Raw genomic sequence first — 71,652 nt, forward strand, 5'->3', positions numbered from 1 at the left:
GATTCATCTGGCCCTCGTCTTACAGGGTGTTCCCAAGGGAAGAGCTTCAAAATACCACTTAGTAACCCTTTGAAAGCTTCTAGTCATGTGGTGGGTTCTCGGTGCGAGCTCAGAGCAGTGTCTATTCACCACCAGATGGGGAGCATTTCAGTATTTTAATTGGTAAGGCTGTGTTCATGTACGTCCATGGATCATCAGTTCCGTAGCATTCCCTGCTGGAGCCCCCCACACCCCCGTCATACCTGATCTTTCAAAGCTCCAAACAGGGTTCACACCCCAGCAGGTGGTTGTAATGTAACCACAGCACAAGACTGGGGAAAAAATCACAGACACCCAGGGTTGACACACTTTAAGGGCTTGGGCCCAGTTGCCCCATTTGGACGAGTTTGGAACACCAACACTGAGTGTGTAAACTTGAGGATTGTCCAAGACCATGGACCTCAGAAGGACACGGGCTCAGAAGTCACCTTGGACAGCAAGGGACAATGTGGGGTCACTGACTGGCCAGGATTATGGTCCCTTATCCTGGCAAAGTCGAGCTCACTCGGGATCCATCAGGCCAAGTCAGGGAGGAGGTTTGGGGCTTTCTAGGGAAATTCTGTCCTAAAGGGAATTGCATAAGGAAGGCAGGGGTGCTGAAAATCCTGGTTCACAGGGAGCAGTAATGTTTATGTAACAAGGCCCAGCTGTAGCCTTAAAAGCTCCATCACAAATCTTTCCTCCTGAATGCAAATCAAGCAGGAAAAGGAATTCAGGGTCCTGGACAAGGATTCCAGCAGGATTCAAATCTAGGTCAGGGGTGAACATGGAGCCCCTAGAGGGCCCTCAGGAGGGAAAGTCCTGCCTGCCTTTAGTCCATCTGCAAATGAACTTCTGCGGGTCTTGTCCTCTCAACGTGCACGTTTTGATCTTTTTCCATTGTTTTCTCCACTTAGAGCTGATATATTCCCAGAGATTGAACTAGAAAACAACAAGTTCCTAAAATTTGGTCAAAAGAAACCTCAAGAAGAGAAGCAGAAAACATTCCCTCTTCCTCCAGAATTAGGAAGGCAGCCCCTGCCTGTGGCATGACATGGTCCTGCGTAGTGCTGTTTTAAAGTTACCAACATTTCAGTGGTTTTTTTCTCTGCCTGTGAAAGTACCTTCAACCTTTAAATCTCAGGAGAAGGGGTGGTGGGCTGTGTCTGCACCTGGAGGAGCTGAATGATACTGAAATGAACTGGTCCTCGGTGTTAGGGGGACTTGGGATTGTCCCCACTAGCCAGAGAAGGGGCTGGCCCTTCTCCCTTTTCCCACATACAATAAGCTGATGACCCGGAAGAGTTCTTGATTCAAGGAGAAATGTGAGATTCTGTGTCTCCCTCACATGCCTACAGAAAGTGACAGAACCACACCACAAGTTCCAGGCTGTAAAGGGAACAGGACTTTAATATAATATTCAAACATGGCATTTATTATTTACAACAAATAACTACTGTCCCTCCCCAATGGGTTCATAGGTGCTGGGGGATGTCAGGGAGCTGAGATGGGGTCGTCCTCTCTCTCTTGGGCTTCTGGGGATCCCAGGAATCAGCTTAAAGTGCTCCCCTTCCTGTCAGGTGGGAGGAGCTGGCCCGGTGCATCGCAAGCTTCCCAGCTGTGTCCCGGCTGCTGAGGATGAGGCTGTGATCGGCCACTGGTATGGGGCTCGGTATTGGGGCCTGGGGGCTGAGTAGAAGTGTCGGGTTATCTTGGGGGACCTCCCTCAGAATCATGGCCACCCACCCTGTCCCCACTGCACTGGGTGCTGCAGACCCTGTGCTCAGTGCTGTTAGCCACCAGTACCCCATTTGTCCCTGCCACGGGAGCAATCGTTTACTATCACCTATTTCACAGAGGAGGAAACGGAGTCTCAGGAAGCTGAAGAGAGTCACCCCAGTCACAGGACTGCTCAGTAGTGGAGCTGGGATCCCAGTGCCAGCTATCCGACTCCCCAAGGACACACTTAGCTCAAAGCTTTACTGAACTCCTAGGAGTCAGTCACCCCAGCCCAGACACTCACTCACCCCTGAACTTGATGATGGTCGGCTCTTCTTGGCCTTGAATATTCTGCTGGCCAACTAGATCTGGGGATCCAGCAGGCAGGACAGGCTGTAGCTACAGTACAGAGAGGCACCTCTGAGCCTACCAGGAGCCACACCTCAGGTGTCCCCCCACTGCCTGCCCAGCAGCTGGAGTCTGGGTGTCCCAGAGTTCGCCAAGCAATAAGGCCTGGGGCTGAGCAGGGGGCCATGGAGACAAGCTCTCTGGACTGGCCAACATGGAGAGTTCACCCCTGCCCTCACTCAACTCCTGCACAGCCTCAACTATCATTCTCATTGAGCAGCTCCATGTCCTGGAATCAGGCCCCAAATCACTCCTCCAGCTCTGGTTGTAATTCTTTGCAACCACTGGGAGCAGCAGCATTTCCCTCATGACTCGGTATTCCTGGGACCAGAGGGAAGGAGAGGATGCACACAGGGCCTGGGTGGGGGATGCTGCAGGGGCCTTGTGGGGGGTGAGGGGTGGGGCAGGGGACCAGTCCTGGCAACGCTCCTTCCCACCAGTTCTATCCAGGCTCTACGTGTTCTCAGAATGGGAATAATCAGCCCCTCCTCCAGGAAGTTATCCTTGATGCCATCCTCCCCTCAACCAACCCGCCAATTGGATGGGTCTCCCACTTCTCTGTTATCGAAGTCTTCCAATCAATGTAAGATACAGGGGGTGGAACCAGGGACTGTTCTGTCCAGAGGGTCTCTGATTTCCACCTCCTTCCCCTCCCCTGCAGGGAGTGCCACAGCTGCTCACCTCAGTCCCTTTCTTAAGGTTGATCTCATTCCCCTGGAAGGTGGAGAGCCAGAGTCCATCAGACAGAATGCCATAGACTGACTAACCCCTTATGTCCACCCCTTCTCATGTTGCACTACTGCCAGGTCCCCAGAGGGGGCAGAGCATGCAGAGAAAACAGGACTTGGACCTAGGCCGGGCTCTGGGCTCCAGAGAAGGAGGACATGGGGGGAGGCTGAGGGACCTGGCAGCACAACCCTCTCTGATGACAGATTTGGAGGCTGAGGCCTCAGGCAGAGGGGACTGCTCAGCAACTTACGTGCTGCCTGACTTGGGGGGGGCGACCCCTCTCTCCCTCTATGGGCAGCATGGGAGTTAGAGGCTGAGTCCAGCTCAGATAAAACCTCACGCGGCTGTGCCATCAGGCAGCTCTGAGCTTCCCCAGCCTGGAGAACCGGAATGGGTGTCTCAGGTGGAGCCTCTGTTCACTCATCTCTAAGATGGGCCTGATGCCCCAGCTCCCAGGGGCCACTGCGAGGCTCCCAGGAGAGATGTGTCAAGTGCTGAGAGCTCGGAGCACATTTCGGGGGCTCCCGCATCCCAAGGTTCAGGATCGTGGTCCTTCCTGCCTGGCCTCAGGTTCACCCACCTCGAGATAATCACCCATCGCCAGACACAGCATAAGCAGGTCACCAAGGAAAGTGCCAAGATAGGGGACGACACCCTGTGACATTGGGGTGCGGGTGGGATGAGCCCTTGCTCTCAAGTCGACCCCCTGCATACCCTCCCCTGAAAAGTCCACAGCCACAGCCTCCTGGCCCACCCCAGGGTTCCCACGGGGAACAGCCTAGGACCCTTAGCAGCCTCCCCTCAATTCCTCCTTGCTTCACACCCCAAGAACACCACACTCCTCCTCCTCACCTCCCAGGGCAGGCTTCTAGCAAATCACAGGGTATGCGGTCCCTGTCCCTCCCCACAACAAACCCATCCTGCACCAGCTCTTCCAGGCCATCCCGGTCACTTCTACTGGGGGATTCGGACACTGTAGCACCAAGAGAAAGGGCCCTCCTCTCTTGATTTGAGGCCTCCAGCTGGGAGCGCAGAGCCCCTCCCCCACAGGCACACTCACCTGCTGCTGCTGCTTCTCCTTCTCCTGCACTCTATGGGGGCTGATTTCCGGGGGGCAAACGTGGAAGGCCCCTCCTGTCAGGGTCGAGGACAGTGTCAGTGAGGCCATAGTCCCCTCACCGCATTTCTCTCCAGCACCACTCGCCTCCGACACTGGACATCTGACTCGAGTCAACTGGTACCAATGCCACTCCACCCTCCAAGGTCTTGTGATTCCAGAACAAGCCCAGTTTCAACTCTCTGAGTGTAAGCTTGGGCTTGCGTCCTGGACTCCCTGAGCCTGTTTCCTCATCTGGAAAGTGTGAGAACTCCAGCTACTTCACAGGTTCTCCTGAGGACTCACTGTCGCATGACTGTTATCACTGTTCTCGCCCTCACCCCTCCAGGGAGCAGGCAGAAAGCTCCCACATTCCTTTCCTCCCTCTTACTTCATCACCTCCATGTGAGGCCTGCACCACACGATCACCATCCTTCCATTTCCCTGATGGGGAGACAGAGGCCCAAACAGGGGCAGTGAGTTGCTCAGGGGCCACAGAGGAGAGGCCACTTGGCCCTCCCAGCCAGAGACACTGTTCCAACATCCTCACCTAACCCCCAGCCCCACCACTGACAACAGTCCTGACCCCCGAGCTCTCGAAGCTTGGTCGTGGGCTGAGGCGTGGATGGAGAGGATGTGGTGTCTTGGGAGTCTGGTTGAATGGCTCCTGCCTGCCCCAGTCTCGTGGAGTGTCTGGCCCCCAGGCCGGGACAGAGGCAATGCCAAACCCTTCTCCTCCCCAAGGAACCACTCAGGATATTCCCCTGCACTGAACTCTTTCTTTATCCACTCAGAAACTGGACCCCCAAGGTGCCACCTCTGATCAACAGGGAAGGGGTGAGAGGACATTTTGCTTCCCTGTTTACATGAAGCTCCTAACTTCCTTTCAGCAGGATCCACTAAGAATCTATCAGTTGCCTAGGCGCTACTCATAAGCCACCTGGGGTATATGTCATTGCCAACCAGGCATTCAGGTGAGACTCCGTTGTTGACTCGAGTGACTGCTCTAGGCGTCCAGGGGTGGTCCCAGAACGCACACACATCTGTCTCTGGTCCAGCTGTTCAGATCCAAGGATGAGCATCTTGTTTGTCCACCTGGGCCAGGGACATTCCCTGCTGTGCCCGTCCCTGGGGTAGGCAGTGTGCTCTCCCCTTGGAGACATGGTGAAGATAGAAGGAGCAGCAGGGGCCTGGCTTCCTGAGGACAGGTTTAGGCTGAGGGATAAACCCACCCAACCACCCAACAGCCTGGGAGTAGCTACATTCAGCAGGACGGAAGTGCATGGAAGCCAGAAAACTGCTGATGGCGCCAGATCGGCAACTCGCCCTGGAACAGCACAGCCAACACCACTGTGTCCCATGACCAGGGCCTCCTGCCCACAAACGGCACCCCATCTGCCCATGGGCCAAACAGATCCCTAAGCTTGTTAACCTGGACAAGATAGATGGGAACGTTTCAGAGAAAGTTCAAGTGAGAAACTATCAAAACCACAGCTTGCCCAGTCCCCCTCCCCCCGTGGCCCCTCCTCTCTTTCCAGACCCCCAGCCTCCACTCTACCTTGGTCATCAGTTCTCTGCTCAAGGACTCGTCTTGGCTATAGCGCTCCTTAAGTTTTTCAGAGCTCTCCCTGAGGAGAGGGGAAAGAGGGAAGGACAAATTTAGGGATAATGTGAGGGGTCTGAGTGCAAATCCTTTTCTTTGACAACCTAAGAGATTCAAACTGCCTGGAGGAGTGCTCTCACTGGGCTCCTCTGAGGGCTAAGGTCTTGTGAGACTGGGAGGGGGCTCTCCTGTTGGTCACTGGGGTCTCCATTCCCCCGCTATACAGAGCAGCTCTCTTTTGACCACTTTCAGTTTCAACTGGGCATAGAGTTCTGTTGCTATAAACACTTGAAAATCTCCAATGTGGCTCAACTCAGTACCTGGCATTTAGAGAAACCGAATCCTGAAGCAGAATTGGTGCACTAAGGACACCAGGAGACTTAGAGACACACCGCTGAGGCCCAGGCCCTGTTCCAAGCATTTGCTGCCACCCAGGAGTTCCCAGCTGACTGAGGGGCCAATGGCAGACATACGGGAGATCCCCCATCCACCCTGGTCCTCCTATGGAGAGAGGCCTACCCACCAGGAAACTTCCCCCATGTGTTCTTCAGGTGGCATATGGATGTTTTCTGCAGAACAGAGATGACAGTGCAGGGCGAGGAGAAGTTCTTCAGGATCTTGCACTCCTGGGGAAGGGAAGAGAATGAGCTGTGAGGTGGGGCGCTGGAGCCCTGCTTGCTCTAGATTCAGTCCCCTTCTATTTAAATCTCCTCTCCTGGATGAGACAGATGCTCAGGGAGCCCCAGAAGGGCACATTTAGGACCCAAAGAGTAACACTCACAAGGAGGAGGATTTTAGCTCAACCCAAGGAGGGAGCCACGTAGGAAGTGAGCATCCCCGCACTGGGACCTGGAGTCAAGTTCAGCATTCCCCTGGCAAGAAGGGCCTAGGGACTTGCAGGGGCTTAGACCACACACTGCAATCCTGGGACCTGATAAATGTGGAGGCAGTTCCTAAGGCTCCAGAGAGGGGCTCCACTGGGCCTCCCACAGCACACCTGGGCCACCTGGATCCAGCGCTCCACCACCCTCACCCTGTCCTGGGCCATCATGCTCGGGTCCCCGAGGCAGGTGGTGACGACGAGGCTGGCCACCCTTCTGAAGTGGTCGATGGTGGCCCGGACGGTGTGTGCCAGGTGCTCATTGCTGGGCTTGTTCCTCTTGCCCCAGGTGGAGCCCAGGCACTGAGAGGGCACCACCTTCCGGAAGAGCTCCTGGGGAACAGGGGGAGTGTCACCCAACATTGCCACACCCCAGCTCTGTGTCCACATCCCCAAAAGTCCCACACAGGGGTCACAGTTTAGAGCTGGAGCTCAGGAAGCTCATGATGTGGCCTGAGCCTTGTGAGAGTCCCTGGCTTTTCTTCTCTGTCCACTGAGGGTACCCAGAGGATGACCCAGGACCCAGTACTGGCAGGGAAGGGAGAGGGACATTTGCATCCAGCCCGTCCTGGCTAACTCCAAGCTCCAGATGGTGGCTCACCTCGGCTCATCCCAAGGGGGCATCTTCCAACACACTGATCCCCCTCTGGTCACACTCACCATTCTGATGCACATTCTGCCCTGGCAGCTACAACCACGGGCCTTGTCTGTCTCCCTTGTAGTGGAGTACACATCAGGTGTCTAATAAGTCCTGAGGCTGTTGAGCTTCCTGAGCAGACGGTTGGGCCACCAGGGACCTGGTTGCATACAGTGAGTTCCCCTCCACTACTGATGTGCCAGGCCCTGCTCACCCTTCCTTCTCTTCAAGGAGCCGGCACAGCCACTCTGTGCAGCAGGTCCTGTTAGTGTCCACCTCTACGCTCTGCAGGTGGAAAGCAAAGGCTTAGGGGTTCAGAAAGTTGCCCAGGTCGTAGGGGTGGAGCCAGGATTCGGGCCCAGATCATAGAAGACTGGATGAGGTCTGGGGCAACGATGGCAGAGGGAAGGCCTACCCCACCCCGCCCTGAGAGCCCAGCTGCTCACCGCATCCATCACAGTCAACTGCTCCACCACCAGCTTAGGAGGGAAGGCCGTAGGTTGGGCTTCTTCTCATGCTTCTTAGCCACAGGTGGAGATGGACTTCCCACTAGAAATGATGGTCCAGGTGACTCCAACTCAGCAGCTCCCACTCCTGCTGGAGCCCATGTTGGCCCTTGCTCCAGCTCCAACACTGCTGGTAGAGGGGACACTGGCTCCAGTGCTAGAGGGTGTGGTGTCAACGGAGCTGGAGCCAGCTCTACCTCCACCACTGCCCACAGCTCTGCTTCTGCTGCTGGCTGAAACTCTGGAGCTGACTCTGGAGCGGGATAAAGAGAAAGGTTCACTCACATAGCTGACTTTCCATGTGTCCTTCTAAATACAGGAAAGATCCCACTTCTCTTCCAGGAATAGCCAGCCTGCAGTCCCCCTTAGCCTCTGGCTCTGCCTCAGTGGCCTCCTAAACTCACAGCAGACAAGGGAAAGAGGGTCACGGGAGCTCAGCTCTGAACCAGACAAGGTTACCTGCATGTACGTCCCCTTTAGCTTGAAAAAGAGACAGCCCCTGACTGGTCCCACCCTAGTTCTGGTCCAACCCCATCATCTCAAGGTCCTGAGTGTGGAGGCCCTCTGCTCCTGCTCTCATCTCAGAGCAGCACTGGATGGTGTGGGTGGCCTCATGTACCTGCTCCTTGTCTAGTGAGTTGGTGGAGTTGAAACCATTGAGCAGCTACTCGACGACCTCCTGAGTGGAGTTCTGCAAAGACTGCCTGGGAGCTGGGCCAGAGGGAATCAGGGGTTGCCTGCACACTGCCACAGAGGCCAACCCCCAAGAGAAAGTCTGCTCCTCAGTTCAGGCACAGAGGGCATCCTGGCAAAGATCTTTGGTCAGGGAGGGAAGGAAATGAAACCTCTAGGGCTCAATAATATACGAGTAGAGGAGCTCACCTTCTCATGCTGTCAGCCATGATCTGGGGTATGAATGTGACAGACCCACCAGGTTTCCGACACCTAACAACAAGCTCCTGCCCAGGAATGGCCTGTCCCACATACCCTGCCTTCCCCACTCCACACAGACACACAAACACACACACACACACTATGAGGGGCCTGGAGTGTGGGGTTGATCAGGTGGGATCACCGTTGTGTCCTGGCCTGCACTAGCCTTTCCTGGGCTCCCCCATGTTACCCTTCACTGCCTCCTGTCAGACACCCAGAGGCGTCAGGGATGAGGGCTGAGCCAACATCGGCAACAATCAAAAAGATTCTCTTTCTGGGTTTTTTTGAGGCCAGATCCTCCAAAAGTTTGGATACAACAACAAAACATTTTTGCTTCTTGGCTGTCTCCATTCAAGTGAGCTGGATGGGGGGCTGTGGGTGCCTGGTTACCAGAGTTCTAAGATCCGTTGAGGCCTAGGACCAAGGAGATGGGTTCATTTTTCAAGATTCCTTTACCTGGGACCCTTACCTCAATCAGATTTCTCCAGAGCTGCCCATTGAGCCCGGGCTGCTCACCCTCCTCTCTCATGTCACTTCCTGAACTGTACACAAGGAGCCTACACAGCCCTAGCCACAGTTCCCTGGAAACCTAACTCAGGTCCTAGCTTTGAGGAGACAGAGATGAATGCAGACCTCCTCTTTCTTACCAGTTCTGCATCCTGGGAAAGTCCCTGTGCCTCTCAGGTCCTCCCTAGTCTCCAAACCTGCACCATGGGGATCAGGCTAGAATCTACTTGCTAGGGACCTCGCCCGGTGTATATGAGATAATATCTATTACCCCTGTGGGCTGGTGTCACATGTACCTAAGGCACAAACTTAGAGATGGAAGAATAACAAGAAGGGGTGACATGTAGCACAGAACACCACTCAAAACAGGCCTGGATTCTAGCAATGTGATATTGGAACAGTCACTTCCAACTTGGCCTCATTTTCAGGTCAGCATCATGAGGGGTTTGAAACTAACGGAAATTTAGATACTGCCTTCTGTGGCATAAAACCATTCAACTGTTTCCTGTTTTATGGAGAATGAGACCCAAGGGCCTCATCTTGGCCTATGAGGTGGGAAGCCTCCACAATGGTACCCAGTAAACCCCACCCATGGCATAGCCATCCCCGTGGAACCACTAAGTGGTTAGTAACTGGCTTATGAACATAATAAGAGCCAATGTGATGGGATGTCTTGTCTAAATTTTAACTACACAAGTCTCTCACTTCCTCTTACTCCCTCTCTCATGTTCCATCTCTCTCTCTCACTCTGTCGAATCCCTGTAACTGAGGAATCAAATACCAGTGTTTTGGGACTGCCCAATGTGGAGGCCTATAGAGGAGAGAAGCACGGGAGTGCCCAGGCCAACAGACAGAAAGGAACTCAGGCTCTTAGTCCAAATTGAACCCTGAAGGCTGAGAGTGACCTTGGGGGTTTGTCCTCCCCCAGTTGAGCCTCAGTTGGGGCCACAGCCCCAACCTGTTCAACTCACTGAGGCAGAGGCACCCAGCTAAAACATGCCTGATTGCTGATACACACAAATTGTGAGATAGTCAACATTTGTAGTTTTGAAAAGCAAGGTTAGGGGCAATGAAGTCAGAGAGGGAAAGGTAACTGACATAGCCTACCAGGCCCTGGCCCTACCTTCCACCCCAGCTCCTGTTCTCTCCTCCCAGCCTCCCTCCAGCTGCACTGGCCATATTTCTGACCTCCTCTGGCCAAACTCACTTCTGCCTGTGAGACTCAGGACCGGTGGTGCCATCTCCCTGACACACTGCTCCCAGACCCCTGAAGGGCTGGCTCCCTCTTGTCATTCTGGTCCCAGCAAATGTCACCCTATTGAGGCCTTTCAGACCCTCCTACCAAGTGACGCCCAACCCTCCCTCACAGCCCCCTGCTGTGTTTCTCTACAGCACTTGCTGAGAGGAACTTACCCACGGCTCTCAGAATCAGTGACAAAGATGGAGAACTCAAAGGTTTTGCGGGTACCAATGCCTGTGTTTCTCATCCCCTAAGCCATCAGATGTCTCCTTTGGATCCCACTGCTGCCACCAAACTGGTACAAAACAAAATAAAACTGAGTAAATTTTAAACATCTTATCGGCTTTATTCAACAGTTCATGAATCAGGCAGCATCCAGTCTAGCAGAGAGAAAGGAGCTGTACAAAATGAAAGACTTTTATAGGCAGAAGGGAGCAGGAACAAGGAAATTACACTACACCAAAAAGAGGATTGGTTACTGCAAGGTTACCTTCCTTTAGGGGATGGCAGGGCTCTATTAGGAAGGTGACCTACCTGCTGCTCATCAGGCGATTCCCAATTGACTGGTTTATGATTCTATTCCTGGGAGGGCAAAAAGTCTAATTAAATCTCGGCTTGTTGACGTGAGACTTAGGCTAAGTGGCTCTATTAGGGCCTGGTGTCTTGTTTTATTATTTTATTTATTTATTTTTTGGGGGAGGGAGATCAGCCCTGAGCTAACATCCATGCTGATCCTCCTCTTCCTTTTTCCTGAGGCAGACCAGCTCTGAGCTAACATCTATTGCCAATCCTCCTCCTTTTTTCCTTCCCCAAAGCCCAGGTAGATAGTTGTATGTCATAGTTACACATCCTTCTAGTTTCTGTATGTGGGATGTAGTCTCAGCATGGCCGGGGAAGAGGTGCGTCGGTCACGCCCGGGATCCGAACCCAGGCCGCCAGTAGTGGAGCGTGCGCTCTTAACAGCTAAGCCACTGGGCCTGCCCTGGTGTCTTGTTTTAAACACATTACTTCTGCTGGTCCCTGATTTCCCCAGTTACACCCCAGCTGTCCCTTCATTGGCCATTGTTGGTCACACACCCACTGCACCTGCCTCCAGTCCTTCCCCTTCAACACCGTAATCTCACACACAGCTCCTCCCTACACTATCATGACGTCTCCCACCACACGTCCCCTATACTTTCCACACCGCCATCAAGATGATTCACAAACACCACAACCATTTATGTCCAATGGGCTTAGAGGTCTAACCGTGCACTGGGAATCAGGAGTCACAGGGTCTGTCACTTGGCCTCCAATCACCTACTGTACCCCAGCTGAAGGGCTTACCCTGCAGAGAGACTCAGTTGTAGCCAACTCCATCGAACAACATCTTTGCCCCAGGCTTCCTTCAAAATGCTCCACCCACTTTCTGCCCCAACTGCTCCTTGAGGGGTCATTTTGGGGTAGGCTTTGAGGCCACCTTGGTGATTTTGTGCCCAGGCCCAAACAGCTCTTGGCCCACAAACACTTTAACCATACCCCCTGAAATCATATACCACAGGTAGCCAGTGAATGGGTGCAAATTATTTTACCTCAAGACACCTAAGGAATATTTGACACCAGGAGCATCCACTTTTGGGTTTTACTGTGGGCTGATATCACAAGGCTCTCACCCAGTGAGCGTCTCTCTTCCCCAACCCTGTGAACAGCTTTCTCCAGGCTGTATTGTGCAATGCACTATTGTTTCTCTCTCAGCCTGCTTCTCTCAGGTCGCAGGTCCCCTGAGTTTCCTGCTCTGACAGGCTACCAACAACCCATAGAAACAATGTCAGTCCTATAGCACTGGGTTTTCAGTTCTACTGGGATTGACTGACTGGACTGGGCACAGGTGCGGTGGCCCTACCCACACAAAATCAGGAAACTGAGGCAACTAAGAAGTATCAATAACCTTAACAGAACATGGACAACAACTCCATAAGAACATATCCTAACCCCTGAACAACACACTCATGAGTCTCTCGCCTAAATGGTTTTAGAAAATGGTCTGGCCCTAGACTGTCTATACCGGCCAAGGAAGGAGGGGTTGGTGCCTTTCCTAGAACCACACTTGCTGAGTGTACATCAACAGAGAAGTTCAAACCTACCTCCACCAAATGGCCCAAGAGGTTAAAATATTGCATAATATTACCCAAATCTTTGAATAGATACCAAAGGCCCCCGAGATCACTGACCTATTTTCATGGCTGGTCTCTCCAAGTTGGGAACAATGGAAATGGACTGGATTTTAGACTGTTGCTTGTATAGTCATAGGATTTGTTACTATAGTCCTCGTCGGATGTTTACTCTCTTGGCTACAACTTGCCCTACCCCTAATAACTCCATTAATTACACTTATTAAATATACCAGGCAACTTAAAATTAACCAATACCCTGATTAACTTAAAAAATTCAAAATTTTTATGTGGAAAATCTGCTTAACATAGAATACACCGTTTTAAGCATTTCAAAGTATACATTTGTGTGGCTTTTAGCACAATGATTATGTCGTGTGGCTATCACCGCTATCTAATTCCAGAACATTTTCAACACCCCCAAACAAACCCATACTCATTCACAATCTATTTTCTGCTAACCCAAACCCATGGAAACAACTCATCTGTTATCTCCCCCTATGGATTTTCCTATTCTGGACATTTCATTCAAATGGCATCCTGTTATCTATTGCCTTTGTGGATGGCTTCAGTGAGCACACATGTTTCAAGATTCACCCATGGCCGAGCATGTAGCAGTACTTAATTCTTTTTTATGGCTTATAATATCCTATATTATGAATAGGCCACATTTGGTTTATGCAGTGATAACTGGCTAGAAATTTGGGTTTGTTTTCACTTTTGGACCATTGTGAACACTGTTGCTTTGAATGTCTATGGGCAAGTTTGCTCTTTTGGACATATCTACCATGGGCCTCTCCAGGTCAATGGTAATTCTAAGTTTAAGATTTTAGAAAATGCCAAGCTGTTTTCTGCAGTGGCTGCATCATTTTACTTTCCCACCAGTAATGTATGTGGGTTTCCCTTTCTCCACATCTTTACCAACACTTGTTATTTTCCATTATGTTGAATATAGCCTTCATTTTGAGCGTGAAATAGTATCACATTGTGCTTTGAATTTGTATTTTCCTAATAATTAATGATACTGAGCAACTATCTTGTGCTTATTGGCCATCTATGTATTTCCTGGAGACATGTCTATTCCAGTTGCTTACCCCGTTTCATTGACTTGTCTTTTATAATTGAGTTCTAAGAGATCTTTATATATACCCAATATAAGAGCCCTCTCACGTATATAAGTTGCAAATAGTAGGAGACTTCAAAGACCACTTTTAACGGATAGAATATCCATACAGAAAATCAGGAAATAGCAGACATGAAAACATTAAATACTAAATGGACCTATCAGACACACACAGAATATTTTACTGGACAGCAACAAAATGTACACTCTTCTCAAGGGCACACAGACTATTTTCCAGAACAGATCACATGTTAGGTCACAAAACAAGTCTTAACAAGATTAAAGAAGACTGAAATAATACCAAGTAACTTTTCTAAACACAATGGCATGAAACTAGAAGTCAATAACAGAAGGAAAACTGGAACATTCATAATATGTGGAAGTTCAACAAAAACTCTTAAACTTAAAAGTAGATCAGGGTGCAGACAGGTGCTGTAGCGGTTAAGTGCATGTGTTCCGCTGCTGGCGGCCTGGGTTCGGATCCTGGGCACGCACCAACCCATGCTTGTCAGGCCATGCTGTAGTGGCATCCCACATAAAGTGGAGGAATATGGGCAAGGATGATCGCTCAGGGCCGGTCTTCCTGAGCAAAAAGAGGAGGATTGGCGTGGATGTTAGCTCAGGGCTGATCTTCTTCACACACAAAAAAGGTAGATCAAAGAAGAAATCAAAAAGGAAATTAGAAAACAGCTCAAAACATACAAAAAGAAACAATAGGGACCGGCCTGGTGGCACAAGCGGTTAAGTGCGTGCGCTCCACTGCAGCAGCCCGTAGTTCGCCGGCTCAGTTCCCGGGTGCACACCAACGCACCGCCTGGCAAGCTATGCTGTGGCGGCATCCCATATAAAGTGGAGGAAGATGGGCACAGATGTTAGCCCAGGGCCAGTCTTCCTCAGCAAAAAATAAAATAAAAGAGGATTGGCAGATGTTAGCACAGGGCCATTCTTCATCACACACACACAAAAAGCAACAATATGGGCCGGCCCTGTGGCTTAGCGGTTAAGTGCGTGCTCTCTGATGCTGGTGGCCCGGGTTCGGATCCCGGGCACACACCGACGCACCGCTTCTCCAGCCACGCTGAGGCCGCCTCCCACATACGGCAACTAGAAAGCTGTGCAACTATGACATACAACTATCTACTGGGGCTTTGGGGCGAAAATAAATAAATAAATCTTTAAAAAAAAAAAAGAAACAATAAACACACCAAAACTTATGGGCTGCAGCAAAAGTAGTACTAAGAGGAAAATTTATAGTGATAAACTTGTACATTACAAGAGAAGAAAGATGTCAAAGAAACAACCTGACTTACAACACACAGCATTAAAAAAAGAAAAAATGAAACCCAAAGTTAGCAGAAGGATAGAAGTCACCAAGAGGAGAGTGGAAAAAAAATGAAAGACAGTATGGACGATTAATAAAAGTAAAAGTTGAGTTTTGGAAAAAATTAAATTGAGAAACCCTTAGATAAAATATCTAGGAAAACAAAGAAAGATGACTCAAACTAAATCAGAAATGAAAGAGGAGGCATTGCAACGGATGCTTCAGAAAGAAAGAGATCAGAAGAGACTATTCTGAACTAGTGTACATTCATAAATTGCATAACTTAGACAAAATAGATAAATTCCTAGAAACAACCTACGAAAGCTGAATCATGAAGAAATAGAAATCTTGAATAGACCAGTAACAAATAAGCAGATTGAATCAGTAATCAAACACCTCCCAATGAGAAGGGACTTCTCCACTCTGCCTGACCTTAGCCAGCCTGCCCCAGTGCCAGGCTGACTCCTGTGGACCTAGCTGGCTCCCTGCAGGCTTCTGCAAATCCAGGCCCCTGGCTCACCCTGGAGCATGCCAGCTCTGGTGGCCTCAAGCAGCATCCTTGACACCAGGCTCCTACCAGGCTCCTGGGAACCCAGGGCCCCATCTCAGCCTAGGGGCTGCCATCTTCAACAGCCCAAGGTGGCTCTTGTGACCACAAGTGGTGTCCTTGGCACCAGGCTCCTGGTGGGCTCTGGTGAATCCAGACCCTGGATCACCCAAGGTCCTGCCTACTCCAGGCAGACACAGGCAGCACTCACAGCCACAGGCAGCTTCTGTAACAGGGCAAACCCAAGACCCCAGTGGGCTCCCACAAACCCAAGACCCCAGGTCACTCCAGCACTTGCTGGCTCCAGCAACCCAGGTAGATTCCATGACACCAGGCTCCCAGGGGGCTGCTGGGAACTCAGGCCCATGGATCACCACACCACCTGCCAGTTCCAGCAGCTGTAGACAGCTCTTATGGAACGAGGCTCCTTGCAGGCTCCCACAAAACCAGGCCCCCAGTTTACCCAGGTGCTTGCTGACTCAGGCAGCCCCAGGCAGCTCCCATGGCACCAGGCACCGGCAGGTTCCCATGAACCCAGGCTTCCATCTTGATCCAGTGCCTGCTGGCTTCTGCAGCCTCAGGCAGCTCCTGTGGCCCCAGGATCCCAGCAGGCTCCCAGGAATCCAGACTTCTGGCCTACCACAGCACAAGCTGTCTCTCGTGGCACCAGGCTCCTTGCAGTCTCCCATGAACCAAGGCTCTCAGCTTATCCCAGCACTGGCGAACTCTCATGGCCCTGGATGACTCCTGTGGCTGCAGGCTCTCAAAGAGGACCTGCCAAAACAGGCTCCAGTGGGGCTACTCATGATCTCAGGGTCCCAGCAGTGCCCAGGGCCAGACACAATACCATAGACCCAAGCTTTCCACTCACCCCAGTACCAGGCTGTCCAAGGACTCCAGCAGCAAGCTTGCCCCTGGACACCACCAGATGGCCTACCCAGGACCCCTAGATGGGATGACTATGAAGGCTTTGGTTTGCTAAATCCATTCTGTAAAGACTGGAAGAGGTGCCTACTTCCTCAAATTTGCAGACACCAATGGAAGGCCACAAGGATCATGAATAATCAAAGACTCATGACACCACCAAAGAAAAAAAATAAAACTCCAATGACCGACCAAGTAATGGAGATATAGGAACTATGACACAAAGGTTTCAGAACAACCCTCTTTGAGAAATTCATAAAACTCTAAGGAAACATAGATAGACTACTAAATGAAATAAGGAAACAGTGCATGAACAAGTGAGAAGTTCATTATAGAAACAGAAATCATTAAGGAAAAACAAACAGAAATCCTAGAATTGAAGAACACAACGACTGAACTGAAGAATTTAATAGAAAGTTTCTAAATCAGATTCAACCATGTACAAGAAATAATTAGTGAACTAGAAGATGTGTCGTTTGAAATCATCCAGTCAAAGAAACAAAAAGAAAAACGGTACTGCATAGGAATGGGGAAAGGCAGTGTGAATTATGGGATACCATGAAAAGAAATAGATAAGCATTATTAAAGTACCAGAGGAGAAGACAGGGATAAAGGAAAAGAGTGTTTACTTAAAAAAAAATAGCAGCTTGTATCGCTATGAGTTTCCCTCTCAGGACCGCTTTTGCTGCATCCCATATGGTTTGATATGGCATGTTATCATTTTCGTTTGTTTCCAGATAGTTTTTGATTTCTCCTTTAATTTCATCAATGATCCATTGGTTGTTCAGTAGCATGTTGTTTAATCTCCACATTTTTGTCACTTTCCCAGTTTTTTTTTCATGGTTCATTTCCAGTTTCATAGCCTTATGGTCTGAAAAGATGCTTGTTATGATTTCAATCTTCCTAAATTTATTGAGGCTTGCTTTGTTTCTCAACATATGGTCTATCTTAGAGAATGTTCCATGAGCGCTTGAGAAGAATGTGTAGTCAGCTGTTTTTGGATGGAGTGCTCTGTATATGTCTACTAGGTCCATCTCGTCCAGTTTTTCATTTAAGTCTAATATTTCTTTATTAACTTTTTGTCTGGATGATCTATCCATTGCTGTAAGTGGGGTGTTAAGATCTCCTACTATTATTGTGTTGTTGTTGATTTCTCCTTTTAGGTTTGTTAATAGTTGCTTTATGTACATTGGTGCTCCTATGTTGGGTGCATATATATTTATAAGTGATATGTCTTCTTGATGGAGTGTCCCTTTTATCATTATATATTTCCCTTCTTTGTCTTTCTTAACCTGTTTTATCTTGAAGTCTACTTTGTCTGATATGAGTATGGCAACACCTGCTTTCTTTTGTTTGCCATTAGCTTGGAGTATTGTCTTCCATCCTTTGACTCTGACCCTGTGCTTGTCTTTAATGCTAAGATGTGTTTCCTGAAGGCAGCATATTGTTGGGCCTTTCTTTTTAATCCATCCTGCCACTCTGTATCTTTTGATTGGAGAGTTCAATCCATTTACATTTAGGGTAATTATTGATATATGAGGGCTTAATGTTGCTGTTTTGTCACTTATTTTCTGGTTCTTTTGCATTTCCTTTGTTTCTTGTCCCATTTGTTTTGGACTGCCAATTCAGTTTGGTTGTTCTGTCTTATGATTCTTCTAGTTTTCTCTTTGTTTATCATATGTGGTTTTGCTTTGATTATTTGTTTAGTGTTTACCTTGAGGTTTGGGCAAAAAATCTTGTGTATGAGATAGTCCATTATCTGATAGCCTCCTATTTCCTTATACTAAGTCAATTCAGTCACTTTCCTCTTCCCCTTAAGTGATACAATAAGTTAGGAAACAGATCTGTTGACAAACACAAAAAAGCTAGATCTAGACTCAGCCTGAGGGACAACAACATAAGAAACTAGTGGAGAGGAAACATTCTTCTCAAACCACAATGAAACAGTCACCACAATGGACTGTGTGCTAAGCCACAGTGAAATCTCTAAAGAGTCCAAAAAGCAGAAATCTATAAGTAACCATATTACGGGACCTTAAAGCAATAAAAATAAAAAATAATCACAAAATATTGGCTCCCCTCCCCCAACCTATCCACTTGAAAATCTGTCCACACCCTTCTAAATCTCTCAGGTTACAGAGGGGATCCAGACAGACAGGACAAACTCTTTAGAAATGAGCAGCACTGAGAGCAGCATGAGGCAAATCCATGGCGTGGAGACTAAGGGACAGAAGAGACACAGCCTCCACTGCAGGTATCAGGGAATATCAACTCTACAAGAAGAAGCTGAGCACTTCCCTCCAGGAGCCAGAATAACACCACAATAAAACCAACAACAGCAGAATGAAGTGAGGATTCACGAGGCGGGAAAAACAATGCAGACCTAAGCAATGGAGTTAAGGGCTGGCTCTCTGGAAAGACCTGTAACAGTGAGAAACCTTGCACAGTCTGACCAAGAGGAACAGACAAAGGCACCAAACTGTACCATCAGGTACAAGAAACTACCAAAACTGCTTTAACGTGATAGGAGAACATAGTGGATAACTCTGACCAAGACATCAGCGGTCCTCAACTGGAGCTGTCCTTCCACCAGAATGCATCTGAAAACACGCAGGATGGGTTTTGTTTCTTGTTTTGTGTTGTCCTAATGGTTGTTGCCCTGGGGGTCCCGGAGATCCTGAACAGCCAGTCACATAGAGCCGTTTCCCTCCTGAAGTGTTACTGACATCTGGGAAGACGAGCACTGATCGAGATTAAATGAACTATGTGGTAGGGAAATGTTTTCCATGGATGTATAACAGGCAAAAGATGGTACCCTCAATACATAAGGAATATCGAGAAACCAATGTTTACAACTACTAAACTGTAAGAGAGTGGGAAAATCAGAAACATAGCCAATAAACACACCAAAAATATATCCAACCTATTCGTACAGGTGGAGAAATATGCATGTAAAGCACAGGGAAGAGTTGAGGAGATTACACACCAAATTTTACTACCAACAAGGAATAAAAGTTGGGAGGTAGGTGAGAAATAGGAGTTTTTACCACTTCTTACCTTATATATATCTGTAGTGCTTTAATATTTACAAAAGAGAATGTACTCTACTCAAAAAGATGTTTAAAATTTTAAAGAAATTATTAAAATGTTCAAAATGACTTCAGTTCATGGATATTCATTAAAACACGAATGGAAAGAACCTCCCCATGACTTTAACAGTCTCCTATAACTTTTCTAATAGTTACTATGTCGATTTTATTTCACATTTAGATCCTAACTCATTGGAATTTACATTTGTGTGAGGGATGCAACAGAAGCTGATTTTCTCCTGTTCAAGTGGAAAAACAAGGATCCAGGCACCGTTCATTGTGTAGGTCTGGCTTTCCCAGCAGACCTCCTTTCCCAGCGGCTAAACCTTGACAACTACCGCTGCCTCTCGAGCACCCTAGAACTGGGGGGGGTGAGCTCTGCAGCCTGGGCTCCCTGTCTGCAAGGGGCAGCTACCAGCAGAGCCTTCTCCCAAGACAGCAGCAGGCATGCTGCACAAAGAAGTGGTCAGTGGCAGTCTGCTGCATAGCAGGAAACCCCTCATGATGAGCAGGCAGTGGGGGAGCCCCGAGCACGGGCACTGACCTCGGCGGGGGGCACCAGGTTGCTAAGGCAGGGAGCCCCTCCCTTCAGCTCGTCCAGCTCCTCCTGCAGCGTGTGCACCTGGCTGTCAGCAGCTGCCCCTCTTCAGCTCGCCATTCTTCTCCACCTGCTCCCACAGGTGGCACCCATGCTCCTGTTCCCCCGGGAGCAGAAGCAGTAGGACTGCAGCGACTTGAGGAGTTCTTGGGCCCCCAGTGCTGACAGGATGACCTTTCTGAGAGACGTGGGGCCGGTGTTGCTGTGCTTGCTCTGCACAGCTTCTGTGTCTGGCTTTAAGGTGACATCTGTTGGAGGGTGGAGGGGCTCTCGGAGGCTTTCTGAGGCATCATTGTGAATGATGAACTTGGGGGTTCTGGGCCAAGCCCTAGTCAGGCACAAGGCTGGTCCCTCTGCAGCTGGGCTCCACATCTCTCTTCAACCTCTTTCGGTCAACAGCCTCGTGGGGGACAGATGACCTTTCTCGAGTGTGCTCTGAGAAGAAAGTGTAAGAAAGTTGCCAGCCAATAAATCTGCACATCCCAGATCCTGAGGGATAAAGTCACCCACGGAAATGCCACTCTTACCTAAGAGACCCTGGCTGGGAAGAGGGGGGTCTCATTGTCAGCATCCATAGCAGACATGTTTGCATCTCCCTGGCTGCCTGATGCTGTGGAGGCCACACTGTATCCTGGAGTTCCTTCCAGAGACTCTGCACCTGCTCCTGACTGGCGGCTTCCTGGGCAGCCCTGGGTGCAAGTTCACCCTGCACAGTGGCTCGCTTCAACTTGCGGGAGCCCTGCTAGGCCCTCAGGTTTTCCCTCAAGGACAACGATGAACCTGCAGCTCCTTTCCCATCTGCTTCACTCGCATGTTCCTTAGGTCCCCGGTGGCCTTCCTGGTGTCCTTTCTCCTGGGGCAGCCACGGACTTCAGCCCCCCCTTCTCAATCAGGTGGAAGATGGAGGGCAAGGCCATGGCTTGAGCATGTAATACTGACCATTCAGCCTTTCCAAGAGCTTTTTTTGGTGAAACGTTCACTACAGACGAAAGAATGCTTAGTGGGGTCCAGTCATCCCTGTGAACAGCTTTTAACCACTGAACCAGACATTGAGCCCTTTATGTGGAGCCTGCAAGGATAAATGAAAAAGTAACTAGAAACAAAGGATTAAATGTCTACCCCTAAAATAATCAAGTATAGAAACAAAACAAGTGTTTTTGGGAACACCGACACCTGTAGCCAATTTACCCATTTAAACCTTTAGTAAAGATTTAAGAAGCACCTTCTGCTTGCAAGTTATTACTGGAATAGAAAGATGAAAGACCCACTGTCTACCTTAAGAAACTGACCATCTAAGGCAGAGGAGGAAGAAAGGTGAATACCTCCTCCCAGGCTGTGGTAAGTGCCCTGTAGGGACACAGACACTCGGGCAGATAGCACAGGATGGCATCAAGACAACAGGAAAGACTTCAGGAAGCCTCAGAAATAGTTCCTAGAAGCTCATGGCTACCCAACCCTCCTGCTGTCCATGGGACGCAGTGCTAAAACGGCGAGGGTTGGTCCCCCTATTTCAAAGCCAGGCCAGGTGTCGGACAGCAGAGCCTCCCAGGCACTCAGCGGGGCGTCTGGCCCCAGCTCTGCTCAAGTAGCTGAGGTATGCAGGACTGCCGCCAGGAGAAGGTCAGCCCCAAGGGTTGTGGTTGCGTGTTCCTCCTGTCCTCCCCTTACCAGGAGGAAAGCTGTTCTCTGTACAAAGCAACAAGCCCCTGCAAGGTACTGACCAAGACACTTCATCATCTCTTCTCCTCATTAAGGTAAATTCTCTATTTAGACCAAACTCTGCACATGGGGGTTGGGGGGTCTCTCTCAAGGGCTTTCTGCTCCACCTGAGGTCATCTAGCCCCCCTGAGTCCGCTGTGGACCAGACCAGGTGGATACTAGGTCCTCAGGGAGTTCCAAGCAACATGACCTTCTAACCTTTCTCAATGCTTTGTGACTAGTTACCAAAGGACCACCACCTCCTTTGCCCCCAGACCACGTTAAACAATGACACATGACAAGAGCAACCTTCACTGCAGTGCTTTGCCTCATTCTCAAAAACAGTAACAAAACTTATGGGACACAGGCTCTGAAGGAACTGTCAAGAAAGCAGGGTGGCTGACCTCTGAAACAAGCTCACATTACTAGTTCTTTGGATAGATTGTAACAACTTCCGACTTAGAACAAACCACTGTAAACCTTCAATAATTCTACAGACAAGTGGCATTCAGCTCTTTCAAAATACAACAAGAAACTGCAATGCAAAACAAAAGGATCTGCCAGGAGATTTTCAAAGTAAAATGTGTTCAGTGCACTGTTTTGGGACCTCCAGTGCGGAGTCCGCAGGAAAGGACTCACTGAACTGGCTGAATTCCAGAAGCCTTCATGAAGGGAGCCAAGCCAGGGGACAGGCAAACTCCTCACCATGCTGTCGGAGCCCAAGGAAGAAGTGAAGAGAGAGCCCCTTCCCCGAGTCCCCAGGGTAAACCCCCGGGTGAGGAGTGGGCGACGCCCTCCACCACCCAGGATGCTGTCAAATGCAGAGTCCACTGTCAGATGCCTCTCCAGGACTCACCTCCAGTGCAGAGCCACCTTTCCCTGCACTGCCAGGACCCATCTAGCAACAGAGCATCTGGGAGGTGCGTCCATCCCAGAGGTACAAGCGGCTTTTGCTCAGCCACATTCCTGATCACAGAGATCAAGGCAGGCTCACTGCCATCAAAAGAGCAGAAAAGTCACAGCAAATGCCAGAAGATAGTGACCTAAGAGCGTTTCCAGAATACCCTGTTTCCCGACATTGTAGGCCTCAGCCCAAATCAATGGAGAGCACGGTGGTCATGGGGTGGGACTGAGAGGGTGGTGGAGGCCATAAGGTGGGTGCTGGTGGCCATGGGGAGGCCATAGTGGCCCGAGGCACCCAGAGCAGAGATGGTGGCACAGACCAAGGCCACAGAGTGCCCGGTGCTGACTCACCTGCTGGACCGGCCCGGAGGACCTGAGCACAGAGTGCCGCCTGCCTCAGGCTGAACCTCGAAGCAGGCTGACCAGGCGGCAGGATGGCATTGTTTTTAATTCCTTTTTCTTTTCCTGGCAGCTGCAACATAAGTTTACTGAAATCTCAGTTTGGGAACGGTACAGTAGACTAGTAGGCAATATTTCAATGGTTTGTGGCATCTGGCCACTTAAACGTGAGGTGGCTGACTTCCAAAGGAGCATGTTCAGCAGATGTATTTCTGGTGACGTTTGTTTAAAAAAGATAAAGAATCAGACAGTGATGCACTGTTTGCTGGGGGCACATGGTGGGGGAAGGAATAGAATTATTTACTTCTCCATCTGTTCTCAGGTTATTACCACTTACATACCTACGACCATTCCCAGGAAAGACTTGGTTAAGGTAGAAAACACAGTTTAATATCAGTCATATTACCTTAGATATGAAAGTCATCATAGTAAAGTCAGGAAAAGACATGAGATGAGTGGTAATGAGACATGGAAGGCTGCTTCAAAGTAGAAAAGGTGTTTGTGTTTGAAGGCCTCTGTTGATGCTGATAAGAACATGTACGGTATTTGTAGGATGGGGTGGGGAGTTTTCTTTCTAACATGATGCTGTGCGTCCTTTTAGGGCTGATTAATGGATCAGCCTCTCCTGGCCCCTGGTGTTCTTACAGATTCGGCCTCCCTTGCCCAAGGGTTAGGCAGTTCCTGGTAGTTTTTATAGTTATCCATTCATTAAGCTACATTTCTTATTGAGCGCAAGGTTTGGTTCATGCATTGTCCTAGACCCTTGTGCCAGAGAAGTGAGCAAAACACAAAAAGCATGCCCTGGGTGACGTTCTAGATGTGACACCAATGGTGTGGCTCATGTGGGAGAGTGATGTGTGCCAGGCTGGAGGGGGGTGGAGTTGTAGCCAGGAGGGCCAGGAAAGGTCTCACCGCAGAGGTAGATTTTGAACAAGCTCCAAAAGCAGTGCAGGAGGAAGAGCAAGTGGCCTGCTCTGGGAGCAGCAAGGAGGCCAGTGTGGCCAGGGCACAGCCGGTGACGGCAGCAGGAGCTGAAAGCAGAGTTGTGACTTTGGCCCAATCGTCGGCCCTTGTTGGTCATAACGAGGACTCGGGCATTGATTTATTCTGAATGACATGGTGACCCTTTGGAAGGTTTTGAGAGCAAGAGTAACATGGCCGGACATAGGTTTAGCAGACTCGATCTGGCTGCTCTGTTGAGAACATAACACAGAGGGGCCGGGGCAGAGGCAAGGAGACCAGTTAGGGTGCTGTTGCAATAAGCCAGGCAAGAGGCCTTGGAGATGTAGGTCAGGGTGGGGAGAGGAGGTTGAATTCTGGGTGTGTTTGGAGATCGAGACAGTAGGACTGTGTACAGATGGGAAGTGGTGAGGGGTGGGGCTGGGGAGGGAGGACTTGAAGTCGGTGCTGAGTTTATGGCCTGAGTCAAGAAACTTAGCTGGGGAGACTTGGGGAGGTCCTGCTTGGTGGGGAGCTGTGGGAGTTTGGTTTTGGCTGAGTTGACTGTGAGATTTATAGTTTGTCTGTGGCTCTTTTCCACTAGAGGAGAGCAGAGAATGGCCACCTGGAATCTGTCTTATGAACTCCCTGTGCCCTTCCCAGGCTCCCTCCTGGCACAGACATCCTATGGGAAGGCCTTGGAGTGGAGGTTCCTCTGTGCCAACTTTCTTGGGTGTTCTGGCATGTTTGCACTGCCCCTCCCTGGGTTTGTCACCTTGAAAAGATTTACTCACTTAGTGGAGCCTCAGGTTTTCAAAAGTTAAAGTTTATGTAATCAGTGGGCTTGAAAAGCAGTATAAAATATTTCCAAAGACGCAAGAAATAGGTAAATTTCAGAAAAAAAAAGATTCTAGTATTACATTGTATGTGTTAAAAATTCTTGTTTCCCTTTCTGCCTCCCCTGAGCGTGTGTGGTCATATTGTTAGTTCTGTTCTTTTCCTTGTGATGCAGTATTTTCAAATGGAATTCCAGGGCTTACAATTGCACAGCAAGTTGTAATATGATTAATTGTTTATAAAACAATGTCTTTCCATGGAAATAGTTAATTAACATTATTTTCTGAAAGTAATAAATACATGTGGCTTTTCTTGTTGAACTAGAAAAATGCTTTACAACTTTCTTCTCTCCTTTCCATTAAAGTGTAGGTTTGTGTGAATTTGCTGGATTCTTCAAACACTGGGTTTGCCATTTACAAGGTCACTGTGGTCCAAAGAAACGTGACTGGGAGCAGAGGCCTGGGGTCAAGGTTTCTAAGATAAGCCCCCCCTTGAGCCTGCACAGAGAAGTACTTGAGGCCCACACGTTCTTCCTGGGTGTCCTCCCTGCTCATACTCACTGCAGAAGGAGGCTTTCTGCTGAGAGAAGCTACAGAGCCCTGGAAAGCTGGGAAGGCACCTGCACAGGGGGAGGGAGTTGTTGCCCTTCCTGAGGTTGTCCCTTTGCTTCCCTTGAGCCTGTGTCTACACGTAGGGTGGAGTTTTGCACCCACAGTGTAGGGGCCCCGCAGAGTGTAATTTGTTCACATTGAGAAAGTCTGTGAATGTCAGGAGTTCTGTGTCTGGATTAGAGTTTATGAATTTAGGGTTCATTTGAGTTACAACATTAAACTGCATCCTGTCAAGAGTCTCCTCACTTGTGAGAGTGGAAGCTGAGAGAGGGAGCCCTTCTTTTCCTTCCCAGGCAGGGGAGGGTGTATGAGCTCCCAGAGTCCATTCCTGTGGCTGCTCAAGTATCACCACCCTTCTGCACCAGGGACTGACCCACTCCAGGGCTTCTGTCTCTACCAGGAGAGTTTAGAATGTGTTTAACTTTCTGCATGTGGCTTTCCTTCTGTCCTGTGGGAAGCAGGCAGCTTATCTGTGCTGATCTCAATATTTGTGTTTCTTTGCTTTGGATTCCTGTATCGATTGAGCAGTGCAGCCCTATATTTCTGGTTTCCCTTAGCTCTTTGTAATTTTATTTCCTGTATGAGAAATAACATTTTGAGTTTCTTGGGATTAAAAATGTGAATTGATGGAGAGATATAATGTCAGTAAGGCAAGAAAATTGTAGAACTAAATAGAGTTTTTGTTTTTAGGCAAGAGAATCTCAAGATGTGAAATGAATGTGTTGAAGTTTTCAGGTGCATTTTCATTTTTACATCAGTGTTTGCATGTGCTTGTCCCTAGAGAACATTGAGACTTAAAAAGCTAAAACAATGGAATTTCTATTTTAATTGATGTGAAGAAAATTAATCAAACTAATCCCACTATGTTTAAGGAGCTAATCCCAAACCCCTCTTGCATTATAATGTGCCACTGACTCCTGAAAATCCTGCCTGTGTGAGATACAGTGGAGGACAAACTAGGATGCAGCTTGTCCTTTTGCTTAGCGAGAGATATGAAAATGTCATTTTGTATGGTTACTCTTTTGTAACCATTAGTGTGCTAAAGGAATTAAATCTTAGAATGGTTTCCTATGTACAGAAGTTTAAATTAAAGAAAAGCTATGAAATGGGAAAACATGGTATGTGTAAATTTCTCTATTTATATTAGATAAATCTGTAAGATAGAAAAGTCTAACCTCAGAAGAGTCACTGCCAACACTTCTGGGTCCCCTCCAGCCACCCCCAGTGCACAGTTCTGATCATTCTTGAGCTTCCTGTTGGTGTTTCTTTCTATAAAAACAAGCCATTGTGAATGCATATTTTTGTACGCATGTTTGTCCTTGTAATGAGCGGTCAGACTCCGCAGTTTTTGATGTATGTTGACAGCTTACGCCTCTCCTCTCCCTCTTCCTCTCGTGTCCACACCTGGACAAGCTGAGGAACAAGTCCGGAGGCTCTGTTCTCTGACATTGGCTTCGGATCCAACCACACAATCCCTGTCTGTGTGCAGAAGTCTTGCCCTGGTCTCAGCCCTGTCAAAGATTTTTCGCTTTGACCAAACTTTAGTCAGGCCCCTGAACCTTCTTGTATGCCTGTCTGTGCACTTCCTTGTAAAATCCAGTTTTAGCAACAACCTTGCAAAGTCAGTTTAACCAGAACCCACACACGAATGTCTGATCACACTTGAGATCTGCTCAGGCTCCTCCTCCTCCTCCACCATCCCTCAGGTGGTGTCTGATCACTCTGGCCTGTCTCTGGTAAGAATCCTATTAGGTCAGGTTAGCCAGAAACCCCAACACTTGAGTTTCTCTTAGTAATTTTCCATCCCCTGACCCCCACCATGCTGCCTGGCTGTGAAAACCCACTTGCCCATGCTGCATTTAGAGTGGAGCCCAACCTCATTTCTCCCCCGTTGTGAATCACATCACAGGGGTCTCTGCGTATCACAGTGGTTCTGAATAAAATATGCGTTACCATCTTTGACAAATTTCATTGAAGATTTTTTGTTTAAAACCCCAAACCACAATAAAAACCCAGGCTAGGCTCCTTTCTTTGCTCCCTCAAGCCATTCCAGAGCTGCATGTGATTCTGGCCCTGCTCTCCTCAGAGACCTCTATTATGCGAGTCATAAGACTTTTCCTAACTTCTGTGTGTGTGTGGAGGGGGGCACACACCAGCATCAGTCTCTCCATGGGAATCACAGCACTTGCCAGTGAGCAGTCATATTTTGAAAGGAATCTCTTTCTCTGAGTAGTAGGTCTCAACAGTGGGCTCAAAATATTCAGTGAACCGTGTTGTAAACAGATGTGCTGTCATCTGGGCTTTGTTCTTCCATTTGAGAGTTGACTTTAACTTAAAGTTACCAGATGCATTACCCTTAACAAGAGAGTGAGCCTGTACAAAGGCCTGGGGGTGGATTGGAGGGGGAGGAGAGAGAACAGGATCAGTTAGAGGGACCAGAGGTCAGAGTGTGAGACAGGAGTTGGAGAAGGGGCCAGAGCAGTCAGTAACAGCACAGCAGCCAGGTCAAGGCCCTGTGCACCATGTCTGGGAGTCAGGATCTTCTAATAGCAGTCAGTGAGGAGCCCCACTTTTGCTTGGATCTCTGGGGGACAAGAAGACAGTGTCTTACCACGTCTGACTGTCCACAGCTACCAGACCCTGGCCAGGGAGCATGAAGCGCTGATGCAGGAGTACCTGCACCTGCTGCAGATCGTGGAGGCGAGAAGACAGTGGCCAAGCAGCTACGGCAGCAGATCGAGGATGGGGAGATCAATATCGAGCGGCTGAAGGCAGAGGTGACTGCTGGCTAGGGGTGCAGAGGAGGCTGGCCAGGGGACACAGGGCACAGGCCCAACACCTCACACTCCAGGCTCCTGCAGGACCAGGGGGCACATGACGGGCAGGGGGAGCAGCTTCCAGTCACAGCTATGCCAGCCTCGAAACTTAAATTTAGTGATGCTGGCAGAGTGGGAAGGGCTTTAGTTAGATCTGAGTTCAGATCCTACCTCTGCCACTTGACAGTTGCAACCTGGAGTACATCCCCCCATCCTCTGTGCCTCCATTCCTTCATCTATACAACAGCCTTTTTATACTTGCCTGGCCAGGTTGTGAGGATTGAGTGAGGTTATTTATGGGCGAGTTTTTAGTTACTTTTCTGATGACCACATTGACTAAGCATTCCCACATTATCAGCTGGAGTCCAGGGACACAGAGTCCCGGGTAGGTCGTCATAGTGTGGGATCCTAGCTCAGTTCCAAGCATTCGTTCCTTCTGCCTGTTGTAAGAGCTCCTACAGGGGCTTACTGCACATGAGTCTGGAGGCCACGCTGCTCCTAGGTTAAGCCTTGTAGAAATTCACTACTCAAACTGTGGTCCATGAAGCAAGAGCATGTTGGAAATGCAGAATCTCAGGCCCTGCCCAGACCTCCAGAATCAGAATCTGCACTTTCACAACATCCCAGTCGATTGCCATTTACATTAAAGCTTGGGAGGCGCTGGCTCTCTGTCCCTTAGACGCCCCTCACCAGCTGTCTACCCCAGCACCGAATGATCTGATTGCCTCTCCCCCCTCATCTCACCATGCTCACCAGATGCTCAGAGCCATTTGGCCACATCACACGAGGACCGTGGACTCTGAGCTGAGGATGGGAAAATGGAAACATAGATTCTAACGAGGGTCGGCTGCATGATTTGTAGGGCCTGATGAAAGGGAAAAATGCAAGGCCCTGGGTGGAGTCGGGGAAGTCGACCTCCCCTTCTCACAGCCCACCAACCCACCCATGGCAGACAGGCGACCCCCCAATTTCAACCTCCAACCTCCTCTAACCTCTGTGCCATGATACACTTGGTACCTAGATGAGGGGTGGGCAAGATGCCCGTGCTGAGTCACCCACCTAGTGCCAGACACTGTCTTCTCACTCTGCCCTGAGACACCATCGGGTGTGCACTGCACTCACCCTTTCTGCACCTACCCCGAGGCCCCTGCAGAGGGTGGAGGGTGACTCACAGTGGGAGGTGTGTCTTCCTGGCTGACTGAACCCATTTCCTCCCAGACAGAGGGTAGACGAGGTCATGGGTTCTGGGGTGCCGGCGTTTGGGGAGCGAGCAGCTGAGAAACCATCCCAGGGAGGCAGCAGGAGGCAGTAACACATGAGGGCTGAGGCTCCACGCCCCTGGAGTGTGCTCCATTGTTCCATCAGATGTTACTCGTGAAAACAAATTCAAAGAGAAATGATTAAGAACTTCAGAGTGGCAACTGCAGAACTTGAAGCCCCAAGCATGGGGTCTTCCGAGCATAGGACCCCATCACACGCCCTTGAAGCCAGCTCTGCCTGGAATGTTCAAAGATCCAAAGTTTCCAATTCCACCTTATGGTACCGCTGCCAAGCTCTGAACTAATGGTCACATCAGCTTGGAACTTGAGCTTGAACAAAAGTTTAAGATTCCACACACCTCCTCTACCCTGCACCAGGCACTGTCAGACAAGCTTCCTTAGTCAGTCCCCATAGCCATCTTCATAGGATCAAAAGATGAAGCAGGTTCAGAGAACTTAAGTCACCTGCCCAAGCTCACACAGCTGGGTGGTTGCAGAGCCAGGACTAGAACCCAGGTCTGAGTGTCTACTTGCCAGTCTTGCCACTCGTAGCCTCTTCTCACATGGCTCCTGGGATGAGGGCTTGTCCCATGTCTAAACCATCTGGTTCATTCTGAGATCTATCCTAGCCCTACACATATCCCTGAAGCCAAGTTGAGTCCTTGTTAGGGACCAGGGAATAGGTCTAGGGACCAGCACCAGATTAGTGGCTTCATGATCAAGGGTGTCATTCATTCACTCAATCACTCGTTCACTAACTGCCTAAGATCAGCTGACCACAGCCTCATCCTCTGCCCCAGGCTCCTGTTTCCCCATCACTTTGGGCTCCAGCCAGTGTCCCTGGTCATGAGCTGTGCACCTCTTGGCCTTGGCACATGCTGGGGCTTCTGTTTGGAGTGCTCCTGCCACCCCCACGCTTTCTTGCCTGGTGGAATCCTACCAAGCTCGAATGCCTCCTCCTGGGGACTCTCATCACAGAATGTGCTCCACGCCCCCTGCTCCCTCGGCTTTCCCACCCTCAGCATGCCACGTCAGAGCCAGGTCCTTGGGTGTCTGTCCCCCATCCAGCCTGGTGGGACCTCCTTGAAGGCAGGAGTGTCCTTTATCACTGTGTCCCTTCTGCCTCGCACATAGTAGGTACTCTGTAGGGGCTTGATGAATGAATGGACATCAGGCTCTGTGGTAGGCAGTAAGAGATGGAAGTTTCTACACTTAAGGTCTGATTGTGGTAAAGTGTGACTGGCACCATAATAGAGCTTTCGGTGTGAACCCAGGTAGAAAATGAGTCACTTTATGGCCAAAGAGGGTGCGGGTTCATGTCGCATATGACCTTGAAAGGTTTCGGGGGTTGATAGGCCAGAGAAGGGGTGGGTGCAAAGGGCAGGGCCCTCTCTGGTGCTGGAGAGCACCAAACTGGTCAGTTTTGAGTGAAAGTGTATGTGTGTGTGTGTATGTGTGTGTGTGTGTGTGTGTGTGTGTGTGTGTGTGTCAGTGTGGCAGCAGAGGCCTTTTTGGTGGGAATTTGGAACAACGTTTCCAACTGAGTACATTACTCTCCAGGGCAAACGATTTCTTTAAACAAGACTTTAAAAGATCAGCTTGGTAAATCTTTCTGGCTATAGTCTCTCTCTTTCTCTCTCTCTCTCTCTAACACACACACACACACACACACACACACACACACATACACATCCTGCAGGGCAGAGGGCAGCTGTGTGCTCTGGAGGGGCTCCAGGAAGGTGAAACAGAGCACATTTCCCAGGAAGTAGGCCATCAGGTAGGCAGGAGGTGCCAAGGAGACAAGTAAGTGATGAGTGACGCCCATGACAAAGACAGAGTGTCTTAGAACGTCAGAGCTGGGAGGGATCTGAGAATTCTGATGTCCACAGAAGAGGAAGTGACTTATCCAAGGTCACTCCAAGGTCACTTCCAGCGCTGGAATCCAGGCTTAACCTTGGGTCTCCTGGCTGTAGATCCTTGACCTGTACCTGCCCCACAACTGATTCCTTCCTTGCTGGGGAGATGGGCCATCTAAAAGGTGCATGTTCAGGAACCACTGTGTCACCTGGATGGCCTCAAGCTCTCATGGTCCACCTGATAGCCAGAAAACTTCCTCAAACCCCATCCCACATATTCCTGAGGATTTTCAGGGTCTTCCATTTTCCTAGCCATGTCTGGTTTCCAATTCTGCTCTCCTGACTTCTAATATCACTTCTCACAGTGGCTGTCTTCACTCAGTCTTGACTGCTCCTTGCCCCCGTGTGGTCACTCCACGTGCCCATCAGGTGGAGCTAGATTCTGCTGCAATTACAAACAGCCTCCGAATCTCAGTGGCATAAACAACAAAGATTGCTTTCTCTCTCACATTGTGTGTCCATTGTGTGTTCTGCTCCACAACATTCTCACTCAGAGACAGGGACTCAGTCTGATGGGGCTCCACCATCAGGAAATTCACCAGTCCCATGGCAGGGGAAGGATCATGACAAATCATGCCTGACAGCTCTGCTCATGTTTCACTGGACAAAGTGAGTCACATGACCACACCCAGACTTCAGGGGCCTGGGCTGTACAGTCCTGCCTTGTACCAGGAGGAGAACCAGAGTATACAGGAAAGCCCTAATGACACCCAACTGGCTCCTCCTTCAGTCCCCAAGCCCCTGACACCAGCCAAGTATGGACCAGACTTTCTGAATGGTTTAGATACAGTCAAGGGGTTTTCCAGTACTGAAACAGAAAACAGCTTAAATGTGAATAGAAGACATACCTGCCCTCCTATCACTCAGCCTTTCCTGCTACAGGGATTTCTTGCTGACCTCCTCTCCTCACACTGGCCTCTCTCCACACGCTCCCAACTGCCATTTTGTTGGTGGTGGGGGTGTTCATAATCCCTCTATCTGCCAAGACCCTCGTCCCCGTCCAGTGATGTGCTGGAGCTGGCTCATACCAACTTGCAAGTCACTTGTGAAATTTTCAAGAATCTTGCAAGCTTGTTATTCACCCTTCGGTAGCTTAAAATGGGCCAAGGTAGGAATGTTTACACCATGGAAATCGGCCGGTGCTACCAGTCAGAGTTTTTATTTGAGAGAGCTGGTGGTTAATCATTTAACAATATACGATTCTCTATACCTTTTTTCAGAACCAGCTAAATACTTTGCTGGGCCCAGTGCAAAATGAAAGTGCAGTGCTCTTAAGAATTTCAGGGCAGCAACAGCGAAGCTTTAAACCAGGTATTAGGCCCTTCTAAGCGGGCTGTTCACAGGTCACACTTCGAGGACATCGGCCCTGTCTCTACTCCCTCTATATTCTCCAGCCCTGGAGCCTCCACCCATAGCCATCTCTTCCTAGAGGTAATGGGAGATGACACATAAACAAAAGTCTGCACAAAATTTAAGCAAAACTATCCAGCTTTGCTCAGTCTCTTCTCTCCCACCTAACAGGCCTCTTGGACCTCATCTTTTGTAACCAGAAAGCTCCAAGGACCATCTAAAACAAAGGGAGCATCCTCCTCTGAGAAGAATCCTCCCCTCCTCTAGAATCTTCAGTTTGGCACCATTTCATTGTTTTAATAGCTATTTTTCTCCCATTTATGATTGGAAGTAAGTTGGGACCGCTCAAGCAACCCTAGAAGGCAGGGTAGGAGTTTAGAGATGGTCGTGGTATTTTCCTGGCTTGGAAGCACTCAGAATCCTGGAAGCCTGACTCTGCAAGAAACTGCAGAGATCTTAATTCAGGGTTTAAGGTAAAACTGTAGCTGAGGAATCAGGTTTGCAAACCAACTTTGTCATGGAGAGGGCTGCCTTGACCCCTCCCCAGTCAGCCCCTCTGCAGGGCCCACTCTGTGCCTTGAGTCCTGTTTCCCATGTTCCTCCTGCCACCCCCACCCCTGCTGCCCTGCACTCAACACCCTGTCGTACTCTGCATCTTTGTTCACACCATCCCCTCTGCTCCAATTCCTTCCATTCTATAACACACCTGCTGGGCTCCTTTTTGTGTGTGTGAGAAAGATCAGCCTTCAACAAATATCCACGCCAATCCTCCTCTTGATGCTGAGGAAGACTGGCCCTGGGCTAACATCTGTGCCCATTTTCCTCCACTTTTATATGAGATGCCACCACAGCATAGCCTGACGAGCGGTGCATGGGTGCAGGCCCGGGATGAGAACCCCAGGCCGCCAGCAGCAGAGCGTGTGCACTTGACCACTACACCACAAGGCCAGCCCAATTGGGCTCCTTTTTTGTCCTGCTAAACCTCTGGGTAGCGCTTGTGGCTTCCATGGTGAGACCCTCCCACTGCAGGAGGTGTGTACCTCTGGTCTGGCCTCACCTTGTTGGAGTATAAGTTACCTCTGTGGGTATCTGACCCGCTTCTTAGGCTAGAAGCTCCTCCAGGGAAGGGATCTGACTTATCCACCTCTGGCTGTGTCTCACCCGTGCCCAGCATGGTGCCCACCACAGAGACTCCATCAGGACATGCTGACAGGATTGGCACAAAGGGAGACAGAAATGGGCATCTCTTAGGCTTGGAACAGGTCAGAGGGAATCAAGAATGAAGGAGAGAGAACTGAGTTGTGTGGCAGCTGTTTAAAAAGAAAGAAGTACAGAGATCTTTAGCAAAACCTTGACTGCTAACAAAAGAGAGAAAACCATGGACTAATTCCTCCGTCAATGACTGCACTGACTAAATGAATTCTGGATTAAAGACACTGTCTCTAGAGAGGGGAGTGGGGTGGGGCAGGAGCCAATGAGCAGTGCACCTAAGGGGTGTGGCAAACGAGGGTTCGACTGTGATGGGCCAAGAAGGCCAGACTGTGGGGTGGCAAGTGGGCAGGGCTCAGCTGAGATGCCAGGCATTGGGCCAGGTTGGGCAGCCAGAGCTAGACTGTAGCCGGAGAGTTGAGGTATAAGCCAAAGTCCCAACTCTCCATGGCCATCGTTGACAAAGGTCAACTGAGCAGGCTTGGATGTTAGCCAAGCCAACCCAGATCCAAAGCAAATGCATCCCCAGAAGGCACCTGCAGGATAAAGGAAAGGCAGCCTCTGCGAGGTCAGTGGGGCTGGCGCTTCTGCCGCCAACCTGACACTGGCTCGTAGCAGGGGTGGGCCGTGTCCCAAGGCTTCTGCAGGGTCCCCAGGCTCACAGCTTTCCAGAGCTTTGCCCACCCGGCCCGATCCTTAAATTAGGCTCCCAGACTGCCAGTGTTGCTTTTGCAGGGAGCAGAGAGCCTGACCTGACTGCATCTGGTTTTTGCTCTGGTCCCTGGGGAGTAGGTGTCCTGTAGATGTCTCTGAGAAGAGCGCCATCAGTTTAACATACAGACTACATTTACACACACACACACAGACACCCTGCCATCCTAAAGAGAAAAGAATACCGCGTGCAAATCCCAGAACTGGCCAAGAGAGCAGACTGGGATGGGGGTGCTGACATGAGGGCAGTGAGGGTGCTGACTGGGCATCCACGAGTCTCTGAGCTCTCCACAAGCGTGTGTGTGTGAGTCCCTTAGCTCTTTAGAGTTCAGATCCAAGAACAGCCATTATTTCATGTGCCAAGGTTCTCAGAGAATTGAAAAAACAGAAAAGCCTGCATCAGCCCTGAATATTTCTCCATTAGATATTTTCAGCAGCTCTTCAAGCACAGGCCGGGGTAGTTTTAGCAACCCGAAAGTGGAGATGGGTAACTGTCCCATTTTGCTCTCAAAGTGCTCCATAGGCTCAATGGTTAGAGCCCATTCATCCTGCAGTTCAGCAAGTGGTCTTGAGGGGACAAAGCCACATGCCCTGAAAAGGGAGGCGAGTTGGCTCTGTGGCATGTTTGTGATTTCCTGAGCTACTATCTTTGGACGTCTGCCACACAGCTCAGGGTTGTCTCTGCACCCACTCAGCACCTTCCACCCCCTGCTCTTATTGTACTCAGTGAGACCCCAGGGTGGGGGTTTGCCCTCAGTGCACAAACTGCTGGGAGAGGGCACAGTCCCCTGTGACAGCTCCCCAAGGAGGACAACACCAGAGGCCTCCAACAGCCAAAGTGCTGGGTCATCACAGAGAGATGGAGCAGAGAACACACATGGAGAAATGGACCAGGGAGGGGCATCTGATGTGGCAGAGAAAGACAGAGACCACTGCAGGAAGAGGGGGACAGGCTTCTAGGCTGGGGCTGCTCTGACTCCCAGGGGTTTCACTCTTTCTCTCTGAGCCTGTTTGCCTGTCCACAAATGGGGTGTATGACAGAGTCCCTTTGGCTTCCATTCTGTCGTTCAGCTCAAATCCCAGACACATTGGGGAGGTTCCCAGGTCTCCAGGGTGGTAGGAGCTGAGGGTGTTGAGCAGGGGCAGAGGAGGAACAGTTGGGAGGGGAGGGGGCTGCAGGAAGTAGCAAAAGTCTCTCTGGCATCCTTACAGCTCATCCTAGGAGAGGAGACTCGGGCTGTGTTCTGGAGCTGGCTGACCGGGTAGCATGGGCGGGGAAAAGGGTGCTGGGAGGGGAGCCACAGCAATGTGGCTGGAGGGTGCTCAGAGACCCATTACCCAGCCTGGTGCTAAGCTGCCAGTGAGGAGGCATGTTCCCCACGGCTCTTTAGGTGGTGACAGGGCAGGTGCTTGGGAGAATCTGGGTGTTTTTGCTTTTCTAAGTTTTCCCCCAAAAGGGGGTGGTGGAGAGCTAGCATTTACTAAGCACCTTCTCTGCACCAAGCCCTCAAATTTTCCCATTACATACAGGGGTGACCTCATTTCACCTTCATATTTTACGGGAAAGACCTGAGGTTCAGAGGTAGTAGGCATATTGCTGGAGGTCACACAGCTGAGAAGCAGCATAAGGCGGAGTTGAGCCTGCTCTGCGTGGGTCTCAAGCCCTAGCTCTTTTCACATCATCAGTGGCATTTCCTCTGAATTCTCCAGAGCCCTGAGTTCCTCTAAGATCCCTTAGGGTCACCCCAGCAGGTGTGCACTGAGGGTGCCAGGAGGGCTTGGCAACAAGAGCAGCTGCCATCCTCTGCCAGCTTCTGGGGCGTGTGACCCATGTTTACAAAAGTCTGTGTTTGGTTTAGTGGTCTGCTGTCACCATCTTGAAATTTTGTCATTTTTTAAAGAAGGGGTCCTGCATATTTTCTCTGCACTGGGCTTCACAAGTTACATAGTCCATCCCGCTGATGGGGTTTTCACATAAGGTGTCACTTGAGAAAGGTGTTTGCTGCTAGAGTCCCACCGGTGGTGGCAGCCCCTGCCCTCTCCCTGGTCCCCTCAGCTCTGCTGGACTTGGGGGCGAGGGCCCCTTGGAGGGGCAGGAACTCCGTGGCCAGAGCTTACCCTGTGCCTCCTCTGTCAGTGAGGCCATCGTGTGTTTGCACCAGATCTCTACCAAGGGCTGAAGGCCTGCGTCTCCTGCTGGCCCACTGGGGCCTGGATGAGCAGGCAGCCCTGGCAGAGGTCCCCAGGCCTCCTGCTCCGGCCTCCACCCGAGAAGTCCCTCTCCAGGGCCCACTCCTCCAGGCTGGCGGCACTTCCATCCTCCCTGAGTGTAACAGCGGCCCCTTAAAAACACAGAATCCCTCAGAGGGAGCAGAAGAGGAAAGACAAATTGGCAAAAGCTGTTTTTCTAGGAGGAAGAGATATATTTTTAGTTTCTTATCTACATTTCCCTTTTAAAAATAATATATATGAACCCATTTGAGAAAATCTGACAATCTAGAGAAGCAGAAAATGTTAAAAGCTGTATCAACCATAGTTCTGTTTCTCAAAGATAACCACTGTAAACACTTTGTTGTGTTTTCTTCAGATTTTTTCTATGCACAGATCTTGGGATTTTTCCCCATTTTATTTACATAATGTCACACATATGAATATTGAATTTGAATCGTAATGTGTTTTTTTTTTTTACTTAATATTGTAGCACAATTGTTTTCTCATGCTGAAAGTACGCTTTTTGATGGCTGTATGATGCCCCAGTACCTGTGAGCATGCCATCATCCATGCAGCCATCTCCCATCCTTGGCTCTTAAAGTTGTTGCAAATTTTTGTTACTAGAAACATTCATCTCTGCATCTGAAATGTTCATATGAGAGAGCATCTCCTTGGGACAGGTTTCCAAAAGTAGAATGACTGAAACAAAAGGTAGAAGCACGGTCAAGGCTCCCACTCCGTCCACCCTGCATCACTGCTCTCCGAGCGGGGTGAACCGCCCTGACGGCCCCGAGGGCTGCACAGCAGGACCCCTGCATTGCGCCTCTCCCACACTGAGTGTGACATTTTGTTGTTCACTTTCCCTAAGTCAGAGAGCCCCACTTTTCCCCAAGGTCACAATGGGAAGCGGCCCTAGAAAGACGAGGTCTGCACTTCCTGTAGTTACGTGGTTGAAGGTGCCGTCCCTTGGGTAGTGGAATGCCCTGTGTAAGCTCCCACTTAGAGTTTATCGCAAAGGAGGCATGTTTCTCTTTTTCAATGGAGTTTATAAGCAGAGGTTTCAGTGGACCCATCCCTGCCAATCAAGTACTGAAGGTCAGGTTTGGGGAGATTGGCTGGGCTTTCGGGGGCTGGAAGGCAGGGGACTGTGTTTCCAAGAGGTTGGGACAGAGCAGGCCAGCAGCAGACCCAAGTTGCTGAACCTTGGGAGGCATGGAAGGACAGGGACACGTGGATAAGTGGACAGGCAGCTGAGGGGACGAGACTCGGGAGGGCATGTCATGTGGGGGAAGCACTGGAATGGGGGACTCAGGAGACCTGGTTCCAAGCCAGCTGCTGACTCACCTTATGACCTCGGATGGGTCACTTCTGTCACTGGCGGGGCACTCTGGGAGGGAGGCCTCATGGGGGGGAAAGGGCCAAGGGGGATGTGGAGCTGCAATTCACTTACCACAGAGGCCTCAGCCAACCCGCCCAAAGCTCCAGAGCTGGGTGGCCCTTCAGACCCTTCAGGCGGCGAGGCACACCACAGCACCCACAACAGCCCTCTCCAACCTTTCAAAACACAGGAGTCAGACTAGTCGGGGCCCCATCTCTATAAAGATCTGTGACTCTGTTGTCCTGATGCCTGGGGCCACCTATCTGGCCCTGGATAGGGCAGTGGTGCCAGAGTCATCCCCAAAGGCAAGGGTGTCTCTGGGTGGGAGGTCTGAGCCTGGCCATGACCTCCGTGGGTGGGGCTGGGTGACCAAGGGCTTGTGGGGCATCCCACCGAGCAGACCTGTTGGCCATCCTGCTGCCCATGGTCAATTTCTATCAGGAGTTGGTCTCCAGCCACCAGTACAGCCTGCAGATCCTGGCCCACTGCAAGCAGAACAGTGACTTTGACAAGCTGCTGAAGCACTATGAGGCCAAACTGACTGCAAGGAGATAGTTCTGGAGACCTTCCTCACTGACCCCATGCTCCAGCTGGCACCTAGCCCTGTCCTTGAGGGCGCATGGCTGGGGAGCCTACTGGGGGGCCATGGCAGTGATGGCCCCAGCTGGGAGGAAGCCACAACTGGGGGCACCAGGGGGCCATGGCCAGGAGGCCCCAGGCCCTAACAGGCCCCAGGTCTGGGCTGCCTGGAGAATGGAGTTAGAGCCAGCCCCTGACCCAGCGGATGGCAGGCCTGTCCAGCTCCACAGAGCAGGCAGTGTGGGAAGGCGAGGGGGAGCTCCTGGTCCTGAGCCCACCTCCAGGCCCTTCTGCTTGCCGGCTTAGAGCCTCAAGCTCTGGGCTCCAGGCCCAGACAAGACCCTGGAAGAGCCTCCACGTTAGAGTCTGAGATCAGAAGTGCTGTGGGTGTCCGTCCTCAGCCCTGCTCATGGGAGTGCTGGGAGCTGCGAGTACCATTCTCCGTCCACTTGGTGTCTCTCTCTCCCTCTCTCCATTGTTGCTATATCTCTCACTTGTTTCATCACTGTCTCTCTCCTTGCCTTTGTCTCCCTGTCCCTCTGTCCTTCCCCATCCTTGCCTCTGTCCCTGTCCCCCTGCCTCTCCCTGCTGCAGATTCCCAGGCACATTCTGACACTGCACGAGATCCTGGCCCACTTTTCACGAGCACATCGAGCCAACAGCTTGGAGAACGCCAGGGCTAAACTGGGGGTGCTGTCTGGGTGAACTCAGCTCCCAGGTGCCCCCCCCCGGTGGACAGGCCAGGGCTGAGGATGCTCCCCAGCGGGAGTTTGCTGAGCCCCAGATGGTAAAATGTCATGTTCAGGTTAGGATCCCAAGGGGTGCGTGTTGGGGGACCCCCAGCCTGTCCCACCTGGAAGCAGGGACACGGAGCAATCTGAGGAGTTCACAGCTCAAGCCCAGGGGGCAGTTGGTGGGATTGTGTGGGTGGTGTGCTGCCCCTGGCACAGATGGGGTTCGAGGAAGGGCCATGAGCACTCACGTGGGCCCGCCTGCCAGGGTGGGGATCCGCCAAGGGACTCACAGGCACTCTGCCAACTTCCTCTGTTCTCCAGTGCCAGTGTGTCACAACCTGTGGTATAGGAGCCCCAGAGGGGGTCCCGGGTGATAGGCCTTCAAGTGCCAAAGGCTGCAGTCAACAGCAGGCAGTGTCATGGGTGGACAAGCCCATGACTTGTCCAGTGTCAGAGGCCCCAGCCCTCTGGTCAAGGCCCCTCTGCTGCCCCTCTTTCAGTCCCCAAAGCCCAGGGGGAAACTTCCTCTGCCTGGGCAGAAGCAGAGGGATCAGGGAGGAGGCGCCTACAACAGCACAGGCAGCAGTTGACGGTGGCCTACACCAGGTGGTGGTATGAAGGTGAGCAGGAGGTTCAGATTCTGGGTGTTTTTTGAAGATGGAAACAACAGGATTTTCTGATGCATTAGATGTGGGGAGAGAGAAGATGGGAGTCAAGAGTGAATCGAGAGTTTTTGGTTGAGCAAGCAGAAGGTTGGAGTTGCTGCTAACCAAGATGGGGAAAGGTGCAGGAGGGGCAGGTGTGGAGGGGAAGTCTTTCTTGCTTCATTGGAGCTTTACTGGGGGCGTGTTGAACTTGAGATGAACAACAGTGGTGGAGAGGACAAGAAGGGAGGAGGGCGTTTGGGTCTGGAGTGTAAGGGAGCGAGCCATTCAGGAGCCATCAGGTCAGAGGTGGTATTTAAAGTCACATGAGTGGTGCGATCACCACGGGAGTGAGTTTAGGCAGGAACGAGTTGCATACCAAGAGCTGAGCCCTGGGGTCTGCACCTTATGGAGGCCAAGAGATGATGAGCAGCCTCATACGCAGTGATGGGCTGCCAGAAGCTGCAAGGGAATGTGGTTCTGCAGCATGTGGAGTACAGTCCCCAGCCCTGCCAAACACTCAGTGCCCTAAATGTCTTCCCGTGTCCAGCAAAAGGCAGCCAGTAGGGCCATGTCTCCCAGCCTGGCAGTGGGAGGACCAGGCTGGACTAGGGCAGAGCACAGGCCCCGGAGTGGAGGTTCATTCAGGGAGCAGATGTAATCAGAGCGTGATTGCAGACTAACAGAAACCATTGTGGGGTGGGGACCCCAGTCCTCTCATACCCCAAGGAGCCAAATCCTGCACACTTCCCCAAGGAGAAGACTTGGGGCTCCAGCGAGGCTCCTCATCCCTGTGGGATGCCCTGTCCCGGTGCGGGCAGTTGCGAGGAAGGCATATGGGTGCCAAGGCATTTATCCTAAGATTCTGATCCCCTTTCCCAAAGCCTACTCATCCTTTGTTCCACCTGATCACCTGCATCTGGCCTGAACACAACCTTAATGGCACAGAAGTGAGTTTTCCCATCGCCCTGACAGCAGCCCTTTCATGCTCCTCTCTCCCCTTGGGGGACTGAGGAAAGCTCCCAGCCAGGCATGAAGCCATCAGATAACCAACCCTCTCTGGCTGTGCTCAGAAACACTCCTCGCCTGGGGCTGGGTCTCTCCTACCTCTGGCCTTTGTCCCGCTTTTTCTCCTGAATCTCATCTGTTGGGCTCACTGTAACCCAGGTCGTCACTTCCAGTTCCCCCGGGAGCCTGTGGCCTTGGGAACTCCTCCCCAGCTGCCTGGATGGTGTGGCTTTCAGCACAAACTCCAGTTGGGGCTGGCAGGAGTCCTGAGCAGCTGCAGCTGGCACTTGTCTAACAGTGAAACTAGTGTTGCTACTCTGGGATCGCCCCCTTGTTTGTAGCAAATACAGCCCTCCTCAGCAAAATCCCCACCGTCGTCAAAAGAAATGGTTCTGCTTACTTTTGCTCACCTCCAAATATGAATCCCTATCCAGGGAACTAGCATATCCTTGAAAGGTGCCTCCCTGTGCCCCGTCCCTTCCAGAAGAGGGCTAGGGCCTGGGCTGCTGAGAAGAGCATTGCTGGGAGAGACAGACTGAGGCTCCTAAGGAAGAGACCCCATCTCCATGCCCCAGTCTGATAACCAGAAAACAACGGATAATAATAGTTTTATAATAACACCTTTGCAACCAGTGATACTAGCAACAGCGATCACGGCCCTTTACTCAAGCGCCTGCCATGTGCTGGGCCTGAGGTCAGCAAGTGAAATGCATTCTCTTCCATCCTCACTCCGACCTTCTACAGGTGAGCAAACTGAGGGTCAGAGGGGCCCAGTAATTTGCTCATCACGCTGAGTTCACTAATTAGAGATCCAGCTCGACCAGTGTCATCTCTCATTGCTGGGAGGGTTAAACTGGACAGTGTCTACTACTACACACATGAACCAGCCCTCTTGGTGATCTGGTCGTGGTTGTAGAATTTGAGGCATCAGCAGACAAATAAGAGGTTTTGTGCCTTTCTTGGAGTAGGTGGGGTAATTTCTCCAGAAGCTCCTCCGCACATGATTACTAACCTCCTAAGACTCCTGAAAACCCACCAAGGCTCTTAGCAAAGTTGGTAACTCACAGGCTTCTTTTCCCACCACTGCTATTTTTTTTTTTTTTTTGGTAAGGAAGATCAGCCCTGAGCTAACATCCATGGTAATCCTCCTTTTTTTCTTTTGCTGAAGAAGACCGGCTCTGAGCTATCATCTATTGCCAATCCTCCTCCTTTTTTTCCCCAAAGCCCCAGTAGATAGTTGTGTGTCATAGTTGCACATCCTTCTAGTTGCTGTATGTGGGACGCGTCCCCAGCATGGCTGGAGAAGCGGTGCGTTGGTGAGCACCGGGGATCCGAACCCGGGCCACCGGTAGCGGAGCTTGCACACTTAACCGCTAAGCCACGGGGCCGGCCCCACCGCCAATGCTATTTTTAAAAAGCAGTTAAATGGCGCCACCTCCTGGAGGAGGGGTGTTGCGGCAGTCAGAACAGGACAAATAAGAGAGTTGTCCTTCTTTCTAGATTAAGGGGCAAGGTGTGTCTTGCTCCCCCCAAGATGTGCTGGAGCCTAATGGAGTCAGTCTTTCCGTGAGCCAGCTGGATTGCCAGGTGCTCCAAAACTAAGTCATTCCAGGGCCCGAACATTAAGGAAGCAACTGTATAAAGTGCATTGGGGGAGGGGTGGAGACATTAAGTGCAAAGGCCCTGCGGAAGGATGGGTGGGTGGAGTTCTATGGATGGAGATAAGCCCAGTAGTGGTGTGGAGATCAGAGTAATGAAGAAAGGTTGTTTCCAGTACTCCTGTCCTCCCAGTTTTGCCATCTCTGTTCCACGTGGTTCAGACTTTTAAATCAGACCTGCTTTCTAGCTATTAATCTCCATTTACATTTCCAACACCTGTCTCCTTGGGCTATCAAAAGGATGATGGGAGATCATGCCCCTAGAGTGCCCTGCAGAGCGGGCATTCAATATGCATGCTCTCTCCCCCTTTGTGAACACAAGATCCACCTGAGAATCCTAGGCTTTCTTCCTAGGTCTGGCCAGAGGCCTGGCATTACCTTCTCGCTGAGAGGTGGGGGCAGCCTGTCTCTGACATTTTCTCTCTCCACAGGATAATGCACAATGAAGTAAATGAAACAGAGAGCATCCAGGAAAACATAGCCATGGGGGGCATGATTGTCGAAGGCTGTGAGAACCTCCTGGACACCAGCCAGACTTTTGTGAGATGGGGCATGGCACCCTGCCTCCTCCCACCCTCATGGTAGGCCCCAGCAGTGGTGGCACTTGGGGACACCACAAGTTGGTTTGGCTACCATGTGCCAAAATCTGCCAGCGTGATTGCAGAGTATTCCAGGGCTGCTGGAGGAATGTGACAGCTGTATGTGGATGTCAGTATCTGCACACATGGATGCAGATATTACTGGTTTTCACAGTGCCCTTCTCTCCAGATGTACACATGATTCTTCCCAGATGCCCTTGATGTGTCTGTGGATGTCATAGTAAACACTGACATGTCCTTTTGGGGAGAGAGGAGTGGAGGATGGGGACAGATACTGATTGGCCTGGTGAATCACAAGCATGTTCAGCATCCGAGGGGAAGTCATGTGGGTCAGTGCCTCTGTCCCTTTCTCATCATCCTTGGCCCCTTGCGGGAGGCTGTGATCACAACGGTTCTCACAGGTAGGAGGTTGCCTTCACCCTCAGCCTCCACTCTCCTTGGGAGCGGTGTTTGAGAGGCACAGCCTTGTGAGGGGGCAGCTAGAGGCTGTGACTGAGGGGACTGACGTCCAACTCGGAGACGTTAGAGCCGCAAGGACTTTGCGAGTCACCTCTTCAGATTCCACTTGCTGTGGGACCCTCAGCTTCTGCTTGCATGCCCCCGAGGTGGCCTCCACCTCAGATGGGCCTCCTGAGTTCCTTCTATCCAGCCCTGGCACTCTCTGAGCAGATGAATGGCTCGCCAGCACGTCCTGCGGCCTGCGCAGCTGCCTTTGGCCCCTGCTGCCCTTAGCAAGGGTATTGTCGACTTGGAGTTTTGCCCCGAGCCCCTCTGTGTGGCCCCCTGTGCCTTTTCCCTAGGCCCACCCTGTGATCTGCTGAGCCCAGAGCCAGCCTCCCTGTGTCCTGGCTCCCCCTGAGCTGCATTGGGCCCAAGCTGGAAGAGGCCCAAAAAATGACCTCTCCTGGGGTGGGCAGTGTCACCACAGTCCAGGAATCTGCTCCATTGCCCTGAGCCTAAGCATTTCCTCCGCTCCTGAGGGGCTGGGCTGGACATGAAGTCCAGACAAGGGGGCCCAGCAAGGTGCCAGGCAGTGATGGACGTGGGCAGGAGGCAGGGTGGTGGCCTAGAGCAGGTCTGGGGAGATAGAACGTCAGGGAGGGCTTCCCAAGGAGGCATCACTGGAGTCGAGTCTTGAAGGGTAAGGTGAGCTCACAGGGTGGATGGCGTGAAGGAAGGCCCTTCCAGGCCAAGGAGCAGCACTCAGGAGCCACAGGTAACTTGCCCTGTAACTAGAGTGGGAGCAGAGAGGGGAGGCGATGGTAAGGAAGGAGAAGTGATCCCAGTGGTATAGCCGCCATTAATGGCTCATTTGTTGAATGATTCAAGTCCTACGTGATAGGAGTTCAGACAAGTCTAATCCAGTCTGTTTCTATCTCTTCTGTGTTTCTCCCAGTACAAACAGTAAGTACAGGAATCTACATATATAAATAATATATGTATATTTTTTGAATAATACAAATCACTAGACTGAATAATATATTGAGTTAAATAATATAAATATATATTTAATGAATATATAATGAATATGTATAAGTATGTTTATATATATTTAATTAAATAATATAAATATATATATGATTTAAAGGAATAATCAGACATAATAACAGTAATTTACAGAATTGATAAAAGACTCCTACTCTAGATTCAGGCAGCTGAATACATCTCAAGCACAACTAAAAAAAAAAAAAAAAGAAAATCTAGAGCCAGATCCATCCAGGGAAACCAAAGAACACTAAATACAAAAGAAGATATTCAAAGCTCCACAGAGGAACAGAACACTTACAGAGACTTACATTTAGACCTATGATACATTTCTTAACAATGGAAGGCAAAAGAGAGTTGGAATAAATCTTCCAGGTACAGAGAGAAAAGAACTTGCAGTGTATATCCAATCAAACCATACCTCAAGAACTAGGGTGACTTACAGATATTTTTACGCAAACATTTACTAAGGGTATTACCACCAACAAATGCTCATTAAGGATCTTCTAAAGAATATACTTTAAGGGGGCCAGCCACCTGGTGTAGTGGTTTAAGTTCAGCACGCTCCGTTTCCAAGGCCTGGGTTCATGGGTTTGGATCCCAAGAGTGGATCTACAACACTCATCAGCCATGCCATGGTGGTGACCCACATACAAAATAGAGGAAGACTGGCACAGATGTTAGCTCAGGGCTAATCTTCCTCAAGGAAAAAAACTTAAAAAGTGAAAAAGAATATACTTTAAGAAGAAAGAAACTGATAGAAGAACTGCTAAGAGGTAAAAATGGATCGTGAGGATAAAAAAGGGTAACATCTGAATAAATCATTGAAAGCATGACTTTACCAAACAATAATAATATTGACAATGTATAACAGATGGAGTTAAAAACTAATGACAAGGGAACTTCTGTTTTAGAGGAGACTAGGACAGGAAAGCACACTTGCTGCAAAACTGGACACAGGCAGATAAATTATAAATATATTTTTAGAGCATCAGACAACTTCAGAATCAACCAACTAAAATTCCAGAAAGAAGAAAAAGTCTTTTATGTGAGCAAGGATATTTATCTTTCTTTCCCCTGGAGGCGTTTTCTGATTCTAGCTGGTTGCCGAGGATCTGGCTTGCTCAGTCAGAGCCTCGGCTAGGGAAAAGAGAAACTAGCCAAACTTGTAGTGATTCTGCAGGACTGGTGTGGCAGAGGAAACCTGAGGGCTTGCAAACACACAACTGCTCTTTCTCACAGCACATGTGCTAAGTTTTGGTTCCGCACAGGAATCTGAGGAAGTAGGCCAAAATCTTCCACAAAACAAAGTGAAACGTCCAGAAGTGGTGGAAGTGGCCTAAGTCCAACATACTGCTAGTCTGACCTTCAGGGAATGTGCCATATTGTGAAGCGATGTAAGGTAGGAGGCTGGAGAGCTGCACTGAGATATCTGAAGGGAGTAGCTGAATTTTCTGTGGGCTCCCAAGCCTGAAGAGACAGAGATCTACCAGACTTAGAACCAGACCCTTGTGCGGGGGAGAGGAGCACAGCAAACAGGAACGGGGAAAGCAGAAGCGCTGGGTTTACTAAAAGTGAGACCCAGCCCCAACTCTGATCAATGTCTGATTGGACTCAGGTGATCCAACCTCACTCTGTTTCTCATCGAAGGAAAATAAGGTCATATGGAGCCTCTCGAGTTATGTTACACAGACCTTCCAAAGACACTGGCGAGAGGATGGAGAAGGCAAGCCACAGACTGGGAGAAGACCTTTGCAAATCACATATCTGACAGGACAATAAATAACTCTCAAAACTCGGCAATAAGAAAATCCAAGTTTAAAATGGGCACAGATTTGGACACTTCACTAAAGAAGATAAACAGATGGCAAATAAACACATGAAAAGATGCTCAATGTCATTAATCGTGAGAAAAATGCACATAAAAACCACATTGACATACCGCTACGTACCTATTGGAATGACTAGAATTAAAGAGGATGACCATAAGAAGTGTTAATGAAGATGGAAAGTAACTGGAACACTCCTACATTGCTGGTGGGAACACAAAGTGGTTGGAAAACAGTCATTCATTCATTCATTCATTTATTTATTTATTTATTTGGAAGATCAACCCTGAGCTAACATCCATGCCAATCCTCCTACTTTTTTTCTTCCCCAAAGTCCCAGTAGATAGTTGTATGTCATAGTTGCACATCTTTATAGTTGCTGTATGTGGGACGTGGCCTCAGCATGGCCAGAGAAGCGGTGCATCGGTGCAGGCCTGAGATCCGAACCCGGCTCGCCAGTAGCAGAGCGGACGCACTTAACCGCTAAGCCATGGGGCCGGCCCCTGGACAACAGTTTTAAAGTGGAGTTTGTTATGCTGCTGTAACAAACTAGCACAAATTTCATGGCTTAAAACTACTCAGAAGGTGTGTTTTGTTGATGTCTGTGTGTGTTTAGAGAATTCAAGTCACTGTGGGCTCTGAGTGGTCTGTATGTGTGTCTGAGTTTGTGTGCATGTTCTGAGTATCAGTGTGCATTATCAGGTGTAGTTTACAGTCTGAATGCTGATGGTCATTTGCAAATAGTGTGTGTGTGGGTTTGTTGTCAGCATTTCCATGTGTTCAGATGATGTCTGTCATTGTAGGAATGTGTGGAATAAATATGTTGTTACAGACTAGCATGGGCACCAACACTGTTTGCCTGTTACTAGTTCAACACTCAACATCCCTGAAGAAACATGAGTCCAGACATTCACAGGCCCCATCAGGCCCACAGAGATCCTACTCAGCTGTTTTCTTCCCATCACAGAAATATGAACAGGTAGCCAAGGACCACTTGATATTTGAAGAATTCCTCTAGCATGAAAAATGGAGCAACAAACACATACACTGAAGTGAGGGACTAAAGGAGCAGCAAGGAAATCAAGAGATCATAGTGAAACTTCAATTGCATATCTAGTAACATCTTCAAAACAATTAGACATGGGCCGGTCCCATGGCCAGTGGTTAAGTTCAGAGAACTCCACTTCAGCAGCCCACGCTCCGTTCCTGGGAGTAGACCTACACCACTCATCAGTGGCCAGGCTGTAGTGGCAACTCACATGCAAAATAGAGGTAGACTGGCACATATGTTAGCTCAGGGTGAATCCTCAGCAAAGAAAAAAAGAAAAGATAAAACATCCATTAAGTGTATATGTATGTATTGATGTTACCGCACAATATTGGGGTTCTCTTTCCCAATGCACATTAAAAAAGCCAATTATTCTGGCATCAACTTTTGGGAAAAGAATTGTAGCTTTATTTTGTGAGATTTATCTACAAGGAGACAGGGCTCATGTGTCTGTCTCAGATCTGTCTCCCCGATGCAAGGCTTGGGGCACAATTTATGGGATGAAGGGCAGGGTGGTCTGACATGTGGAGGTAGATGATTGGAAGTAAGGAGAAATGAGGTAATTGATGATCTTCACAAGCAAAGTCAAGCTTTGTGGCTCTTCATCTGATGTTTGTTCAGAAATTGGCAGTGTTATGATGATCTGAGGATGGAGCTTTTAGCTCCTTGATATAAAAAATGGCATTTATTGAGCATTTGCGCAGGCCTAGTTGATGGGTTGGTGGTCTCAACTGGCCTTAGCTGGACTAGGGGTCTCAGTTCCTGAAAGAAAACTCTTAACTACTCTGTTGATAAGAAGGAGTCAGTTGAACTGGTCCTGGAGGGCCCATGGTTATGTTGGTATATGCATATATATGCATATGCATGAGATTATCTGTATGTGTGTTAAATATAGAGTATACACAAAGCCAGACTCTAGTTAAAGTGGTCAGGACAGATTTTAATCAGTAATATACCACTGCAATAGGGAAGAGGGAACAGGATGAACTGAACTCAATTTGATTTGTACAGAAGTGACTGGCCATTTGAAAGGGAGAATGAGGCAGCAGGCAGAGGGGTGAGCAGGGGCTCAGTCGAGTCAGGGAGGGGAAAGTTATAGTGTTGGTCAGTGCAGTGTGATCTGGCCAGTTGTGTCTGCTGGTTGGAAATGATCAAAGTTTCGCTTCTCTCCTCTCACAGAGTCTGGGACAGACACCCTGTCCTCAGCTCAAGGAATGACTCTCAGGACCTTGAGAAATGCACTCCTGGGTTATTGGAGACACATATAGAACTGAAAAGGACAAAGGAAATATTCACAGTTGTAAGCACTTTTGGGTAAATGCTCTAAGAAAAGGATGTCAGGGGCCAATGATCGAGTGTTGGCCAGAACAAACAGTCAATTCTTTTGGCTGCCTTGAGCTTTCTCTGGCAGGCACTTTAAGGGGGCAGGGGTCATCCTAAGGATGTGGATTTGAGCTGTTAGAAACTGTGTCAGCGTTTAAGTCTTATAACATGTGAGGGGGTGAAATGATTTGTGCTGAGAGGCCATAGTTATAATTGGCCAAGATTGAGACCTAGTCAAGAAGAGGGCTCAATGGAGCCTGGCTTTGAGTTTGGTCAAGTACAGGATCATATATAGAAATAAGATATGTACATTTTTTGAATAATATAAATCATTATATTGAACAATATGTTGAATTAAATAATATATATTTAATGAATATATATTGAATGTGTATAAATAAGTATGTGTATATATATTTGAATTAAATCATATAAATATATAGCAGAGAGTGACATCAGCATCATGGCAGAGTGAGCTTCCCCTATTGAACTCTCCTCCTCTAAGACACAAGAAAAAGGACATTCATATTCCAACAGAAGTTATTCACAAATAATATAAATATATATGATTTAAAGGAATATTCAGACATAATAACAGAAGATTCCAGGGCCAGCCCCATGGCTTAGCGGTCAGGTGCACGCGCTCTGCTGCTGATGGGCCAGGTTTGGATCCTGGGCACGCACCAATGCACCCCTTCTCTGGCCATGCTGAGGCAGCGTCCCACATACAGCAACTAGAAGGATGTGCAACTATGAAATACAACTATCTACTGGGGCTTTGGGGGAAACAAAAAAAGGAGAAGGATTGGCAATAGATGTTAGCTCAGAGTCAGTCTTCCTCAGCAAAAAGAGGAAGATTAGCATGGATGTGAGCTCAGGGCTGATTTTCCTCACACACACACAAAAAGAAATTTCCAGAATTGATAAAAGACTTCTATTCTAGATTCAGGCAGCTGAACACATCTCAAGCACAATTAAAACAAAAAAATCTAGAGTCAGATCCATCCAGGGAAACCAAAGAACACCAAATACAAAAGAAGATATTCAAAGCCTCACAGAGGAAGAGAACACTTACAGAGACTTACATTTAGACCTATGATACATTTCTTAACAATGGAAGGCAAGAGAGAGTTGGATTAAATCTTCAAGGTACAGAGAGAAAATAACTTTCAGTGTATACCCAATCAAACCATATCTCAAGAACTGGGGTGAATTAAAGATATTTTTATGCAAACATTTACTAAGAGTATTACCACCAACAAATGCTCATTAAGGAACTTCTAATGAATGTACTTTAAGGGGACCAGCCACCCAGTGTAGAGGTTTAAGTTCAGCACTCTCTGCTTCCAAGGCCTGGGTTCATGGGTTCAGAGCCTAGGCGTGGACCTACACCACACATCAGCCATCCCACGGTGGTGACACACATCAAAATAGAGGAAGATTGGCACAGATGTTAGCACAGAGCTAATATTACTCAAGGAAAAAAAATAAAAAGTAAAATGAATGTACTTTAACAAAAAATTGATAGAAGAAATGCTAAGATGTAAAAATGGATCATCAGGATAAAAAAAGGTAAACATCTGAATAAATCATTGAAAGCATGACTTTACCAAACAATAATAATATTGACAATGTATAACTGATGGAGTTAAAAACTAATGACAAGGGAACTTCTGTTTTAGAGTAGACTAAGACAGGAAAGCACACTTGCTGCAAAACTGGACACAGCCAGATAAATTATAGATATATTTTTAGAGCATCAGAGAGCTTCAGAACCAACCAACTAAAATTCCAGAAAGAAGAAAAACACTTTTATGTGAGCAAGGATTTTTATCTTTCTTTCTCCTGCAGGCGTTTTCTGATTCAGGGTGCTTGCCGAGGATCTGGCTTGCTCAGCCGGAGTCTCGGCTAGGGAAAAGAGAAACTAGCCAAACTTGTAGTGATTCTGCAGGACTGGCGTGGCAGAGGAAACCTGAGGGCTTTCAGACACACAAACTGCTCTTCCTCACAGCACCTGTGCTAAGTTTTGGTACAACACAGGAATCTGGGGAACTAGGCCAAAAGCTTCCACGAAGCAAAGTGAAAACTCCAGCAGTGGTGGAAGTGGCCGAAGCCAAACATACTATTAGTCTGACCTTCAGGGAATGTGCCATATTGTGAAGCGATGTAAGGTAGGAGGTTGGAGAACTGCGCTGAGATGTCTGAAGGGCATAGCTGAATTTTCTGTGGGCTCCCAAACCAGAGGAGACAGAGATCTACCAGACTTAGAACCAGAGGGAGAGGAGCACAGCAAACAGGAACAGGGGAAAGCGGAAGGGCTGGGTTTACTAAAAGTGAGACCCGGCCCCAACTCTGATCAACGTCTGATTGGACTCAGGTGCTCCAACCTCACTCTGTTTCCCAAGGAAGACAAGTTCACATGGAGCCTCTCGAGTTACATTACACAGACCTTCCAAAGACACTGGTGAGAGGATGGAGAAGGCAAGCCACAGACTGGAAGAAGACTTTTGCCAATCACATATCTGACAGGACTATAAAGAACTCTCAAAACTCAGCAATAAGAAAATCCAAGTTTAAAATGGGCACAGATTTGGAGACTTCACTAAAGACGATACACAGATGGCAAATAAGCACATGAAAAGATGCTCAATGTCATTAATCATGTGAAAAATGCACATAAAAACCACATTGACATACTGCTACGTACCTATTAGAATGACTAGAATTAAAGAGGTTGACCATACCAAGTGTTAATGAGGATGGAAAGTAACTGGAACACTCCTACATTGCTGGTGGGAACACAAAGTGGTTCAGCCTCTTTGGAAAACAGTTTTAAAGTGGAGTTTGTTATGCTGCTGTAACCAATTAGCACAAATTTCATGGCTTAAAAACAACTCAGATTTATTGTTTTACAGTTCTGTAGGTTAACAGTCTGACACGGGTTTCCTTGACTATAATCAAGGTGTTGGCAGAGCTGGGTTCTTTTTGGGGGACTCTAAAGGTTAATCCATTTCCTAGCCTTTTCAAGCTTCTAGAGACAACCACATTCCTTAGGCTGTGGCCCCCCTCCTCCACCCTCAAAACCAGAAACTCTGCATCTCTCTGGCCCTGCTTCCCTTGTTGCATCTTTTTCTACTCTGCTGCTTCTCTTTCCCTTTTAAGGGCCTTTGTGATGCACTGGGCCCACCTAGATAATCCAGGATAATCGCCCTATTTTGAAGTGAGTTGATTAGCAACCTTAATTCCATCTGCAAATTTAATTCACCTTTGGCAAGTAAACTAATATAGTCCTATGTTCTAGGGATTAAGACACATTTGTGGGCCATGACTTTGCTACACAAACAGTTTTTAAAATAAAGTTAAACATACACATACCATGTGACCCAGCAATTCCACTTTTAAGTGCTTACCCAAGAGAAGAAGACTTATGTTCACACAAAAACTTGTTTGCAAAGATTTATAGCAGCTTTATTCATAGTCAAAAAAGACAAAACTGAAAATAACTCAAATGTCCTTCAACTGGTGGATGGATAAACTGTGGTACATTCATACAATGGATACTACATTCAGCAATAAAACAGAAGGAAGTGCTGATACAGGCAACAACATGGATGAACACTAAAATGAATGTATTGTGCTAAATGAAAGAATCCAGACTCAAAAGGCCAAATGCTGTAGAATTCCATTTATATGATATTCTAGAAAGGACAAACCATAGGGAAAGATAGCAGATCGTTAGTCTCCAGGGGTTAAGGGTGGGGGAAGAGTTGACTACAAAAGAGCAGCTGAAGGGAGTTCTGGGTGCTGGAACTGTTCTGTATATTGAATGTGGTAGTGGCACAGCTCTCTGCATTTGTCAAAACAGTTGTAACAAGAGGAAAACAAATACATCATTGCTCACCCATCAGATTGGCAAACCTTTAAAAATCTGACAATGCCAATCTGACAATTCCCAGGGCAAGGATGACCCATACACTGTTGGTGGGAATGGAAATGGTTAAAACTTCAGAGGATGATTTGGCTGCAGCTCGTCAAGTTGCCGATGCACATCAGCCTTTGGCCCAGCAATCCACTCACAGGCAGGTGTCCATTCTAGGGAATCCATGTGTGCTCAAGGAGACACACATAAGGATAGTCATTAGACATGGTAGGAGAATGAATTAATTGTAGTTAGTAGTTATTTTAAAAAGAAAGGAAAAAATGCATATGGGAAAGAATCAACCCTGCTGGCTACATATATGATCTGAGAAGGCAACTTATTAGTTTGTCTCCTTAATATTATGTATACAGCACAGAGAGCACTGTACTAAGTATCTGGAGACAAGCATCCGAGCATTTACTTCCAACTCTGTCGCTAAGTAGCAGTCAGACTATGGATGACTTAACTCAAGAAACCTCACTTTCCATTTCCTGGAAAATGAAGAGTTTAGGCTCTACAACCACTAAAATTATTTCCATCTCCACGATTCTATGATTCAATAAGCCAACTATCAAAAATTATATTCCAAAGTACCTATGTTGAGAAACTGTTCTTCCCAGACACCCTGAAATCAGAAACTATCAGAGAAATAGGACTTCTTAATATGTTGATACATAAAATCGTCCAAATTTCTTAGTATGTCTATGACCAGCTTTTTAATCAAGATCGTAACTCAGAAAGAGCATATAAGCAGCTAAACCCACCACATTGACTCGGGTCACCCTCAGGAAAAACTAATATACCTTCTCCCATTTTAACATTCCAAAACAAGTTCCCCATACTAATGAGTCCATCTTGTCAAGTTCAGGTCTGTCTAGCCAAAAGTCATTCATGCGTATGATAAGATTTACTTGATTTTTTAACAAAGATAAAATGATGAATGGCTTTTTGTATTTTGCCTGTTTCATCTATAAAGCTCTTACATTACAATTTAATAGCTTCAGCCTGCTACAAAAATTTAAAGAGCCTTTTGAAACTTGTAATATGCCACATCCAACATGATCTAGTAAAAAAACCAGTAGTTCAGAATCCAAAAAGCTTAGTTAAAAATTTCAGTACCACCAATACTTACACTTCAAAGACACCAATAACAAGTCATTTGTTCCTACTGCAGAATTTAATAGGTTATTAACTTCTGTAATCATCCAAAAGCATAATTAGGATGTTATCATTAAAATGTATTTTTTTAATCAGAAATATTAAAACTAATGATTAAACTATTAAATTAAATAATTAACTAAATATTAAAACTAATGGCAACTAACGATCTGTTGTCTTTCTTTATGGTTTATCTTTTCTAGAATATCATATAAATGAAATCCTACCGTATTTGGCCTTTTGATCTTTCACCATGTCAGTCAAATCAAAATTTCAAAATTCTTGTTCTATGGGCTTTCCAAATCTAAATTCTTACGATTCTAAATGAGTACGGAGACAAAACACACACTACATACTACTTCTAAAAACCTCCTCCTTATCCGATTTTAATTTTAGCACCAACTGCCAAGAAAAACCTTTCCACTGAAACCTAAATTCCATACACATTATGTCAATCATCAATTGATCAGTCATCAATCTATCTTAACCAAAGGTGAGTTATTATTAGGAAGTTACATAATTTTCACCAAGGATTGTTTAAAGCTCCTTTCATTAAATGCAGTTTACAACAATTCACAGGCTTCAAAGTTCGCCTTGCAAATATAGAGTCAATTATCAGAAACCATTAATGGGATTAGGCTTTTCTATAAAGGTGGTCCCAAGGAAGCAGGAACGCTTATTTGTTTAAAGAACGCAATGAGGAGCCCAATAGCCTGCGCGGAGTCAGGCAGAGGAGCGCTGACCACTGGCTGTCTTCTGAAGGAAAGTGTTCACCCCGGGATGTCGCGACCTGGCCTAGACGGGGTCCTGGGGGAGCGCGAACTCAAGGGCGCACACAGAGGGCAGGCACTCCCTGCCGCCCCCTGCACCTCTGCTGGGTGGGCAGGAGGCCCTGCCGAGGTGGGGCCCCGCCAAGGCAAAGGGGCCCGCCGGCCAGGCGACGCTCCTCTGCTCCTCCAAGGGACAGAGGTGGCTCCCCCGCCTGAGGCAGCCCGCCAGCAGCCCCGTCCCCATCCGCCGCCCCGGACACCGCGCTCCCGCCATCAGCGGCGGAGATCTCCTCGCGGAGCTCGCCGCCCGCCGCCCACCGCCTACCTCGGCGCCGCCTCCTGCCCAGCGCTCCTCCACACTGCAGAAAGGAGAGCTCCACAGCGCTGAAAATCCTGGAGGAAGGATCCAGAAACCGCCAATGCCCACACACAAACCAGCGCAGCCGCCACCTCCGCACCAGGGACCCTGCCTCCGGTGCATGCATCACGCAGCTCTCCAGCTCGCCGGCCCCTCTGCCGCTCTGAGCGCCGGTCCTGCGCATGCGCGGGCCTCCGAGGATACAATGGGAACGGCTGGGGGGGGGCACGGCCTGGGCATGGGCGCGTGGTGACCGAGGTGTCCATGAGAGGAGAGCAGGAGCTGGCTGGCGCTTTGCAGCCCTTGGCTCTGCTCTCCCTGGATGACCGTCATCTCCTGGAGAAGATCTGCCTTCCCTTGAGGCGGCTCCTCCTGTCCTGAGAAGTGCGTCACATGATCTAACATTTGTTTAAAAAAGAATGATGACATTCTTAACACCTGAAGTGTGTCGTGTCCCCAGAAGAATTCTCTGCTTCCCCAGAAGACTAGACAGCGAGCAGCTGGGACCGAGTTCTGACCCAGGAAGGAAAGACGCTGAGTGCGAAGCCGTCTCCCTCCACCAACTCCTCACCCTGATCTGTGACCTTGATGGGGTGACAGCGCTGGGGACTTGTGCAGGTGACGGTGCTCAAGTGTTTGCCCACGGTATTACATTTCTTATGGTTTAGTGGTTAAAAGAGGAGGCGAGCTGTCAGTTTTTTAGACAATTTCACTTGCAGAAATGTCTTTGGACAAAGAAGTTTGTTTTCTTCTGATTTTTATAATCAATAACAATAATTAAAATACTTATTTTCTTAATCTCATTGGCATGCTAAAACAAACAAGTCACTTGGTTTTCACCAAATTGGCCACATTTTCATTAAAACTTTGGAAGTATTGCTGTTTGAGGTAAAGAAAGCATCTGGGAAGAACAATTACCCTTAGTTGCTATCTTCCCAGATAAATGTACAAACACAGAGCTATGAGCCGTTTTGACGGGCCTGGCAAATCCAGTTTGAGTTCTAGAATGGATCATCCAAAGTAAGGTTAAATTAGTAATTTTCTGAGGAGTTTGCAAGTAAATCATCATGTTGACTTCATCAAATAGGTCTGGTGATTTAAATGAAGTTTGAGTTTAATGATAAAAGTTTTCAAGAGACTGAGAAATATTAAGTACACATACTTAAAAACGTGTAAATTAAAGTAAACCCTGGCATTATCCTCTTTAAAACAGAGTCACAGTAGCACTATTGTCAAGGTATGACAAGGAATAGAAATGTTTTATAGAGTCAATTCTTCACTTCTAAAGGACCTAATGTGACATTCTAGAAATCTCCATAGTCTTTCAGTCATCTACATTTAAATTGCTCAATTTATATTTTAAAGACTAATGAATCTGAGGGCTAAATATTCAAGGTCATTGTTTAATTGTTTTTCATTGTTGCAAAGTACATGGGTATAAAGTGTGGCTGAAATCCATGGTCTTGGAGAATAAAAATATACAGAACTTATTTATCACTCTCACAGTGTGTCCTGACTTAATCCTACAAATGTTCCAAGAATAAAGCCTCAGTGAATTCCATTCTGTTCTTAGATATGACATTTCATTCATAATGAATATTCTCAAATTAGGCTCCAGCTAGTAATTATGTTCCTGATGCAAATAGGCAATAAAAAAGAATCCGTGTTTGATTAAATTGGGCTCAAGAGGACCACTTAGAACCAAAATTTGTTTTTTGCTTTGTTTTTCTTTATCGATGTCTTTCTTTCTCCTCAGTGGATTTGGCAGATAAATGACACAGAAAGCTGAGAGACTGGAGGGCAGGGTCTTGAAGAATATGGGGTTTCCTCATCTTCAAGATCTTTTTATCTTTCAAATTCTATGATTTTTGCTATTTATGTAGGGATTCATTTTTTTCCATTATTTCTAATAGTGATCATAATAGTGAAACTAACAAAACTTAGCACCTGTGGAACATTTTTCATCGTAAAAATTTACGTTATTCTGACAACTTAATATTTTAAAAAGCCATTAACAGCTAATCTGATGCTCAGAGGATTTTTAGGGTAGTGAGACTGTTCTGTACATAATGGTGGCTACATGTCACTATATGTGTGTCAAAACCCATGGAACTGTACAACACAAAGAGTGACCCTCAAACTAGGCTCTGTAGTTCATAACAATGTATCAATATTGTTCATTCATTATAACAAATGTATCACACTAATGCAAGGTGTTAATAATAGGGGAGATGGGGCTTGGAGGAGAGGAGAGGGGCAGTGCGGTGGGTGTATGGAACGCTATGTACTCTCTGTTCAATTATCTGTAAATCTAAAACTGTACTTTTAAGAATCAAATTTTTTAAAGTTTTTTTGAAAGGCACTGAAAGGTAATTTAACAGTGTAAGGCATCTATTTTGTGCAGAAGGGCAAGGAAAGAAGAAGGTGAAATGATTTAAACAGTTGACCTTGTGAAAGTTTGAATTGTGGTGTGTTTCTGAAGCCTTAGACAAGGGCAGGACATAGAATTTGAGACAGGAATGAAATAAAGGAGAAGGAAGACATCAGCGTGATCAGACCTGATCAATTAATATTTAGGACAAATTACTATATTGGGTGGATTTGTTTTTATTTTCTTTGCCTTTTAGAAACCTTACACCTTTCTATGAAAGCCACATGTGCACAGTATCAACAGGTGTGTTTCCTACCGAGCGGCACCTGCTTCTCTCCCTCTGCATCTTCTATTCCTTTACCCCGCCTCTCACTACCTCTGACTGATGGTCGCTGTTTCTATCTCCCTTCCTCACTCTCCCTCTCTCCTTTTTTTTTTTTTTCCCTCTTTGTGCTTTCTCCTCTAACACATCAGACTAACCATAACCTTCCTGGTCATTGTTTAGTTCCACTGAAAGAAGTCAGTGGTTTCCATCAAGAAATGATAGATCAGTGTTCTGGGAAAATTTTCTCTATTTCAGCTACTTCTCCACCCTCAATCTGAAGCAGGAAAATTTCTTGAACGTTGAACCAATTTTTTATATTTTTTTCTTTTTTGAATCCAAATTTCAGACCTCCTGGTTGTATTGGAAAAATTCCTGAAGAAGGCTGCCTGGAGTTGAGCGGATAGTTCTTCCTATAAAAAGAACCATAAAAAAGAATCCTTATTTTGTCCATGGGGCCTCAGGAGAAGCCCTCGTGAGAGAGGAATCCTTGCTAACCCTATGTTGTACCTAGGACTGGCTTCTCCTAAGACAGTGGTTCTCGAACTCCAGTGTGCATTAGAACTGTGTGGAGGTCCCCTACAACACAGAATGCTGAGCCCATCCCAGAGTTTGTGATCCAGTAGGATGGCGGACCCGAGAATTTACGTCTCTGACCATTTCCTAGGTGATGCTCCTGAACCAGCTACACATTGAGAACCACCGACTTAGAAACCTTAGGTTTCAAAGGATGCTTTCCTTGAGCAGACAGCCAAAACTATCAAAATCTTAATCAAGATTCACCAACAACTTCAATGTGTTGGCATTTGGATCTAGAGGCTCCTGAATTGTAAGAGACTAAAGCAAAGATTACGCTAAGTTCAAGGTTTGTGACTCTCCTAAGTGTCGCCCAATTCCTTTGCTTGCTTCCCTTGACCCCTACCTGGCTAGAAAAGAATATTAAAAACAAAGCCAGCTTTGATTATTTAATCTTCAGTCAATTAAGACATTTTTGAGTAAGATTTTTTTTGACAGAATAGCCAACTTTCTTTTATCTACACTATTGGAAACAAATTATTAGTGATAACAATGGTTATTTACTGAGGACCTAATATGTCTCAAGCCCTTTACATACTTTTATTCCTCTGCTTCTCAGAACCCTATGGCATCCCATGTGTGTTCACTGTTTCTCCACCACTCCTCTAATGAATCCCCCAGACCACACTCATATTTGACTTCACCATGCCTTCTCTCATTTAATTTAGCAGTAGATTAAAATTACAGAAGAAACTTGAAGGGGTCGTGAACCCCAGCAGGAGAAGGTCTAAAGTCTATCCAGGACAAATGGCTTAATGTTTGTTTCTGAGAAGTTTCCAGGGACAAAAACTCCACAACCTCCAGAAACTAGTTCTGTTGAATATTAATATCTCTAATCAATGATATACATTAATTAATTGGTTTTTTATTGATTGGTTGATTGTCTGCTATATTACTTTGCCATATGATAAAATTTTTCTTCATGTTATTTAAATAATTTTCACTTTATATCCACTTTTTAAAGTTAGCCTTCTCTGGACTTCCTCATACATTGAAGACGGTAATTGTCACCTATTAACCTTTTCCTCTTCTGTTTAGATAACCTCAGTTTCTTTACTGTGTTAAAAATATTTATTAAGTGTTGTGCTTTTTTTCTCCAGTTCTTCTCTAGGTTCAATTTATTGGGTAGTATAGTGGAAAGGTGACTTCAGAGGTCCTGTGTGATAAAGAATCATCTTTGTACTGTACTCAATGTGAATAAAATCTATACTACTTTTGTGTTCAGTCTAATCTGGAATCTGAACCTTTCCTTCCTCCCTCCCTCTACTGTCTGGAATAGTTAATGATCCCAGACCTAAAGTTTTGCTTGTGAAAAGTGTTTGTTGTTCTTGTTGGTTAGTTGGCTTGACGTTCTAACAATTCAATTTATTTAGTAGATATGTCAGTTTTCCTATTTTATGTTTTTTTGTGTGTCAGTTTCAGTATATGGGTTTTTTATAAAGTGAATTTTGACCTTTGCTGTCTAATTTGTAGTGCTAAGTATTTCACAAAATGGTGTATCTCGTTAAGATCTAAGCACTCTGTAGACAATACTTCTTATTTGATTTCTGATACTGGTCATTTGTGTTTCACTTCTTTTTCTTTTCCTTAATCAGTGTTGCTAGTGGTTTATTAACATTATTAATATTTTAAAAATAACTACTTTTAGCCTGATTTATTTCTTTAGTATTTTTCTATTTCATTGATTCTTATCTTTATTATTGTTTCCTATCTGTATTTTTTCCAGTGTTATTCTCTTTTAATTCTTGGGACAGAAGCTGAGATTGTGGATTTCCTGTCTTTCTTCCATACTCATACATTCATTTAAGGCTACACACAGATGTAGCTGGTATCTTTTGTTTTCCCTAGTGTATTACTAAACTCTGTGCTGCAAGCCATGTCTGCCCCATAACGTCTCCAGCCCATGGTCTGCAACCATACCAGCCTTTGTGTGTCTCCGTCCCTCTATCTGAAGCTCATATCTTGTGTCGAGTGTCACCATCTCATATGACTGCAGCCCATGTCTGCCCTTTTGTTTTGTCAAGATTTTCTCTCCCCTCTGTCCATACCACCTCTCAAAATTCTCCATTCCTTGTTCCTGTAGCCCTTGCCAACCCATATGAGTTTCCAACCCCTCTCTCTAAAACCCATGTCAGACAACTAATGTCATTCTCTCATGTACCTGCAGCGCATACATTTCCTCGAGTGTTTCTATCTCCTGTGCCCACATTTTATACCAGGCCTCACATGTCTCTCTCACTCCATGTGTCTGCATCCCTTTCCACCCCTGAGTGTGCCTGTCCGCTGTGCTTCAGCCCATGCCAGCTCGTGTTTGTCTACATTCTCTGTGCCTCCAGCCTATCTAGACAACCAGTGTTTTCATCTGCTGTTCCTCTAGCCCTTGTCTGAACTCGTGTGTTTCCTTACCCTGTGCCTGTAGCCCATGTGTGCCTCAAGTGTCTTCACTCAGTGTCCCACGCTTGGGTGTCATTCACTTGTTAAAGGACATATTGGTTCCTTCTAGGTTTTGGCCACTGTGAATAAAGCTGCTATTTAGATGTTCTTAGGGGTCTGTGTGTGGATGTATATTTTCACAGTAGTTGGAGAAATACACTGGTGCACAATTGGTGCACCATATAGTGACACTATATTTAGCTTCACAAGAATTAGCAAGATGTCTTCTTAAGAGGTTGTATTGTGTGTATTCCCATCAGCAGTGAATGAGATTTCTTATTGTCCTAACCCCTCACCAGTAATTGGTATTGTCAGTTTTTGTTTTTTAGCTATTCTACTAGAAGAGTAGAGTATCTCATTGGTGTTTTAATTTGCTTTTTCTTAATGCACAATGCATTTTATTTTCCAATAATTCCTTGTTGTTGAGCAATTTTTATTTGCTTATTTGCCATGTATATATATATTTTTGGTAACTTGTGTATTCACATTTTGGTCTATTTATTTTAATTTCGGGAGTTTGTTTTCTTGTTGCAGCATTTGATTGGTTCTTTGAATATTTTGCATACAGGTCTTTCTGCAGATATGTGTTTTACAAATGTATTATCCTAGTCAGGAGTTTGTATTTCCACTCTGTGAATGCCGCCTTTCCCAGATTGGACAGTTTAAATTTAACCAAGTCCACATGATCAATTATTTTCCTCATGGATTGTGCTTTTTGTGTTGTATATGAAAACTAATCATCAAACTGTATATCATGAAGATTTTCTCCTGTTTCCCAGTATGATTTTTACAGTTTTACATTTTATATTTAAGTTGATGAGTGATTTTGAGAAAATATATGTCTAAGGTGCAAAGTTGGTGTCTTGGTTCATTTATTTCCATAGGGTCGTCCTTTTTTATCATCACCATGGTTGATGATGACTAAAGACCTAAAAGACTATTATTTTTTATGTTGGAGTGCATTTATTGTCTTGACCAAGATCAAGTTGTCTGTATTTGCAGAGGTCTGTGTGTGGACTTTCCGTGCTTTTTCATTTACCTCTATGTCTATTCATTTTATTTTTTATTTATTTTTTAATTTTTATTTGTTTATTTTCCCCCCAAAGCCCCAGTAGACAGTTGTATGTCACAGCTGCACATCCTTCCAGCTGCTGCACGTGGGACGCCGCCCCAGCATGGCCAGAGAAGCAGTGCTTCGGTGCACGCCTGGGATCCGAACCCGGGCCGCCAGCAGCGGAGCGCGTGTACGCAACCGCCAAGCCATGGGGCCAGCCCCATTCATTTTAAAATATCACAGTTTGGATCCCGGGCGTGCACCGATGCATGGCTTCTCCGGCCATGCTGAGGCTGAATCCCACATACAGCAACTAGAAGAATGTGCAGCTATGACATTCAACTATCTACTGGTTCTTTGGGGGAAAACAATAAATAAATAAAATTATAAAAAAAAATCACGGTCTCTTGATTATTGTAGTATTGTAAAATATCACAGTCTCTTGACTTTGTAATTAATCTTGACATTGAGAAGTGTGAGTTCATCAATTTGTTCTTCATCAGGATTGTCTAGACCACTCAAGGTTTCAAATGAGTTCTTCAATATCTACAAAATAGCTTGGTGAGATTTTTATTGGAATTGCACTGGATCTTTAGATCAATTTAAGATGAATTGACATCTTAATAATATTGTGACTTTTGATCATGAGCAAGGAATATATCTCAATCGATTTATTTTTCCTTTATTGTTTTTAAGAGTGTCTCATATTTTTTTCCACAGATATCTGTAAATATTTTATTGGATTTACACTTGAGGATTTCTTTGTGCGTGTGTGTGTATTGTTAATGGTATTGTTTCATATTCCAATTATTTGTTGGTATATAGAAAATCAACTGAATTTTGTATCTGAATTTGAACTTCTCTTCATGATATCTCTATAAATTCCCATCTGGGCACAGAACAGGGGGTTCCGTTTCTGTTTGAACATCCCAAATCATAACATTGAATAATCTGAACACTGAATTTCAGCCATTCACCAGAACTGCCAAGGCACACAGCCACCACTAACACTGCAGTTACAAGCCTTTTCTGAGAGGCATGCCCTCGGATTCATTAAAGAACGCCCATTTTCCACTCAGCCTGGTAGTGGCAGTTTGGCAGGAAGACTGCAGAGCCCTTACAGGCTTATTCCTAGAGCTGAGACAAACTATCCCTGTCTTCCATTCCTAAAATGGAGACTGACCTGAACCTCCCTCGGCTCTAGGAATTAAGGCTCTCTCACACATAACTTCCCAGACACACTGCAGTTACAAGCCTTTTCTGAGAGTCATTCCCTCGGACTCACTAAAGAAAGCCAGTTCTCAACTCAGCCCGCCAGTGGCAGTTTGGCAAGAAACTGCAGAGCCCTTAGAGTCTTGTCCCTAGAGCTGAGCCAAACTATCTCTGTCTTCCATTTCTGGATCTGAGACCGTGCAGAACCTCTCTCAGCTCTAGGAATTAAGACTGTCTCACACATAAATTCCAAGACACATTGCAGTTAAAAGCCTTTTCTGAGAGGCATTCCCTTGGATTCACTAAAGAAAACTGGTACTTGACTCGGCCTGCCAGTGGCAGTTTGGTGAGAAACTGCAGAGCCAGATTGTATGTATAACTGAGATCAAATGGTATTTGTCTTTCTCTGTCTCAGTTATATCACTTAATATAATGATCTCAAGGTCCATCCATGACATTGCAAATGGCAAGATTTTTTCATTTTTATGGCTGAATAATATTCCATTGTAAGTATATACCCCATTTTCTTTCCTTTTTTTTTGTGAGGAAGATCAGCCCTGAGCTAACATGTGCCAATCCTCCTCTTTTTGCTGAGGAAGACTGGCCCTGTGCTAACATCCGTGCCCACCTTCCTCCACTTTATATGGGACTGCATCACAACATGGCCTGAGAAGCGGTGAGGCAGTGCGCGCCAGGGATCTGAACCCCGGGCTGCCACAGCAGAGCACACACACTTAACCACTATGCCACCAGGCCGGCCCATACCACGTTTTCTTTATCCATTCATCTATTGATGGACATTTAGGTTGTTTCCATATCTTAGCTATTATAAATAATTCTGTAATAATCACAGGGGTGCATATATCTTTTCAAGTTAGTGTTTTCATTTTCTTCGGATAAATACACTGAAGTGTATCTATTTTTAATTTTTTCAGGAACCTCCACTGTCTTTTCCATAGTGGCTGCACCAGTTTAAATCCCCATGAACAGCACACAAGGGTTTCCTTTTCTTCACATCCTTGCCAACACTTATTATCTCTTGTCACTTTGATGATCACCACCCTTACAGGTGTGAGGTGATAGCTCTTTGTGCTTTGGGTTTGCATTTCCCTGATGATTAGTGACAATTGAGCTCCTTCTAATGTACGTGTTGGCCATTTAGATGTCTTCTTGGGACAAATGTCTACTTAGTCCTTTGCCCATTTTTCAATTGGATTGCTTTTTTGTTATTGCGTTGTATGAGTTCTTTATAAATTTTGTTATGGGTTGTATAAATTTTTTATAAAATTTAGATATTTAACTCTTTATCTGATACATGGTTTGTAAAACTTTTCTCCCAGCCTTTTGATTTTGTTGGTTGTTTCTTTTGCTGGGCAGAAGCTTTTAAGTTTGATGTAGTCCCATTTGTTGATTTTTTCTTTTGTTGTTTGCAGTTTTGGTGGGATATCCACCAAATCATTGCCAAGACCAACGTGGAGGAGCCTCTTGCCTATGTTTTCTTCTAGCAGTTTTACAGCTTCAGGTCTGAGAATGCCCAAAAGGCCGGGAGGAGCAATGTCCCTTTTTTTCGGAGCTGAACAGATTCAGTCTCTCATTTCTCTATCAAGCAATTTTGTTCAGACCTTATAAACACAATTCTTCCCAATTTTAAGCCAAATTTAAAAGGTCAGCCTCCCCCATTCACTCCAAAAGTGCCCCCTAGGCTCCCCTGGTCAAGGAAATTCCCCCTGGGTTTCTCGTTCCTAGGAATTCCGCCCTAGGTTCCTCTGACCTAGGGAATGTACCAGTACCCCCTTAAGACACCTAGCCTTAAGCCTTGAAAACAGCTCAAATAAACTCTGAACTGTTGACTTACAATAAGGAGGTCCAGGTTTCAGGAGAACTCACTGGGGTCACCTGAAGAATGCAGTGATCTGGAGGGCACAGTGGGCCCCTATTGGTACCCAATGCCAGTTCAGTGTAGATTCCAGGTGGTCTCTGGTGGGTTTCTCTGAAATCCTGCCATGACTACACCAACAAATGTCTACGTAAATAATCCATAATCAATGTATAAATCAAAATTGGAGTGAGTTTATTATGAGCCGCCTTTTGAGGACCATGGCCAGGGCCTTCCTTCCCTAAGGAAGGAAGGGCATCAACGAAGTGGGGTGTACAGAGCAGTTATATGATGTCAAAGAGCATGTATCACATAGGATTGTAATGTCCCTTTTACTATAGTGACAAGATCACCCTGTCAGACTGCCCTGCCAGAATAGCTATTGATGGACACAGCAGGGAGCAGGTCTGCTGTCTTGATGGGCTTGGCTAGTGTCAGGTCTGTTGTCTCAAACTGGGTGGTCACAGGATGACTGCAGCAACCAAGTCCTAGCTTAGGGAGAAATGCTCATCCTTAAGGTTCTGCCAATGAGGGCATCCTTATCTTAAGGGCATATTCTCTTCTCTTTGGGACATGGGAAAGCAGATACACAATGCAGGCGACAGGCCCCTTTGTAAAAACAAACTCCGGCCAAATTAGTTTTACCCCAAATGGCTTCCTCATGTACTCCAATATATCCTATTGCTTGCCATTTATTTATCAGTTCCTTAGTACTCATTGTGTGTCTGTTATGTATACAGAATATGTAATATCCTGGGGAAAACGGGGGTTATAGGATATAGTGTCTGTAGACAAGAAGCTTATTACCCTACTTGGAAAATAACTACATTTCTTTCTGTTTTTTTGTGAGGAAGATCAGCCCTGAGCTAACATCCATGGTAATCCTCCTCTTTTTGCTGAGGAACACTGGCTCTGAGCTAACATCTATTGCCAATCCTCCTCCTTCCCCCCCCCAAAACCCCAACAGATAGTTGTATATCATAGTTGCACATCCTTCTAGTTGCTGTATGTGGGACACGGCCTCAGCATGGCCAGAGAAGCGGTGCGTCGGTTCGCGCCCGGGATCCGAACCCAGGCCACCAACAGTGGAGCTCGCACACCTAACCGCTAAGCCACGGGGCCGGCCCTAAACATAGATTTTTAAAATGTCAAAATGAGTGGTACTCCTGGTGTGTTGTTTCTGAATAACAGCTGTCATTGTCTTAGCTCTTTCCGTATAGTGTTTGCTCCTGCCTCACACCAGCCCTATGAACAGGGCCAGGGCGGGTATCATTCATGATTTCCTGATGAGAACGCTGAGGCCTTGTAAAGTTAGGAGATCTGTCCGGGCGCCGGTATTGATGATATCCTAGGATTTTTATCTACTATGTATTTTTCTTTATCTTCTGTAATTGCCATTAGATTTCGATATAATTGGTAACTTGCTACCTTGGTTTTTCAAATGAAACCCACAAAGTTTGTGGGTATCTTTTGGTACCTTATTAAGCAAATGAGGAAAATTAGATTACCAGCTACAGCTGCTGCTCATATTGACAAACCATTTCATTTATTTTTCTACCTGACAAGCGTGTTCATGCAATAGACATTAAGTGGCTGTTATGCAGTCATCATGAAATTGTCAAGAGTGGGGGGATTGACAGGACAAGTGTGTACACTTCTCATGCTGAAGAGACTTTCAGTGCATTTGAGGGAAGATAAGATACACTCATGAAAGTGTTAAGCCGCTACCCTTCCAGACAGCACAACATTATTGTCAAAACGAGGGATGCAGGTGTGCCGTGTCTGTGTGTTGATTCCAGAGGGGTCCAGGTGAGCTGGGGCTTCAACCTGACTTTACTGATTGATGAGACTCTGTGAGGGGAGGACCAGGGAGGGCCTTCTAGTGGAGTGGAGCTTGACTCAGGAAACAGGGAGAGACGAATTTGGGGGGTGGACGGGAGGCATGTAGAAAAATATAAGTGATAGTCTACTTGAAGAGATGGCATCTGTAGACACTAAAAAGCCATGAAAGAAATTGTGTTTTCCTTATTTTCTGCTACTGGAGCCATGAGGTGAAGGAGAGCTTTTGAGATTACATCACAGCACTGTAATGTGTGAGAGCCCTGGGGCGTGTCTGAAAGCCTGGAGGACCAACTGAACTTTCCATATATATATAGTTTATATGGGGTTGTATAGAGTGCTTATAGCATACATTGTATTGGGGTGAACGTGGAATCCTAAGTGAAACCATTTATCTCTTTGGCTGTTGGTGCCGCCTGTTTTACATGGAGGCAGAGATGTCCAAGACTGAGTGGCATTGTATTAGGATGATGAAGCACTCTAGGCAAGAGTCCCTTCATCAGGTGATGTGCAGCTTGCTACCCGGATAGATGCCCGGCTACACCTTCCGTGAAAGGTTCACATGATACAGATATGAAGGAGGCAAGATCTTGTGCCTAATGGCTGGCAACAGGCAGGGAGACATTTTCCTAAACCAGCAGCTGGCGCAGCACTGTCAGGACATCACACCTGACATCCTCGCTTGCCCGACTCTTACCTTCTTCCTCTAAGTATGAGGATATTCTCTGATGTTTTGGCCAATCCACATATACAGAATCCCTTCAGTTTCACCAATGAGAGCTCATTTCTAAATTCATGCTAATTAAACGAACCACTCATTTCACCAATGAAAAGCTATTTCTGATATTCAGTAAGCTAAGTAGCAAAGCCTGTGGTGCTTATCAAGATATGACTAGCTTAAAGATTTTATTTATTTATTTTTTCCCCTCCAAAACCCCAGTAGATAGCTGTATGTCATAGTTGCACATCCTTCCAGCTGCTGCATGTGGGACACGGCCTCAGCATTGCCAGAGAAGTGGCGCGTTGGTGCGCGCCCGGGATCCGAACCCGGGCCGCCAGCAGCGGAGCGCGCGCACCCAACCGCTAAGCCATGGGGCCGGCCCTAGATATGACTAAACAGCTTAAAGAGACGTGAATAGCTGAAACGCACAGCCAGGTCTGAAATGTGACACTTTCTGATACAAGACTAGCTGACCCCTGGAATCCGAATTCTCTATTAGGGTCAATGACTGTCCCTGAAGGTAAAGCTTGAACTAACTCATCTATGCGTTGTATATTACCGTCAATGTTGAAGAATATTTTATAAATTTCTTAATTTATTAAAAAAATTACAGAAAGAGCTCCTGTCCATCAGTTAATTCAGTTTACTTTATAGTCTTAACATGATGACTACAGTATGTTTTTTGCTTTTAATTTGCTCTTTACCTCTGCCACACCCTTACTCTCTTCACTTTGCTTTATAATCAACAAAGGTTTAGCGGAATCTACATATAGGTAAGGCAAATATCATGAGGCGAACCCGGGACATGCGGATATTGAACACACACACCCTAAACATGTTGTTGTTCTGAAACCCTAATGAGTAGCTTTGCAAGGTGTTTATAGGCCTCAAAGTGGCCTCCTTTGTGAGATTTCCACTTTATTCCCCGGTGCCAGGTGTAGTTGTGAGCCTTCTCATTCTGTCCACATTCTATTGGCCTGTAGCTGGGAAAAGTTTTCTTTGCCAGCAGATCCCTGTCCAATTCTTTTATTCTTGTCTGGTTTATTTACTTTTTCACTATATTTCTCCAAAGCACTTCCCAACTTGGACCCAAGATAACTCGGTTTCCTGGACCTTTTGTTGTTGAAGGCAGGGAAGCTATTATCATCCTGTGCTGCCTAGTATACGCTGTCCTTTGACTTTGCCACACGTATTCAAACAGATGTTAAAGGGACAGCATATTTGAATGTAGTAAAGATGCTAAGAAATTGCTTAAAAGATGCTTAAAGTTCAGGGAGATCTCCGATTGAGTGTCTGGATTTTCTGATCTTATAATCTCGGCCCACATGCCATCTCTACCTCTAAAGAAAGAGACTTATCGTCTCAAAGAATCAGCTCTTAGTTTCATTGAACTTTTCTGTTCTTTTTCTAGCCTCTCTTTCATCTATTTCTGCTCTGATTTTTATTTTTGTCCTTCTACTGACTTTAGGCTTTGTTTATTCTTCTTTTTCTAGTTCTTTTAGATACTGTGTTAGATTGTTTATTTGGGCTTTTTCTCATTCCTTGAGGTAGGCTTGTATTGCTATAAATTTCACTCTTAGTACTACTTTTGTTGCATCCCATATGTTTTCATATGTTGTTTTTCATTTTCATTTGTCTCTAGGTATATTTTGAATTCTCCTTTGACTTATTCATTGATCCAATAGTTGTTCAGTAGCATGTGGTTTACTGTCCAAATATTTGTGACTTTTCCAATTTTTTCTTCTAGTTGATTTCTAGTTTCATACACTTGTGGTCAGAAAAATGCGTGATATGATTTCAGTCTTCTTAGAAATATTGAGGCTTGCTTTGTTTCCCAACGTATTTCTATCTTTGATAATGTTCCATGTGAACTTGAGAAGAATGTGTATTCTGCTGTTTTAGGATGAAATGTTCTATATATATCTATTAAGACCATCTGGTCTGATGTTTCATATAAGGCCACTGTTTCCTTGTTGACTTTCTGTGTGGATGATCAATCCATTGATGTGGGTGGGGTGTTGAAGTCCCATACAATTATTGTGTTGCTGTCAATTTTTCCCTTTAAGTCTGATAATAGTTGCTTTATATAGTTTGTTGCTCCTGTGTTAGGTGCATGTATATTAATGTATTATGTCTTCTTGGTGAAATGTCCCTTTTATCCTTATGTAATGTCTGTCTTTGTCTCTTGTCAGGCAAAGGAAACAAAAGAAAAAATAAGGAAGTGGGACTGCATCAGACTAAAAAGTTTCTGCACAGCAAAGGAAACTGTCAACAAAATGAAAAGACAACCTAACAACTGGGAGAAAATATTTTCAAATCATATATCTGACAAGGGGTTAATTTCCAAAATATATAATGAACACAAACAACTCCACAACAAAAAAATGAACGACCTGATCAAAACATGAGCAGAAGATATGAAAAGACATTTTTCCAAAGAAGTTATACAGATGGCCAACAGGCACATGAAAGATGTTCAACATCACTAATTATTAGGGCAATGCAAATCAAAACTACAATGAGATATCACGTCACACCCATCAGAATGGCTATAATTAAAAAGGCAAGAAATAATGTTGAAAAGGATGTGGAGAAAAGGGAACCCTCATACATTGCTGGTGGGAATACAAACTGCTGCAGCCACAATGGAAAAAAGGATGGAGATTACTCAAAAAATTAAAAATAAAAATACCATAAGATCCAGCTATTCTACCTCTGGATATTTATCTGAAGAATATGAAGTCAGTAATTCAAAAAATGTATGCGCCCCTATGTTCTTCACAGCATTATTCACAATAGCCAACATTGGGAAGCAACTCAAGTACTTATCAATGGATGAATGAATAAAGATGTGATATATATACATATATACCATGAAATACTACTCAGCCATAAAGAAGACAACATCATGCCATTTGTGAAAGTATGGATGGACATTGAAGGTATTATACTAAGTGAAACGAGTCAGATAGACAAAGAAAAATACTGATTGAGTTCACCCATATTTGGAAAATAAATACATAGATAAGGAGTACAGATTGTAGTTACCAGAGGGAAAGAGGGAAAGGTGTAAAGGGGCACATATGTATGGTGACAGATGAAAACAAGACTATTGGTGGGGAACATGATCCAGTCTATACAGAACTGAAATATAGTAATGTACGCCTGAAATTTACACAGTTATAAGCCATATGACCTCAATAAAATTTAAAAGAAATTTATTTTTAAATATAGCAAGACCCATTTTACACCTGGGCTGCAGGCAGCCCACGCACTCACTGAATTACACAGAAGGGCAGTTTCCCAGGTGAGTCCTGTCTGCTTTGCCACCCTCGGAACCTCCTGATGAAGGACACAGGCCCTAGGATGCTGAAGCAGGTGGGACCCCTGGAGCAGGGAATGTTCTGAGAGTGTGTGACACAAAGTATCTGTGCAGTGCATACTGGGTAGTGAGTTTGTGCTTCTCTTCAAGGTATGTCTTTGGTCATAATCTGCCAATAACTCAAGGAAAATCACTCTTAGGTTTCTTAAATGGAAAATTCTCGTGTCCCAACTTCAAAGCTGCTGAGTTAGAATTCCGGGGAAGCGACACTGGACTTGTCCAGTTATTATCGTGTAGACTGAAGTCTGAGAAGCACTGCTGCTGGTGTCCAGCTGTAGCCACTGCCCGAGGTCAAAGCTCCACATCTTGTGAGTCCTGAGATGGCTCGCAGGGGAGATTTCTGTCTGTCGTCTGCAGAGGGGCGGCCACCTCACCTCTTCCCGCTGACTCGCTTCCCTAACTGGCTTCGTTGTGCTTTTCTTAGTCCTTTTCTTTACCTTCAGAGATAACTGGGAGAGGCAAGATAGAGATACAAATTTTACTAAATCT

At 46.9% G+C, this 71,652-nt stretch overlaps 1 protein-coding gene across 3 annotated transcripts; it reads right to left on the minus strand.

The window, feature by feature from the left end:
* Positions 1–3,332: 3,332 nt before the first annotated feature.
* On the minus strand, positions 3,333–29,580 carry LOC131423077 (ral guanine nucleotide dissociation stimulator-like). Of its 3 annotated transcripts, XM_058570645.1 has the most exons (7): positions 29,404–29,579; positions 10,450–10,571; positions 7,537–7,849; positions 6,607–6,786; positions 6,093–6,199; positions 5,529–5,598; positions 3,333–4,008 (listed from the first exon to the last, which is right to left on the minus strand). In XM_058570645.1, the coding sequence occupies exons 3-7, from the start codon at positions 7,543–7,545 to the stop codon at positions 3,931–3,933; spliced, it is 444 nt and encodes a 147-aa protein (XP_058426628.1). In that variant the 5' UTR covers positions 7,546–7,849; positions 10,450–10,571; positions 29,404–29,579; the 3' UTR covers positions 3,333–3,930. The 3 variants fall into 3 exon arrangements, 2 of the variants coding, with proteins under 2 accessions (XP_058426628.1, XP_058426629.1); XM_058570646.1 differs by lacking the exon at positions 10,450–10,571 and having other exon boundaries at positions 29,404–29,580; XR_009224210.1 differs by lacking the exons at positions 3,333–4,008; positions 5,529–5,598; positions 6,093–6,199; positions 6,607–6,786 and adding an exon at positions 7,252–7,375.
* Between the last annotated feature and the right edge of the window lie 42,072 nt (positions 29,581–71,652).

Source organism: Diceros bicornis, chromosome 27 (genome assembly GCF_020826845.1).
Source record: "Diceros bicornis minor isolate mBicDic1 chromosome 27, mDicBic1.mat.cur, whole genome shotgun sequence".
In the NCBI taxonomy this organism is placed as follows: Eukaryota; Metazoa; Chordata; class Mammalia; order Perissodactyla; family Rhinocerotidae; genus Diceros; species Diceros bicornis.

What these genes read in the sequence shown, in the direction of transcription:
- LOC131423077 (XM_058570646.1), bottom strand. An exon ending in GCATGATGGCCCAGGACAGG is followed by an intron (nt 6,200 to 6,606) that starts GTGAGGGTGGTG and finishes TCCCTTCCCCAG; the next exon opens with GAGTGCAAGATCCTGAAGAA. An exon ending in TGGGGGAAGTTTCCTGGTGG is followed by an intron (nt 5,599 to 6,092) that starts GTAGGCCTCTCT and finishes CCCTCTCCTCAG; the next exon opens with GGAGAGCTCTGAAAAACTTA.